Below are 72,089 nucleotides of genomic sequence, written 5' to 3'. Positions count from 1 at the left end.
AGGAGTGATTTGCTCATCTTTGGCCTTTACAAAAAAGTTGTTGATCGTCGAGGGCTACGTTTTAATCTGAAAATTTCGGGATTTGGAGCACGTTGGGTTTTGTCATCTTCTCCTTTGGGGCTCCGAAATTGAGGTAGGGATATCCTACTCCTCTCTATGGATTTTGTCTTTAAATTTTAGTATTTTGAGATGTTGGGGTTGGTTTGGTAATTTGGTGAAAGTTTGGGGCTTTTGTGCAATTTTACAAAAGTTGGGGTTTTATTCATAATAAACCTAGATGCATGTTTGGCATAGAGAAATGGAATAAATGTTGAATCATTGATGAAAATGGGACCTAAGGGTTGAAATGTTAATTATGGATAATGACCTAATTACATTGTTTGATTAATCGGGATAATTAATTGTGAGAAATGAGGAAATGAAATGGAATTGTCGAGATTGGGAATGTATGGGGTTAAAGGGTGTAGTTGAATTGTTTATCACACACCGAAATGAAATGTTGATTGAATATCCAATTGTGCATTTATTTTTCTGTTTAGAAATAATTGCTTTGGGCTATCGGTGGAGGATAGTCGTGATTGTTGTAGACAATGCATGATGATTAGGCAAACGGAAACTAATCAATGGAATGTGTCATGGAATTTGACGGTTGATAGAATACATTAGTGTATGTATTGAGTGAATGTATATAGAACCAATGTGTTTGTATACGTTATGTGTAGAGGAGGAGATGGGGGATGTACTCCGCGGTTTAGGGGAAGATAGAGGATGTACCTCTAAACCGGATAGTGTTGGGAGAAGATAGGGGATGAACTCCGTAGATACAGCTCATATGCTTGTCTAGAGAAATGAAGATAGAGCTCATATGCTTATCTTTGTGAAGTATGGATATAGCTTATATGCTTATCTGTGAATGTGGATATTGTTGTTATACATATCTGTTGTAGAATGTGGATATAGCTTATATGCTTATCTGTGAATGTAGATATTGTTGTTATACATATCTGTTGAGAATGTGGGTAGAGCTTATATGCCTATCTGTTGAAAAAGGGAAAATGAAAGGTAACTTGGACTCATAAGTCGTATGACATAAATATGTGATTTATGTGAATGTATCAGTGTTGGCCATCTATCAATTGCTAATCTTTTAGTCATTGTTCATGGTTGGTTTAGTGTATTTCTACTGGGCTGTGGCTCACCCTATATGGGAATATCATTTTCAGGTACAGGTAGCATGCCACCTCCAAGGATATAGCTTGGGAGGCTAGAGGCGGACATACTTTTGTCGTTTTACTTTTTGATGTATTACATGTAAATTCAAGCCAAGGGCTTAATGTGTAATGAGTTAGTACTCTTTTGTTGTAACCAAGTGTTAACTTGGAAAGCTGTAAGCCCATAGGGCATTTGCTTTTGTTGTTAACATGTAATACTTATGTAATGGAATTCTGATAAATGGAAGAATGTGGAACTTTTACATATCAATGCATGTCTTATTTGATGGGTTTAATGTTATTATTTTGAGGGCGTTACACTGTGGCTAAAGAATGCTACGTCGCTTCATTCAAAGAGTTTAAGTTGAAGGAGACCATGATCATCGAAGGACTCGACGTCAGAGACGAAGACGAATTACTCAGAAGGGAACCAGTGGAAGAACTTGTTGAAGTCCCTATTGATCCCACCAACCCAACAAAAATAGCCAAGATCGGCAGCCAACTATCCCCTCAAGCCAAGGCCGATCTTACAGCCCTTATGACCGAGGACAATGACGTGTTTGCTTGGACCCATTCCGACATGTCGGGTATTGATCCCTCCTTCATCACTCATCGTTTGAACATCGAACCCCATTTCTGACTCTTCCGCCAGAAGCAGGGCATTTTCCACCCAAAACGTAACGCTCTTATTGCTTCTGAGGTAGATAAGCTTCTGGAGGCACAGTTTGTCAAGAACGTGGACTATCCTAGATGGCAATCAAATATGGCCTTGGTCCGTAAAAACAACGGTAAATGGCGACTCTGCGTCGACTACTCTGATCTCAATTGAGCTTGCCCCAAAGATAGTTATCCCCTTCCTCGCATAGATCTGCTTGTCGACGCCACGACCGGTCATCAAATGCTCAATTTCATGGACGCCTTCTCTGGTTACAATCAAATTCTGATGCACTCATCTAACCAGGAACACACCTCCTTCATCACTGACCGGGAAACTTACCACTATCGAGTCATGCCATTTGGACTGAAAAATACCAGAGCAACTTACCAACAGTTAGTCAATGCCGTCTTTCATCACCAGATAGGTCGGAGCATGGAAGTATACGTCGACGACATGCTAGTCAAGAGTAAACCCTCCTCTGATCATCTAGCCGACCTACAGGAGACCTTCGACACCCTACGAAAGTATCAAATGAAGCTCAATCCAGAGAAATGCGCCTTCGGCGTAGGATCTAGGAAGTTCTTGGGTTTCATAGTCAGTCAGCGGGGTATCGAGGCCAACCCTGAAAAGATCAAGGCCCTGGTAGAAATGCAATCGCCTAGAACGGTTAAAGAGGTTCAAAGACTTACTGGCAGAGTCGCTGCCCTCAACCGCTTTATTTCCCGCGCAATAGACAAGTGTCTACCCTTTTTTAAAGTTCTTCGGCAGGCTTTCGAGTGGACGACCGAATTCGAAGAGGCTTTCCAACAATTGAAGCAGTGCATGGCCAACCCCCCTTACTCTCTCAAGCGCTCACGGGTGAGCCCCTTTTTCTCTACTTAGTCGTGTCGAGCACCGAGTCAATGCGGCCCTCATCAGGGAGGACAGCTCAGTACAGTGCTCGGTTTATTACATTAGCTGGGCTCTCAGAGGAGCAGAACAGAACTACCCATTGCTAGAAAAAATGGCCTTGGCCTTCAAGACGATTCCGACCTTACTTTCAAGCCCACTTCATAGTGGTCATCACTGACCAACCTTTGAAAAAGATAATGCAATAACCAAAGTTGTTCGGTAGACTTATGCAATGGTCAGTCGAGCTCAGCCAATTTGACATCTCCTACCGACCTCGAATAGCGATCAAAGGGCACGCTGTCGCAGATTTTATCTTAGAATTCACTAATCCCACTCCGGCCACAGCCCTCCCGCCCAAGCAGTTCAACACTGAGGCAGAAGATCCCTACTCTTGGACCCTCAATGTTGATGGATCATCCCGCAAGGAAGACAGTGGGGCTGGTCTTATCCTCACCGCCCCCGAGGGTGGCTATTTCAAGTGTGCTCTCCACTTCCTGTTTGACGCAAACAACAATGAGGCTGAGTATGAGGCCCTGATAGTAGGTCTTCGCTTAGCTAGAGACATTGGTGTGAGCCATATCCGAGTCTTTAGTGATTCCCAATTGATGGTCGGACAAATCACGGGGGAATTCGACGCCAAGGACGACACAATGTGGGCCTATCGAGATATTGCACTCCCCTTTGTTCGCCTCTTCAACACTTTCCACATCAAGCACATCCCTTGGATGGAAAACTCCAAGGCAAATGAAATAGCTTAATTAGCTTCTGCCAACCAGTCAGACCTCAGCCATGGCGTCCACCTTGAATACCTAGCCCACCCTACCATTGCCCCAAACCAGCAGCAAGTCCACTTCCTCCAAAATGAACCTATTCCATGGGCAGTTGACATCTTCCTATTTTTGACAAATGGGGAATTGCCAAACGACAAACAGCATGCTGCTAAAGTCAGGGCCCAGTTATCCAACTACATTCTTATCAACGGCCTCTTGTACAAACGTGGCTTTTCGCGTCCATACCTGAGATGCCTCAATCCTACCCAAGCGACCTACATGATGAGGGAAGTCTACGACGGTGTATGTAGTAATCATTCCGATGCCAAGTCCCTAGCCCATAAAATACTTCGCACCGGGTACTTCTGGTCTACTGTCAACCAAGATGCCACTGAATTCGTGCGTTAGTGTGATAAGTGCCAACACTTTGCCAACATCCCCCATGCTCCTCCTACAGAATTGATCACACTTTGCAGTCCCTAGACATTTGCCAAATAGGGGATCGACTTAGTTGGCCCATTGCCCACCGGCCGAGGCCAAACCAAGTTTTTAATCGTCGCCATTGATTACTTCACTAAATGGGTGGAGGCGGAACCCTTCGCCACAATTACCTAGCGGAACACAAACTGAGCATGCAGGGCTCAGCCAGACTGAGTTAATTAAAGCCTCAGCCAGACTAAGTTCATTAAAACCCTCAGCCAGACTGAGAACGCAGGGCTCAGCCAGACTGAGTTCATTAAAAGCCTCAGCCAGACTAAGCACCAAGCGCTCGGCTAGACTAAGTTAGTTGAAGTCCCAATCAGGCTGCGCACGAATCAAGAGTTCGGCCGGTTCATGGTACATTTCATGAGTTAGCTGTGGTTTCAACTACACATTTTTAATACTTTTAACATTTTAATTCACTTAAAATCCAGGTCTACAGTCCTCCAAGCCAATATTTCATTTCTAATACTTTTAACATTTTCATGGGCCCATCCTTAACATTCTTACTTCATACTTTTACCATAAGTTCACTCGGTTAGCCGTTTTTAAACTTTTTATGTCACAACTTATCACCCATTCTCATTATTCTCAAAAGAAATAAGGACAGCAATCATACACAAGTACAACTCATTATTTTATTTACAAGCTTACACATACTTCACTACCGAAATTACAAAAAAAAAAAAAAACCAAAAACAAAACAAAACAAAAACAAACAAAACAAAAAATACACACAACATTTTTATATCAGTCAATCTTCCTCACTAGAGGCTAGGTCTTCCTCCTCAACCCTCTCATCGAGGGAGGTCTGGGCAACGTCGTCTTCATCTATTTTTACATTACTGAAGTCCAAGTCTGGGAACAGCTCTTCCGCTATGCATTTAAAGGTCTTCCAGCCGCTGTCCCAAAACTCAGCCATCTCATGCTTGTAGAAGTCTGATCGCTGGAAGCTCTGGATCACCTCCTTTTCACTCCTTCCTCCAACGACCACCCCCGACGGCCCAGCCCCCCCTCACCCTCCTTTGCCAAGTTGTTGGGGACAGCAGCATCAATGGCCATCTGGAAGTCGACGGACTCCTCGAATTGTTCTACAGCCGCCATGCACAAGTCGGGGTACGCCGCCCTCTCAGACGCCAACGTGGCCCTCTCCTCTACCAAGGCCTTCTCCAACTCGGCTCTCTCTGATGCAGACTTGGCCCTCTCCTTTGCCAAGGCCCTCTCCAATCCTGCAATCCAACTGTCGGCCTCTTCCTTCTTCTTGACTGCCTGGTCGCGCAACACTTCGCAGTTGGTCATGACCTCCTCCCACCTCTCGTTAGCAGTGGTGCAGGCCTTCCGAGCCAGCTCTAGTTGTCTCCTCTCGCTTGCCAGCTGGAACTCCAGCGATACCACCTTGCGGCGTTCCGCTTCCAACTCCGACTTGGTTGCGAGGAGCTCAGCACCAGCATGGTCTGCTGCATGGCCCTGCACCACTGCCAACACTTCTATTTTTTTCGCTCTTTACGCACATTCCAGTGCCTTCGCCCTCGCCCTCGCCCTCGTCCTCTAAGCGGCTTTCTTCCAGCCCGCTGTCTCCTCCAATAATTTTTCGAATTGCTCATTCACTTCTTCTAGCTGAACCCTCAACGGCTCTATTTCCATCTTTGCACGAGCTTCTTTATTCAACAGGGTTACCGCCAAGGTCGCTGCCTCCATCTGGGCCGAGCACAACCCTCTCAAGAGGTCGGCCTCCCCCAACCGGGTCATTGACCGCACGACAGCGTCCTCTAACACTCCAACTTGGCGGTCGGCCGTCGCCCTGGCTTCCCTCCATTCCTCTACGAAGCGCCCTGCCAATGCACGCGCATGGTACAACGCGGTTGATAGCGCGACACCTGTCCCTGGCGTGCTGGCCCCGGTCTTCCCTCCCATGGGGCTGGAGGTTCCTTCTAATACAGGCACTACCACCACCACTTGAGCGCTCGGGCTCACGTGTTCTTCCAACACTTGGGCGCTTGGCCCCTTGTCTTCTTTCGCCACCTGGGTGGTCTCCAAGTTTTCTTCAACCACTTGGGTGTTGGGACCGATCTCCCATTCTGGAGCTACCCCCACCCCTCCTCGTCCACTTTCTCCAGCATAGGGACGTCATCACCCCCAACCTTCATCTTCTTAACGACAGGGGCGCTTTTTTCCCCCTCGACAGCAACCCTCCTCTTTTTTGACTTCTTCAGCACTGCCTCCACTTCTTGCTTGCCCCTCTCCTTCAATAGGTCTACTGGTGGTGACAGTGGGAGGAAACCAGCTAAGTCTTTGTCGCCCAATGGTTTGGGATGCGGTCGGACCCGTTTCCTCATCACCAATTTAGGGGCAAGCCCCAACTATGCCTCCTTATACTTTTCGGCTCTGGCAAAAGTCTCCCGCTCCTCTGCCGCTTCTGCCTTTCGCCTCGTCTCCACCTCCTCCATGGCAAGGTCTCCTTCAGTCGGTTGCGGTCCTAGCCCCAAGGCATATAAGGACGAAGGGCGGAGTAGATCGTCCCATCTGACACCCCCCTTCTCCCTCCACTCCTTCACCTATTTGACCCTCTCTTCTGCCTCCACCCCCAACTCCGGCTCCACCGAATCTGTGGGGACTTTCCATATCATCCGCACCCCTTCTGCCCCATTCACCGATACGAAGAACCACCTCGACCTCTACTCCTTTACAGACGATGGCAGCCCAACCACTTACCCCCTGCCTGGCACCGCCTGTAAAGTCATCCAAGTCCCTTGATGACCGGATGCTTTGTAGCATAAAAAGAACTCTTCGACTGTCATCGCTGATCCCTCGGTCGCCCATGGCTAGGCGATCGCGCAGGCCATTACAATTTTCCATGCATTGGGCATCAGTTGCCCCGGCGCCGCCTCCAGTCGATTAAGTATCTCTATTACTAACTGGGGGATAGGCAACCTTAGCCCCGCCCGCAACGCTTCTTCGTACGGTGCGAACTCTGCCGCCCGTACATCTGACGCCCTCTCCTTAGAAGTGGGCACCCTCAACTCTATCTCTGTCGGAATTTGGTACTTCCTTCATACCTCTTCCAACTCCTCCGCTATGAATATGGATATGTCTGGTTTGGTGTGTCAGTGGTCCGGCTCCACATGGCTTATAGGCCTAGCGGCCGTGATCATTGTCGTTGTCGGAGGAGGGGACCACACGACCTGACTAGCCCCCCTTTCCTCCCTCTGCTCCACCCGATATTGTTTCTCCAAGTCCACTGTGTCGTCATCACCCAACGAATCAAGCCTTGCGACAGACACGCCCTTTTTGGCCATCTCTTCTACGTGCTTACATATTGCTTCGGACGCTGGCACAAAGAAGTTCGCAAAGAGCTGCAAAGGTGTATCACTCGACACAAATGAGTTTACTTCTGGGACGTTTTGGTTTTTTGCGAAAAGGTAGGTAAAGCGGATAACCCCAATTGCCCAAGGCTTGTTTGTATTCCAAGGGTCAATATTAAATTTTGCCAATTTGAAAATTTGCAAAAATTTTCCGAAACTGCCTTTCAACGCCCTATATTAACCTATCCCTTCGTTTCTTGCCCAACGCCTAACCTCCCCCATCACGGGATTCTGCCACGTGTACGATTACGATCCACTGCCCCCTTCCCCTACCCTGTCTTTTCCACTTCACATCACCACGTGCCCTACCACTCCTCGAGCCCTGTACACCGCCACTTCTCCTTTCCACTCGGTTACCCTTCGCGGTCGGCCCTCCTCGCAGCCGGCCTTCCCACTCGGTCACCCTTCGCGGTCAACCCTCTTCGCAGTCGACCTTCCTACTCGGTCACCCTTCGCGGTCGGCCGTCCTCGCAGCCGGCCTTCCCACTCGGCCACCCTTGGCGGTCGGCACTCATCGCAGTCGACCTTCCTACTCGGTCACCCTTCGCAGTCCGTCCTCCTCGCAGCCGACCTTCCCACTCGATCACCCTTCGCGGTTCGCCCTCCTCGCAGTCGACCTTCCCACTCGATCATCCTTCGCGGTCGGCCCTCCTCGTAGTCGGCCTTTTCCCTCGATCATAACCCCTGTCTTCTTCCTTATTCCCTTCATTGGGCTGAAGCTGCACTCGGGAATAGGGGACTACTGACATAGGTGGGCCTACAAGGACTGTTGACCCACCACTTAGGGCCCAATACATAATTCAAACACCAAAGCTCAACATTGCTGGGGCCCAACGCTGCACCTAGGACCAACGACATCAGAACACCTGTCAATAGAAGAACCATCCACGTCAGCAGATAAAGATCCTGCAACGTTATTACACCACACATCAGCTATTAATGAGTTTCACTTCAACATTTAATGTGATAACCCCTTCACGACGGGGCATAACTATTTCACCATGAACAAGGCAACCTAAAATATAGACTTTCGGCCAACGTAACAGGTCAGAGCAGACAAGAAAATAATGAGCAAATGATATAAGCAGGTTCTTAAGACAAAAAGAAGGTTAGGTTATCGATCTCTATCCTCTTCCTACATTATCATCACCTTCATTTCTCTAACTTGCTCGTCGGAGGGTTCGTTGGGAGACTCCCCGTTCCCTGCTGAACTCTTTTGCAGGTACTCTGTGGGTTCAACCCTCGGACAATGGCTTGGGAAGCGTGGATCATTCCGACCCGTTCCGTCTGAAACTCGCTGTATCATCAAAAAAAAAAAAAAAAAAATTTAAAGAAAGGCATCCTAGCCCACCAGATCTAATTTTCCCTTAAATCATGTAGCATCTAATGTCAAAATATGCCTTTAGTGCTTAAAGCAATAATGTTAACAAATCTAAAAATATTTTACATAAAAGTGTTTAGAATGCAGTGTAAGTTCAATTTTTGTACTTCATATTTGTCATTGCAATTCTAAGCTAGCTAGCTGTGGTATAATCAAATAAGTTTGCTTGGTTTAGATTTTCGGGATTCATTTTTTAGAAAATTAATTTTTTTATTTTTATTTTTCATATTTTTTTTTGTTTTTATATTTTTATTCATTTTTGGATTTTTCATATTTTTATTTTTTATTTTTATTTTTCAGGATTCATTTTTCACGATTTTTTTAATATTTTAAGTATTTTTTTTTAATTTTAAGATATACCTAACATAAATAAATTTAAAAGTATAATATTTATGATTTTTTTAAAAAAAATTCATTAAATACCAAAAATATAAAAAATAAAAATAAAAATTCAGTACATTTTTATATTCTTATGCATTTATTAATTTTTAAAAATATTTTACTTTTTAGATATATCTAAGTAAGGTGTATTTAAAAAAGTAAAAAAATTATTTAAAAATTAAAAAATATTCACTAAAAATAAAAATAAAAATAACAAAAAAAATTAATTTTCAAAAATTAAATTCAAAAATTAAAACCAAACAATAATATTCTCCCTATTAGATGAAATAATATTCCGGTATATAGTATATTAAAAAAATAATATTTGACGGAGTGGTTTATAAAATTATTTTTTTTAATATTGTAAAGTTTTTTCATCAATTTGATATACATGTGGACTTCAAATAAAATCATTTCTAATTAGTAGAACAGCTACCACTACTGAAAAAGGAAATATGGCTATTGTAATGGATGGTTCACATGACGTAGCCGAAATTTTACCAAATGTAAGTGGTCATCAGCAATTCCATATCTATTATAGGTTGAAATAAAAAAAAAAAAAAAAAACTTATAAGATAACAGAAAAGTAATTCCACCGCCTATTTGCGGAGGACTTGTTTAAAGTCAAAGTAAATATACTATATGGACTGATCTTAAAAAATTTATTGCAGTTAATGAGTATTCAACATGAAATTTAGAGAGAGCGCACTTTCAGGCCCCAAGTTGTGTTGTGTCTACTAAGCCAACCTCTTGAGGTTTTTATTTTTTATTTTTATTGTTGATGCATCTTTGATATAGATATTATTTTGATGATTTGGTTCAGATGTATTTCCTCATCTCATCCAATTGTGTTAAGAATGTTGAAATTTTTTATGAAAGGTGACATAGATATAAGATAAATGATGGAATTAAAATTTTACAAAATAAGACATAGATTTAAAACAAAGTGTAAATCCCGCATTCTCTCTCACATTTATGTGTCAATTGTAAAAATTTTCTATGCAATTGGACTTCAACTTTTTGTGATTGGGGTTGTTGCTGCACATGGTGCACATCAACTGTTACTCACTTTTGGGCCTTATTGAGTTTCACAATGCATATATACGATGCGCAGCAACTGTTACTCGCTTTATTGAACCTTTTAACTCTCGTATTGAGTATCACAATGCATATGGACGAATTGGAACATTTTGATGTGTAAATACTATGTATCCTTTAAGTACGAGTAATACTTGTAAAATACTTTCATATAAATTTAAATGTTTATTATTTGTCATTAAAATTTATTGTTATCACCTTATTTTTAGAAGGCATAATTATCAAAATCCTTATTCAGATTGTAAGATCTTACGATGTTATAACAAGTTAGGCTAATGATCCAAATCGTACTAGAATTTTAAATTTTATAAAATCTTAATGTGATTACAATTATAATAAGTTAGATTGTATAGAATCTCACTGTAATACCGATTTTACTAATTTTTTTTTCTTTTTATTTATTTCTTATATACATATGTATGCGTAAATCTACATAATTTTTTTATTTTTTATTTTTTTTTACTATAAGCTCTATCCCCAAACATCTCCTCTAATTTATTTTAATATAGAAGATATTGTTGACCAAATTTTGAAATTAAATAAATAGATTTATGAAGAAATCAAAATTATATACCAAGAACATATGCTGATAATTACAATTAAATTTCAACAGAAATACACAAAACAATAAAATGATAAAGAAACCAAACCGAAGCCTGCACGGTAGCAGTTTCCTTAAAACAGATTTCGCCGCCTCACGGGTCGAGTGCTTGAGGAATTCCAGTGTCTGTCTCCCAAGATACGATGGTAAAAAACCAGCTACGGTAGAAGTACTCTCTGTCTACCTTAGCGAATAAAAACTGTGGCAGCACTCTCTCACTGTAGGAACTTTCTGGCAAACTGACTTGTAAAATGGAAGCAAAAATTTCTATATTGAGACTTGACAGGAGGGTCTCAATTTATACATGTATAGGGAATAGAAGAAGAGTCTCCAACCTTTAAGGCTGGTCATTAAAATACCATTAACCAACATCCATAGTCCCTTTTCAAAAAGTTGAAAAGTTTGGATGCCCAAAAGATTCACACCATTTAGCCAAAGAAAAGGATTTAAATACCCTTTAAAATCTCATTCATGAATCTAACATCATGGGGTAATTTCTTGGCAATTTCTTATTCAAATCTCAATAGTTTTTGGCCCACTTGGACCCAACATAATAAATAGTTGAGACCCACTTTAATATTTAATTAAAATCACCACACTTTAATATTAAATTAAAGCCACCAAAAAATCATTTTTTTCCAACAGATATATTATATCAAATTTATGTGTAAAGTACATTATCATAAATAATAATTTTTCATTTCATTTTGTACTGAAAATAAAATCTTACAATCTAGTCCATAAGTCCCTCTCAACAACCCCAATTAAGATTTCAATTTTAACAACTTTTTAAAAAGCTATGTGTTTGTTTGGTTTAATTTTAAAATTATGATTTAAGTGTAGAGTTGTATTTTAAATTTTGAGTTTTTGAATTATGATTTGAAAAAAGAAAATTTATTTGATTATAAGTTTTAAAAATAATTTTGGAATAATTTGTAATTTTTTTTAATTGATTGATATATAGAATGTGAGAGAATGTAAGAGGGGAGGGGAGAGGAGAGAGAACAATTGATTGATTAATTGAATAATAATAATAATAATAATAAAAGAAAAGAGAAGAGTTTCGAAAATAATTTTGTGTTGTATTTTAAAAATATGTTTGGTTAACATATTTTATTCAAATTATAATTTAAAAATAGAATTGAATTTTCAAGAGTAAATCAAACATCTATAAAAAAATTTATATAAAAAATTTAAATTTGTATAATATTTTCCCTTGCATATTTTCTCAAAAAAGCCTCTTGAATAGGGCCATGAAAAGTACCACAAAAAAAAAAAGAAAAAAAAAAAGAAAGAAAAAAGAACGTGAAGTCAAACAAACTATAAATCCACCCAGCCTTATGAAGGGCCCTACCACTCCTCCATGCGTTTATTTATAGTTGTGAAAAAAGGCAAATGAAGCAAAATGATAATGATGGGTGGGGTTGAAATGAAACTTGAAAGTGCCAAGGAATGATAAAATTTTGAGATTCTTTGAATAAAGCAAAAGAAATGGAGAATCTTCCAAAAGGAGATGCGTGTGGTTGTGCTCCTCTAGTTGAGGAGCCTCTAGCCCCAAAGCCATCCCTCCACTCAACATTAAAAAAAATTAATGAATACACAAATATGTTGTTCGATGACAAAAAGTACTATGATTCTGTTTTGTGCTAGCTAGCCTATAGTGCACCAAACCACCATCACCACCGCACCTCTGACATGAACCAACTGTCAGTGATCTCCAACCAGATTTCAATTGATTACTGGACCGGTCATTGATGACTCCAACATTAAGGTTTAGTTGGGAAGACTAAATAAGTGTACTTTTTGACTTTTTATGAAATATGGGTTGGATTTAGATTGGATTTGAAGTGATGTGTTAGAGAGGTGATGTGACTTAAATATAATAGTGACTTTTTGACTTTTTATCTTTTTTTAATCATGTCAAACTTGGCCTAAGTTACTTAGTGCCATTTTGAAAATATGGTAAAAAGTCACGTTTTTTGATATTTTATCCAAAAACGTGGCTGCTAAAAACGTCAAAAAAGTCATTTGACAAGTGCCAAAAACGCAGCCATAAAATTACAAATTATGGTCTATGAAAAAAAAGATAAAAAAATAAATCTCTTATGTTAGGCAAGAATATTTTGGTCATTTTAATTTGATTTGACACTATAAATAAATATTAAACTAAAAAGTAAAAAGTTAACTTTTACCAATTTTCCAAAACAACCCTTAGACCGAAATTTGAAAAGTTATTAATTTGTAGAGGGTGGGAGTTATAAATTTGTATTAAATAATTAAAAAATATATAAAAGTATAATAAATTATTATTGATATGAGATATGATCACGTGACACTTCAAGATCAACTAATAAATCTTTCAAAAATTCAATAAAAAATTTTAAAATTTTTTACTGTCAAATGTTGTAATTTTTTTAATTTTTTTTAATTAAAATCTTTTTTTAAAATTTAACTTAAGGTTTCTAAAAATTTTGAGTTACCATAGTTGCCAGCTAGCTCCAACAAGCTCAATTCATTTTCCAACGATCAGTCGATCACTCATTATAACAAATTAACAAATTAATGTTTGAGAGATAAAAATTTATGGACGAAATCACTTTTTAGTATGAAATATTTTAGTTATTAAAAGTGTCGTGGTATTTTTAACAACAAAATTAAATATTATCGATGAATTATTATTTTTTAAAGATCAAAAGTTTCATTTAAAAAACAAAACTGTTTTGCTCGAAATTGTTTTGTGTAAAGGCTCTGCTTTTGAAAATATTTTTTTTATATAAATTAATTTTGCATAAAAAAAATTATTTTCCTTCTATTTTTTGATGTTTAATTGACACTGAAAAAATAAATAAAAAAATTACTGTATGCCTTGGGCAAAAATTAATGAAAGAGCCATCCTTTCACGTTTGAAAATGTCAATATGCTAAAAGGGAATATATACCTATTTTGGAAAGATGGTAAAAAAATAATTTTATGGCTTTTAATTAAGTTTTTGGCTTTTATAAATAAATGATTTAAGAAGTTGGTAAAAAGTTATTTTTGACTTTTTTGATTAATATTTGTTTATGATGTCAAATCATAATAAAATGATCAAACTTCCCTCATTTAGTTTAAAATATTTATAACTTCACCCATGTAACACATTTTGACCCATGAGGGATAGAATTGTAATTTAACTATTGGCTAAAACCAACTTCCCGAATGAATTTTTTTTTCAAAGAAGCCAACTTTTAACTTTTATTACAAACTAAAAAAAAGTGACTAAAAACCGACTTTCCAAAACAAGCCATGATGATAAATACTGGCTTATGGGAACTTAAATGATAAATCATTTTAGTGAGTATGACAATAAATGTTTTACCATTTTTTTTTTGTATAATCAAATAATAAAAAATATGTAAAAAAAATTCATAAAAATTATTTCACATGAAAACAAATGGAGCCTAAAAATGTATTTATTAATCACATTTTTAAAATTTTATCACTAAAATGTCCCTTTTTCTTATTTTTATTTTTATTTTTGAAATGACCGTCAGTAACGCCTCACACGAGGTCAGGAATTGACCTCTTCATATTTTTGAAATTAATTTTTTTTAGAAATAAAAAAAATTCTAAAAACCGTTATTTGTTTTGGTCACTCACGACCACTCTACGACACATCAGCTTGACAAGTCATCAAACATATTTATATATATATATATATATATGTTTCATTTGTTTCTATAATATTTTTATATAGTAACGCTTCGTTTGACAATATTATTTTTTAGTTTAAAAGTTAAAAAATTATTAAAAAAATAAAAAATTAATGATTTATACCAAAAAATTAAAGATTTTTTTTTTCTACTTTTGTACGTCTTTTTGTAAAAAATTAAAAAATCATCTTAAACATTCTAATTTTTTTATATCATATTTTAATCAAAAAATTAAAAATAACTAAAAATATCTATTCACAAACTGGAATAAACTTGTTTATTTATTTATTTTTATATGTAGATAAAGTGGTGTTTTGAAAAGTTAGTAAAAAATTAACTTTTTGATTTTTTAACTTTTTTAATAACTTTTTTAATAAAAAATTAAATTATTTTAAATAAAAAAACTAAATTTTTTGACTAAAAAAACTTTTTTTTGACAACTTCCCAAAATAACCCAAAGTCGTTTATGTCCTAGCTGTAAGCCAAGGGCGTTTTGTGATAGTTGGCTGTGTGGCCAAAAAAATCTTTCCCGTCGCATTCAAATCGCAACGGTCCAATATCTATTCCATTCTTTTGATTTTTTTTTAAAAAGAAGATTTGCTCAAAAAATTTTCATAATAAAATTTTAATACATTAAAAGCAAGTAAAAAAAGTTTTTTTTTTATTTTTAAAAGTTTAACAAATATCACTATTATAAAAAATATTAAATTTTAAAATAATATAACTTTTGATGTAGGTGTCGTTTTTTAATAAATAAAATATTTTTAGAATTCTTTCATCAAGATTTATCAAATAAGATCCATATTGATTATGAAATTCTTAAAAAAAATTGATATTTATTACTGTTAAAATTGATATAAACAGTAACAGTAATATGTTACTTTATTTGATGATTACTCTATTGACGGTAACGGGGGTGTTTGGTAGGGTTTTTTTGAACCAACTTATGGCTTCTGGCTTTTAAAAAGTTATTTTGAACTGTTTGGTTAAACTTATTTCAAACAACTTCTGATTCTAACAACTTATTTTAAATCAAAAAAGCCGATTCTGAGAAGTTGCTCACCCCTTGCTTCTAATTATCAGCTTCTGCTGTGGACATGTTAGTTCACGGTTATACTCTTAAATTTTTTTATTTTTTATTTTTTTAAAAATAGAAAAGACCCAAATGGACTACAAAATATTATTATTATTTTTTATGAGAAATGTAGACAAATAGTGAATAATAAAAAATAAAAATTAATTAAAAAAGCTACTTCACAGCTTATTTAACAAACACTACTCAGCAACTTAAATTTATAATCCAACAGTTATACCAAACAGATTAACTGCTTCTGATTAAAGTCATAATTTATAATCTGTTAAGCTATAATCTATAATCTGTTTTAACAGCTATACCAAACAGCACCAACATACTATTCTAGTTCACAGTAACATGTTATTCTAGTAATATTGTCCGAAAAAAAAAAGATATTATAATTTGTCTTTACTCAATTATGCATTTTCTCCTTTAAGGATTTATGGAAAAAAATAAATTAGACTGTCTTTTTTATTAAATAAAAATCCAATAAAAAAGTTTTTACTTTCCCTTAATAAAATTGGAGATGGAGGATTTTGTTGGGAATACCCATCTAAAAACTCTAATATTACCTACTGAGGAGAATACTTTCGTGTAAGTGGAAGCATGTTCAAAATGAATTTTGCACAAAACAAATACACAAAAGATAAAGATAAATATACAACATAAGATAAAAAAATACCCAACATTCGATACCATACCAATACCTAAGAGCCCTGCCCAGTGCCCAAAGTTAATTGAGTTCTTGAACTCCAAATTCTATACTACCTGTTTGGTTCCCGTTTTTCAGACCTATTTTTCTGAAAATTTTAGAGTTATTGTTTGGTTGTTCAAAATCTCTATTTCGGATTATTTTTTAATTTTATTATTCACGTGATCTCAGTAAATGAGGGATATCACTACAACCTATTACTCTACTCCTACTATTCTTACTAAACTCTACCTTACTCTCTTTTTCAGACTTACCTTGTATATACATACATACATAATACAAACATGTGATAATTTTTTTTTTTTTTTTGTTAAATGTATTCTAGAAGCAGCCCTCTCTGCAATTGTGGAGAGAAATTTGAAATTACAATAATGCATTTTTTGGAAAACTAAACACATTCATTTTCAAAACATATGTTTTCAAATCATTTTTTTTTTGAAAAATAACTCAAAAAAGTGAAACCAAACATGGTGATAAGTCTTTTTTTGTTGTAGTATTTTTATATGAATAATGATACATCTCTCTAATTTTATAGTTTTAATTGAACTCTAATAATATGAAAAAAAAAACACAAAAACACAAAAACATCACATCAATAGACAAAGCTCATCCCTAAAACTCTTTTTAGGGCTTTCAAACATTTTTATTTTTATGTCTCACGCCACTCTTTTCTATTACACACCCCTGACAACACTCCTCATTGGCCTTTTACATCAATCTCACATTCAACAAATCTCATACATTTTCCTATATATATACACTAGCGTTCACTCGTACTATGCACGGAATAAATATTTTTTATCGATATATATTATACTCTTTTTTTTAAAATCATTTTGTTTCTTTTATATAAAACTCTTGATTTAACTCACTTTTTAGAAAATTAAGTTTTTATTTTTTAGTAATTTTTTAAATATTTTACTTAGTTTTTTAAAATTTTCTAGATATACTTAATCTAGATAAACTTAAAAAATATAATATTTATATATAAAAAAAACTTTTAAAAAATTCACCAAATACACACACACACAAAAAAAAAAAAAAAAAAAAATTCAATACATTTTCGTATTTTGTTGTATTCAATAAATCTTTCAAAGGTTTTTGTACAAATTTTATACCTTTTAAGTATATCAAGATTAAGTGGATCTAAAAAATAAAAATAAAAATATTTAAAAAATCACTAAAAATATAAAAATACGTATTGAAAATTCAAAAACTATTTTTGAAAACTCCAAACCAAATAGAGTATTATTTGTAAATTTAAAATAAAAATAAAAATACAAATTTAAAAGTTGTGTAAAATTATAAATTTTTTTTTTTAAAAAAAAATTATGAGTTTAATGCACAAATGACTTAATACCTGTTATGATTTTATAATATACACAAAATTAATTAATTTCCCCTTACTCCACCCAAGATAAATTTAGTTGTATTATGTGTAAAATTATTGATTTTATTTTTCATAACATAAAATAAAAATAAAACTAATATGTATTGTTAATATAATGGTAAACTCGCATTATCTTATTGGTGGAACACTGCAAATACCTATCAAAATATACTTTTAACCATCTTAAACTTTATTTTTTATTGAATTATTTATCCACTAAAATCATAAACAAAATATAGTATTAAATTTAATAGATTCTTGAAATCCAAGAAATTAAAGAAGTAATGAAAATAATTAAATTTTAATCTTAAATTAAAAAATATAAAGAAAAACAAAAGAATTGAAATCATGTCTAATATGGTAGAATTTTCAATTCAAAACATAAAAAATATTTCCAATTTTCAAACCAAGTATGTACATATATATTTTGGATTTTGTAAAACAAAATAAAACATGAAAGATTAAAAATTTTGATTGGAACACTCATAGTACCATCTACAGTAGTACCGTTATAAACCATTTCCTACCATATCTCAAAGTAAAAAAAAAAAAAAAAAAAAAAAAAAGAACAATACTACTACCAAAAGAATTTATATGAACATAATTTAGATTACAATATGCCAAAAATCGAATGTATATGAACACTATTTAAATTCCTAATGCAAATCAAACCCATACTTTTCTCAATAAATACAAAAATGTGTCTTTGTGCAAGTGTATTCAAGGTATGTCAATAATAAAAGTACACCATTAATGAGAATAAACATAATGAATCTGCAGATTTGGGTTGAAATTCTCTTAAAACTTAAAAAATTTGTGGTTTCAAAATCTGCAGCTTCAGCAGCCCATGCGCATGTTATTCTAAGCTTGTAATTTTTGAACAGTAAGTGCAGCTGGATTTGTTAGACTGATCTGCCTATGTCTGCACGTAAAGTTATGGGTAAATTACTCTTGCTTTTTCTGCAATCTTTATAATGAAGATTCAAAATCACAAATGGTGCAATATTTATAGTCAAAATACAAAATCACAAATGGTTGGAACAAAAAATAAATTAGTAAAGCAAAAGAAAAAGAAGAATCGAGACATGCATTCGATCGAGAGGCGAACTACTGAATTCAGAGACTGTTGATGTTCACTGCTGAAGAAGGAAGTTAATGAAGTATATTTTAGATTTGTTTAACGTGGGAGAGTAACGTGGGAGAGGGATATGTATCTCTTGGATATGTATCTATTGTAAGAGTTGTGGAAGAGTGAAAGTTTTTATATCTATCTGTTATAAGGATATGGATAGATGGGTGTTTTTTGTTTTTAGATTTGTTTGAGGTGGGAGAGTAACGTGGGAGAGGGATATGTATCTATTGTAGGAGTTGTGGGAGAGTGAAAGTCTTGATTTTTTTTTTTTTTTTGACAGCTTTTTATGGATATGTTTTGTTTGATTTTTTTTGGTTTTTTGACAGCTTTTATGGATGGGGTTGTTGGGAGTTTTTATTATTCCGAAAATCTTTGAGAGGAGAGAAAATGAACTATAAACTAAAAAGAGAGCTGCCACGTATTTTTTAAAATTATAAGAATTTTAGAATAACATTTTGAAGGCTTTTGAAAACACCACTAGATTCTATTATATATATAGTATAGATACATGAAAATGTTGAATAGAAAAATTTAACAGATCCTAGTCCAAAAATAGAGACCAATATCACAAATTATTTTTAATCATCCATTTATATTTATACGAGATCAAATAAACCCTACACAAATGAATAATTCAGAATGATTTACAAGTAAGAGCTCTAGCTAGCTGGTTAACATTGAGAAGGTTGCAAAAAATACAACAAATGGAGGACTTCAAGACTGTCTGGATTTCTAGTTGGAAAGCAGATAGTCTGACTCAGACTGAGTGAAAAATATATAATCTTGTTTACAAGTGTGAATGTTCTCAGTTGGCAACACAAATAAATACACACTTTATTCATATATATATATATATATATACAATATAAGAATATTCTGTGTCAGTTTCATAAATACCTACACTGTACAGTTTCCCGCTGAAACTCTGCTACATATTGTTTTTTTTTTTTTTTCCTTTTAAAAATTAGAAAATATATATTAAGTTTGACAAATTTTGCATAATTATATTAGTCAATCTTAATTTACATAAAACATGACCTCAATTAAAAATTCGTTATTCATATGAGAAAATATTGTTATTTAAAATGTCTATTTTATCTTATTTATCTTATTTTATCTAAATTTAAGGAGAAATTAGTGTAATTTACCTATTTCGACAATAATCTTATAAACTCATCGTTATCAACTCAGAATTCATTTCATATGTGAACTCCATACTTTATCAATTTAATTTTCATCATACAAATACATTTAGAATAAATTCGGGATTCATAAGGATGGGTTCGTAACATTTTTTCCCATTTCAATAAGGTATGATGACTTCATTTTATACCATTTGATACGTCAAGATTACATTAGAAATTGGTAGCACCTAAATCAATACAGTTATAAATGAGTTGATAAATAAAAATAATGCTAAATCTCCTAATTTATCATCCCTAATGATGTGGCATTGAATTCAGATCCCATATGATAGAATATTTGACAGATTAAAATTTTATACAAACACATCTTTAGGTAGTTTTTAGGAGTGATATCTTAAGAAAATATAAGCATCACAGTACTTTTTTGTATAGTTTTAGGGATGGGCTTTTGGGAAGTGTTGTTGGGTTTTGTGGGGCTCATATTCCCTTTTAACAATCTAAATTGTTTATTTTGTTTGACTATGAGTATAGATCATTTACAAAAATAAATATAAAAATTAGATTGATTTAATTTTCAAAGCCTATCATTTTACTCAAATTTTTGTTTGCAAACAAAATGAATGGTTTCTATTCTTAAAATTATTTTTCGGTTCAAAATTATTTTTTTTAAAAAGAAAAATATCATCAAAACACATGATTATAATTATTAGATTATTATTATTATTATTTTTTATTTTTTATTTTTTTCTTTCCATTATTATTTTTTATTTTTTTATTTTTTTCTTTCTATAAATATATTTTCATGCCTAGAGATACCCTACTTGTTAGTGTATCACAAAGAATCTCCAACTTGTGAGGATCTAAAGCCCCACATGACTTTTTCAGCTCTATAAATAGCCATAGAGATGGAGGATTCAGTCACCTCTCTCTCTCTCTCTCTCTCTCCATGGCTCAAATTAAGTTATCATCTTCTGTTAGTATTTTACTTATATTCATTTTGTTCCAATGTATTCAATCTAGTGAAGGAAGGAATTTGAAGTTAATAAGAAAAAATGAATCCCCAAAACTCACATCTCACGGTATAATCTTCAACAAGGAAACAAACAAGATAGCTGCCAAGAACAGCAAATTCCATGGTGAGACCACAAATACAGCACCATATACAGATGAGTCTGTAGTTATTGCTCCACTGTTGTCACCAGCGCCACCAAACCAAGGCATAAATAGGGCTCAGCAGCCACTACCACCGCCAGCTCACGTCAATGACTTCAGGCCCACAGCCCCCGGTAATAGCCCCGGTGTTGGCCATTCCATTCAAAACTAAAGCTAGGGCAACTTTCTTGATCAGAGTTTAAAGTCTCAATCGTTATGTATCGAGACTTTGAGCTTCTGATAACATTATTCATCAATATATCGGTTGTTACTATTCAATATTAGTCGATATATTGTTTAAAACCAGGTCTTAATCATATATATTGTGCATGCCTTTATGTATTTTATTGGAGTTAATGTTAGGACATAGCCACCAAAGGACGCATATGTCTCACATGGAGTGAGGTTCACATGGTATGTGCCTACATGTGAGACATATGTGTCTTATTATTCTATGTTTGGTGATTGTGTTTCTAAACTTATTGATTTTAGTGTGTGTTTATAGTAGTGTGAGTAGCATTCTAGGAATGAATTTGTGTATCTTTAAGTGTGATTATCTAGCTTGATCAAGTAATATTGGATTTCAATTAATGAGTATGTAGCTTTTGTATATATATGATCATTTATGAATGTAATATTCTCATGAAATTCAAGTTTATTATCCAATTTATTTTGCTCCTATAAATGTATGGTGATGCATATTAATTTCAACAATAATGTTAGATACTCAGAAAGAAAATTAAAAAAATAAATCAAAATTATTTTGGGCATGATAACTTTATTCGAAGATCAAATCTACAATATAAATTTAAAGTTATTTATTAATTCATGAAACATGTGATAATACTATGTGATATAACTATTGTACCCAATATCTTGTGGAAAAAATAAAAAAGTGTTATCCCATCATTCTTTTTCTCTGTATCCTAAAACACTTTATTTAATTTTGAGAGAATTTTAAAACATAATTCAACAGTTATAACTACTCTAAGACAAAAAATTGAAGAATTCTGAGCAGAACATGCCATGCTCTATTACAACAGGACATCGAGCTTTGACTTCCATGGTAGTTCATTTATTTCCTCACTTGTTTAGTATTTTTCTTTTATTTTATTTTCTATATTTTGCATCCTTTCAGGATGAGAGTTTTATTCACCTTATTTGGTTTTAAAAAATTGAGTTTTTTTAAAAAAAAATTAATTTAATTTTTTAGATGCACCTAATTAACGGTTCAAATACGACCTATAAATAAATTAAAAGATATGGAGGATAGTGATATGAAGGGAAACTATTCCTAAACTTACAAACATAGGTAATTTTCACAAAATGATACATGTGAAATAAAATGTGAGATTTACATGCGAGTCTCACTATGTTTAGAATTACAATTTGTCACACATCTTTGTCTAATTTTATAAATTACCTGCGCGCGTAGATCAAGGCCCGCCTTGAGATCATAGGGCCTTAGGCAAATTTTGAAATGGGGCTGCTTACATATATTCTTTTTATAAAAAAAAAATTATGGATGAAATGATATGTATCAAAAAAACTTATATTTGTTATTAGTTTACTTGCTGATATAATTATTAAAATTATAAACAAAATTACTATAATATATATATATATATATATGTGTGTGTGTGCACTTTGGCCCAACAACAACTATATACAATTTTGTTTTTTATTGGGCCCAACACAATTCTTTTTTGGGGTCCTTTAGACTGGCCTCCAAAAAAAAAAAAAAAAAAAAGACCGGATCTCAATGTTTTGAACTGGGCCTATTTGAATTTTTAACATAGCATGATGGACTAATGAATTTGGAGAGCCTATTTTGGGCCAAATTCTGCCTGACTACCTTACCACTCGGCATCTCAGCCCGAAACCGTGTTGCGTGGCGTTGCTCAAAATTAAATCCCTACAATAACATAACAGAAAGGTTACGTAGAACTAATTTGAGAATTTAGATGACTTAATTGAATGCAAAATTTTAATTTAGGTGGGATGGAATTATGAGTGGTTAGATTGGGTGATGAAGTTAATAGTGTGGTGGTAGGTATTAGATTGAATATATAAGATAAAGTCATCAATACATAAGAGGTGGTCACAGGGTCGGCCCTGAGATTTAGGAGGCCCAAGGCGAATTTCGAAAATAAGACCCTCTTATATTGAAAAATAAATAAAATTTATAGATAAAACGATAAATTACAATTTTTTTATTTGTTTGTAACTACAAAAAAATTTACTTGCTCATATAATCATTAAAATTATAAATAAAAATTTGCTTTCATATATTAAGATAGAAAGCAATCATTATAAATACTTATAAATAAATAAAAATCTAGTCTTGTTTTTTTTTTTTTAGCCCCATGTTCAATTGGGCCTATAGTATTTGGGCTTTTTTTTTAATATCTAAAACACAAAATTATATTTTAGGGCCCCTATTTTTAGCCGAAATTTGGGGGACCTTGGCGCATACCTCTCTTGTCTACCCTCAACGCTGGCCCTGGGTGGTCAAATTTTTTTTTTTTTTTTTTTTTTTGTGGGTTGGGGGGGGTAAAGTGGGTATAAATTGTTTTAGGCTTAGGTTTTGATGATATAAGAAAAAAAGAAAAAAAAAAATTACCCGCACAATTTGTATAAACATTTCTTTAAATTCCATGTAAGCATTTAATATATATCATCAATACTAATACGTTACTCGATCCTGATATTTAAAACGATAAAAAGGGACTGGTATCAAAAGTTTTCAAACCCGGATTTGGTTGGTAGCTCAAAAAACAGTGGCCCTAATGGCCCTAAATTTCCATATAAGGCAAAAAAAAAAAAACAAGGCAAAAAAAAAAAGAAAAAAAAAACAAACTTATCCAAAAAAGGAAATTAGGGCCATTAGGGCCACTGTTTTTAGGGCCACAATTCATTTTCCTTTCAAACCCATAAACTATGTAACAATGGAACGTAACATAATTCAAGTACAATAATACTTGCACAAAATTTTTTGTATTCAAACTCAAAGGTTAAAAAGCTCACGATTTGCTGTCCTTGCCATTGTCGAAAATAGTCAGAACCCCGTCATCTCCATTGCAAAATTATCGTGGATTTTATTGATAATTAACATAGAAACAAAAGTGATTGGTGCTATAATCAAAACATGAACAAAGACTATTCATAGAAACCACAAAAGCAATACATAAAAAGAAAAAAGAAAAAAGAAAAAAAATGGCCAAGGCAACATCATCATCACCACCATCGGGGGGGTTCGTCCTCCTTCATAATCTGGAATGGCATGACCAACTCCAGGACTAAAACTGGATTGGTAATCATCAAATAACAGCCTTCGATATTGGCCACCGCGGTGCCTAAGTGCCTTTCATCTACCTTTTCTTCATCATCTTGTATGGGAATTGAATTAAATTCCTCTTTTTCTATGGCTTTTAGATTCCTTCCCTCTGCAAATAGATGAATTCCATTCAACAGAACAATGAGACATACACAGATGGTTCTATAGGCCATAGAACCCTTGAGTCTTGAGTCGTTTCATACTCATTAGTGATGAAAATAGTTCAAAAGTCATTGTCAACCATTTCCCTTGATCATTCATGATAGAGAGGAGGTTTGAGAGTCTTTAATTGTTAGATTTATTAAACTTGCACCCTTTGGTTCATAGTCATCACGCAATGAAATTGCATCCATTGATGGTTTGTGAATCAAGTTTACTATTCTTTTGAGCTATTCAATGACAAGGAGGGGTAAGTTGTGCAAACAACCATTAAGAATATCCTATGCTTGCTCTATTTGCTCTCTGTTGCAGCAGGAAAAACCAGTCATCAATGGCCGGTAGGCCACCATTTCTAGCTTGCCGTCACCTTTGCAAAACCAAGCAGTGTACTTTTTCTTGCAAAACAGAACTGCTTTTGAGGTGAAAAACATTGAAAATGTTCTACTATGCAACAGAGGCACTTGGCAACAAGACATTGGCCTTTTTCAGGTGAAAATCTGTGCATGCATGAGCATTTCACATTTCCCGAGGCGGAGTAGTTAGAGTGGTTAGCTTAATACTTCTCTCATATTGTATTCAACTTGTAATTAGTTAATTTGTAATAGTTAGTTCAATTAATTAGTTAGTTGTTTGTTGTAATAATTAATTAGCTAGTTTAGTTGATTATTTCATTCAGTTTGTAATTTGTAATAATTAGCTTAGCTAGTTACTTTATTCAAATCCTCCTGCGTAAGGGCACAAATGTTGTAATAATGTGTCTTCCAACCCCACGTCTTTCTGAATCTAGTTTCACAACTGCAATGTGAAACTGATAAACACCAAAGAGTCCAAATTCGGCAAACCTTTTTACAAAATCGATTTTAAATCAAATAATGCCAAAATTAGACTGCTTTGCCAGATACAGAGTCGCCACCTAAATATTTTGTTTTGGGAAAAATTTAGAAAACCCTGACTCGTGCCAAAGGCCACGTGTCTGTCATCACAAAAGTTGCCTTGGCTCGAAAACTTAGGTACGAGAGGGGAACGTCCTGAAATGAGCACCCCCGCTCGCCCGATCAAAGATCGGCCTCTGCTAATCATGATATGATGTTTTATAAACATTATGTATTCTTATTCCGGTTATTAATCTAACCTTACTCTGTGACGCATACAAGCAAGTATAGATTAGTCGTAAGACTTGAAACAATTCAACTCATGTTTGTTTGCGAAAATAGTTTGAATTTGCCACCTCAAATGGGCTTAAAGATGCGGATTTGCCACCAAACATAGTGGGCTTAAAACATACATTCGTTGAATCGTTCCAATTCAAACAACAAGCCTTCATCCACAGGCATTCATGTAGTTTAACATTTAAGCACATAGCCTCATGGCAAGCATGTAAAATATGAAAATATGGCAATCACGCTCATGCAAGTATGCTAATGAATAAAACTCACCGAGTACTCCAAGCCAAAACAAAAACTAGTTAGAAAGATACATGATCGTAACTATGTTAAGTGCCTAATGCAACACATGCAATAATGCAATTAATAGGCTCGACTACTAACATGGCATATAGATCAATTTGAACAACATGCGATTAAACACGTATTCAAAGAAGATATTGAAATAACGATGCAGTTTGAATGATACGCCGAGCCTCAGTGCATGCAATACAAATGAATGGATGCAAACATGCAAGCATAAGGTATACTAATTGAAAATGTCCCTAATCTGACCATCAAAAGCGATTAAATAAAAGGGAGAAAGACGTGAGGTTGGAAAACATACACACACGCGCACACTTATTACTACATTACGCCCTCCCGAAAGAGGGTCTAAATGAATAGGAGCTAAGTCGCTACGCTAAGCTAAGCTAACTAACTATTACAACAATTGAAACGAATTAACTAACTTATTCTAAGCTGATTAAATATTACAAATCGAATTAATTAGCTAAATACACTACAACAAAAAAGGGTTTTTACGGTGCGCAATGCATGCCGTAAAAACCCTTCTACGACGTGCAGGCGCGCATCATATTATGACCAGTCATGGAAAGTCATTTACTTTCAACGACATGTTTCGTACGCCGTTAAAAACTATTTAACGGCAGATTTTGTACGTCGTCGTTACTTTTTCTACGAAATGTTATAGTACGCTGTTAAAAACTATTTAACGGCAGATTTTGTGCATCGTTATTACTTTTTCTACGACATGCTATAGTACGCCGTTAAAAACTATTAACGGCAGATTTTGTACATCGTTGTTACTTTTTCTACGACTACTTTTGTACACCGTTAATTGGTGAGACAAATAACGACGCTGATTGTGTGATGCCCCTGTCCCGTAATATGTAATTGGTCCTTAATATGAGCATGATTATGTATTTAATATGATTTTGTGTGCCATTATGTGAAAATGTGTAGTTTTAAATTTCTATCTGTTCACCGTAGGAATATCTGTTTGATTATCTGCTTTAGAAATTAAATTGAAAGCCTTATCGACCACAGAACCCGAAATTGATTGCACATTGTGATTAGCGTAATTTTTAGAGCATACGGTAAAATTTAATTGGAAATCGATTCGAATCAGATTAAATTGATTTAATTAATGGCATAGTGCTCAAATTATTTAATATTATAATTTTGGTTAGTGGGACTTTTTCTTATAGGGCCATATATACTCTCCTTTAATTCTTTTGAACTCAAAAATTTGAGTGATACAATTGTGAGAGAGAGAGGGCCGGCCATAGAGAGAGAAAGGGGGAGAAATTGTGCAATTTTGGCTCAAAGCTTGGAAACCTTGAAGATTTCCCAAGAATTTGTTATAGATTGTGAGAATCAAAGCTCCTAGGTGAGTATTTCATGCATTCTAGTTTGTAATTTTGTGTATTCAAGCTAGTTGGGTAATCAAGAGTAAGTTTGGCATGAAATTAAGTTGATTTTGTTGAATTTAAAGCCAATAGATGCATGCATGTAGGAAATTACTAAGAATTTCCATGTTTGAACACAATGTGTATGATCTATGTTGAATCTTGTTTGAAATCCATGTATTTGATCATCTCTTCACCAATTAAGTTGAGATGAATGAATGTTTCTCACATGCAAGAGTAGATCATGGAGGTATGAGCTTTGCATGTTTGAATTTGATGTATTGGTGATGAGTTTGGGTTAATTTGAGGCATGCATGTAAGTAATTCAAGAAATGGAGCTGCATTGTGTTATGATTTGGTGTTGGTATCATGTGGGTATATGTATGTGTGAAATTGGAGCCATAATATGCAAGAAATGTGGTTGAAATGTTGAAATTGAACTCAAGAAACCATTCTGGAAAACCCAGAATTTATGATGTCCGCTCGAGCGGGGGAACGACGCTCGAGCGGGGAATTCATGCTCCTAGTATTTTTTTACAGGCATGGGTCCGCTCGAGCGGAGAAGTCCACGCTCGAGCGGGGAGCTATGTAGTCAGACCTTCCGCTCGAGTGCCCGAGTTCACGATCGATCGTGAATTTGATGCAACCAGCACTTTTGCAGACCAATTGGGTCCGCTCGAGCGGGGAAGTCCACGCACGAGCGGGGACCTTGTTTTTTGAAATTTTGTTTATGCGTTCTGTATTTCGTTTTCTGTTCTTCTTCACTTCTAAGTACTCTTAGGCATGCATTGAGCATTGTAATTGAGTTAAAGAGATAAAAATAAAGCCTAAAGAGGAAAATGTGAATTTAAGAACAGATTGAATTGTTGGTGACCCTTTTGTGTTCATGGACTGTGTAGGGTCGAGCTCCAGGACAAACCAACCAACCGATCACTATGAGTAATATCGATATTTGGAAGCTTGTCATTTGTCCAATTGCTTATTTTCTTATAAGCCTTACGCCTTATGATTTGCTAGTTTGAATTGTGGACAAATGCCTGATAAGAATGAATGGGCCAGAGACCGTTTTGACAAGAAAGAATGGATGGGCCAAAGGCCGTTTTGACATGAATGGATGGACCAAAGACTGTTTTGACATGAATGGATGGGCCAAAGGCCGTTTTGACAGGAATGAAAAATAAATGGGCCAAAGGCTAGTATGTTTGAAACCACGGTCACTTGACTTAAATTGTGTATATAAATGTTAAATATAAATGTGAATTGGGCCCAAGGCCGTTCGGAGTATGTTGTTCTACATATCGTTTATATCTTCTTATTTGATATTATTCACTGGGCTATCGCTCACGCTCATTCATGTGTTTGTAGGTGAGCAAAGAGAGGTCCAGACCCAGCCCCAGTGAAGTCTGTGTGGAACAACTGAGTTTCGGAGAGTCAGCCCTAATGTCTTACGCACGAGACTCGTCTTCGCCTTTCTGCTATGCTATATTATTTTTGTCATATTGGCGAGGACTTTGCATATGTCTGTATATAGTTTTCATGGGTTGACTTAGCTTTTGGATGATCTTGTTTGTACAGAACTTATGCTATTGTATTTCTGTTGTGAGTTATTAACGTATATATGTTTGGTTGTTTGGATGTGCCATGTAAGCACAGCTCTATGGACAAAGTTTTGAACTGCTTCCGTTTGGTCCCCATTAACTCTGCTAAAATACATTTGCTTTGGTTTGAGGCCGCAGGTAATCACATGATTACTGGCCGGTTATGTCCTTAACCCACGGGGGCGGGTTCAGGTCATGACAGAGTGATATCAGAGCACGAGTTAATAACTCACACACTCGTCCAAAAGAACAATAAGCGTCTAGAAAAGATCTAGGATGCATTCATGTAATAAATATGAAGTCGGAAGCATCGAGAATATGCTTAACTGTTTTGATATGAATGATTATGTACTATAAGTTAAGAATTGCTTGCATTGAAATTGTTTGGATATGTATGCTTTCTAGAATATGCATACTTTTGTGTAAAGTATAATGCAAGTTTAATCAGATGGTGAGAACAAGAGGTGATGAGATAGAGGAATCCTCTACTGCCAGAATAGACAGAATGGAAAGACTGATACAGGAAATGGCAGAAGCTTTGAGACAGCAACAGGAGTGGCAACAACAGTAGCAGCAACCACACCCGCCACCTCCACCTCCAGCACCACCCGTGCTAGATAATCAGAATGATGATCGGATAATAGCTCTCACCAAAGAATTTAAGAAGATGAAACCACCACAATTCCATGGTGGACTAGATCCATTGAAAGTCGAGGCATGGGTTCTCGGCATTGAGAAATTGTTTGAAGTGTTCCCTTGCTCGGAGACACAGAAAGTTCTTCTAGCCACTTTTATGTTAGAAGACGAGGCAAGAAGATGATGGATGTTAATGTGGGAAAATCACAAGGATGTTGACTAGGTGAAATTTTTGGAAATTTTCTACGACAAGTACTTCTCACAATGTGTTCGGGATAGGAAAGTAGCAGAGTTCATGGAACTGAGGCAAGATAGTATGACTGTAGCCAAGTATGAGACCAAATTCACTGAATTGGCTAGGTTTGCACCTCATGTGATTGATACAGACTATAAGAAGGCGAGGCATTTTGAAGGTGGGTTTCAAAGCGACATTTTAGAAAGGGTAAATGTTTTGAAGCTAGAAACCTACATTGGGGTGCTAGACATGGCCATCATATCAGAAGCTAACATAGCTAGACAGGCTAAGCCAACGACCGAATGGAAAGGCAACAAAAGGCAAGGCTTCTTCTCAAAGAAGAAATTTTCAAAAAGGCAAAATACGGGCTCCTCAAATACTTCAAATTTTTCCTGAGACACAGCTCCCATGTGCAACATTTGTAACAGAAGGCACCGTGGAGTTTGTTACCGTGTGTTAGGAGCCTGTTTCAAATGTGGGAAACAAGGGCATATGGCCCGAGATTGTAATCAAAATGGGGGAAAGATAGCTGCTAGTTCCACTGCATCGATCCCGAAACCGGGAAATACTTTGAGATCTGCTACTACCGGGGATACCGTGAGACAGGGGAGAGTCTTTGCGCTTGTTCCGGCAATACACGGAATGCCAACGCAGTTGTCTTAGGTACTATTTCTATATGTAATCAGGATGCTTTTGTATTAATTGATTCCGGATCCACACACTCTTTTGTGACATGCATTTGCATCTAAACTAAATATACCTTTAGAATTACTGCCATATCTACTATGTGTGTCGGCTCCATCTGGGAAATCTGTATTATGTGAATCTATATACCGATTTTGTGATATGCGTGTTGAGGATGCTATCCTATATGTAAATTTGCTACCCTTGAACTTTAGGCATTTTTATGTAATTTTGGACATGGATTGGCTGACCAAGTATTGTGCCACCATTGATTGTGTGACAAAACGAGTTGTATTTAAACCACCAGAACATAAAGAGATTGTGTTTGTGGGTAATGGGGTAGTGCCTCCACCTTATTTGATATCTGCAATGAAAGCATGTAAACTGATCAGGAAGGGGTGCAAGGGTTATTTGTGCTATGTGTTGTCTGAACAGCCTGTGAATGTTGAATTGAATGATATCCCTATTGTTAGAGAATTTCCAGATGTGTTTCCAAATGAATTACCAAGGGAATTGGTAGATAGGGAGATAGAGTTTACTATTGAAACTGTGCCAGACACCCAGCCCATTTCTAAAACTCCCTATAGAATGGCTACTGCTGAAATGAAAGAACTGAAAGAACAGTTACAAGACTTGCTTGACAAGGGGTTTATCCGACCTAGCACTTCGCCTTGGGGTGCACCAGTATTATTTGTGAAAAAGAATGATGGAACTTTGCGTTTGTACATCGATTATTGGGAATTGAATAAGGTAACAATAAAGAACAAATATCCCTTACCCCGTATTGATGACTTATTTGACCAGTTGCAAGGATCACAGGTGTTTTTTAAGAGATTGATTTGAGGTCCGAGTATCATCAGCTGAAAGTTAAGGCAAAGGATGTCGAGAAAACCGCATTCAGAACGAGGTATGAACATTTTGAGTTTCTTGTTATGCCATTTGGAGTGACTAATGCTCCGACAACATTTATGGACCTAATAAACCGTATTTTTAAGACCTACCTTGACGAATTTGTTGTAGTCTTTATTGATGACATTCTGATATACTCCAAGAACAAACTTGAACATGAACATCATTTGAGAACTGTCCTACAAATATTTAGGGAGAAGAATTGCTAAACTAAAGAAATGCAAATTTTGGTTGGATGAAGTTGTCTTTTTAGGACAAGTGATCAACAAGGAGGGAATTTCAGTGGACCCGCAGAAAATAGAGGCAATTGTTAATTGGCCTACACCGACAAACGTGACAGAAATCCGCAGCTTCATGGGCTTAGCCGAGTATTACAGGAGGTTTAGGAAAAACTTTTCGAAGATAGCTGTACCTCTTACCCAGTTGACACGCAAAGGGCAATCATTTGAATGGAATGACGAAAGAGAAGCTTCTTTTCATGAACTAAAAACAAGACTGACCACTACACCAATTTTGACACTACCTTCAAGTACGGAGAATTTTGTAATTTTCAGTGATGCGTCTTATAAAGGTTTGGGTTGTGTGTTAATGCAGAACGGAAAGGTTATTGCTTACACCTCTCGACAGTTGAGGCCACACGAGAAGAATTATCCAACACATGACTTAGAATTGGCTGCAGTCGTTTTTCCTTTGAAAATCTGGCGGCATTATCTGTATGGGGCAAAGTGTGAAGTCTACACGGATCACAAAAGTCTGAAATACTTCTTTACGCAGAAAAAGTTGAATATGCGACAGAGGAGATGGCTGGAGCTGATAAAGGATTATGATTTAGAAATTCAGTATCACCCCGGGAAAGCTAATACAGTTGCTGACGCCTTAAGTAGAAAGTCAACGAGGAGTATGGCTTATTTGCTTACTGAACAGAAAGAGATCTTGCAAGATTTTGAGAAGTCTGAAATCGAAGTGGTAATGTGTGAACAGGGTGGATTAATAGCTGCTTTTACAGCCGAGCCGGCAATTATCGATGAAATCAAGCAGAAACAGAAAGAGGATGAATTCCTCAAGAAAGTGATTGATGAATTTGAGACAAATCCGAAAGCAGAGTTTGGCATTGAGAATGAGGTGTTGAGATTTCGGAACAGAATGTGTGTCCCAGATATTCCGGAACTAAAGAAGAGGGTTTTAGATGAAGCCCACAGATCCGTATTTGCTATGCATCCGGATAACAATAAAATGTATCGGAATCTAAAACAAACCTATTGGTGGCCTAAAATGAAGAAGGAAATTGCAGAATATGTGTCCAAGTGTCTTCAATGTCAGCAAGTTAAAGCTGAACATCAGAAACCAGGCGGTCTACTTCAACCTCTCCATATTCTTGAATGGAAGTGGGAGCATGTGACTATGGATTTCGTTGTTGGCCTACCTCGGACTTCTCGAGGCATGGATTCCATTTGGGTTGTAGTTGATAGACTAACTAAATCTGCACATTTTCTGCCTGTCAAAACTACATTTAATGCTTATAGATTGGCTACTATTTATGTCGATGAGATCGTCCGTTTACACGGAATTCCAGTATCTATTGTGTCGAATAGAGATCCGAAATTTGTATCTAGATTGTGGAAGATTTGCAGGAAGCTATGGGGACGAAACTAAGGTTCAGTACTGCATTCCACCCACAGACAGATGGGCAATCAGAACGAACAATACAGACTTTGGAAGATATGCTTCGGATGTGTGCTTTGGATTTTCAAGGGAGTTGGGAAGACTATTTGCCACTTACAAAATTTGCTTATAATAACAGCTTTCACTCCAGCATCGGTATGGCACCATACGAGGCTTTGTATGGTAGAAGGTGTAGATCACCTATTTGTTGGACAGAAGTCGAGGATAGAGCTTTACTTGGGCCTGAAATTGTGCAAGACACTACTGAGAAAATCAAAACTATTCGGCAAAGGCTCAAAACAGCTCAAGACCGACAGAAGAACTATGCAGATATTCGGAGAAGACCTCTTGAGTATGAGGTTGGTGACCATGTGTTCATCTGTATTTCTCTGATGAAAGGCCAAGTCAAGTTTGGAAAGAAGGGCAAGTTGTCGCCACGTTACATTGGGCCGTTTCAGATTCTAGAAAGGCTTGGCCCGGTGGCCTATAGAGTTGTTTTGCCACCGGGATTTGAGCAAATCCACAATGTGTTTCATGTGTCGATGTTGAGGGGTTACCTCTGAGACCTGTTTCACGTGACTGATTATAACCGGGTAGCTATTGATGAAAATATGGAATACGCCGAATGGCCGGAACGAATTGTTGATCGGTAAGTAAAACAATTGAGAAGCAAGTCCATCCCAATGGTGAAAGTGAAATGGAAGGAACATTATGGGACGGATGCTACATGGGAAAAAGATGAGGAAATGCGGCTACGCTATCCACATTTGTTTCCCAACAAAAGTAAAATAAGTTAAGAGGACCAAACTTCCTAAAGGGGGAAAGACTGTGATGCCCACGTCCCGTAATATGTAATTGGTCCTTAATATGAGCATGATTATGTGTTTAATATGATTTTGTGTGCCATTATGTAAAAATATGTGGTTTTGAATTTCTATCTGTTCACCGTAGGAATATCTGTTTGATTATCTGCTTTGGAAATTAAATTGAAAGCCTTATCAGCCATAGAACCCGAAATTGATTGCACCATTGTGATTAGCGTAATTTTTAGAGCCTACAGTGAAATTTAATTAGAAATCGATTCGGATCAGATTAAATTGATTTAATTAATGACATAGTGCTCAAATTATTTAATATTATAATTTTGGTTAGTGGGACTTTTTCTTATAGGGCCATATACACTCTACTTTAATTCTTTTGAACTCAAAAATCTGAGTGATACAATTGTGAGAGAGAGAGAGAGAGGACCGGCCATAGAGAGAGAAAGGGGGAGAAATTGTGCAATTTTGGCTCAAAGCTTGGAAACCTTGAAGATTTCCCAAGAATTTGTTATAGATTGTGAGAATCAAAGCTCCTAGGTGAGTATTTCATGGATTCTAGTTTGTAATTTTGTGTATTCAAGCTAGTTGGGTAACAAGAGTAAGTTTGGCATGAAATTAAGTTGATTTTGTTGAATTTAAAGCCAATAGATGCATGCATATAGGAAATTACTAAGAATTTCCATGTTTGAACACAATGTATATGATCTATGTTGAATCTTGTTTGAAATCCATGTATTTGATCATCTCTTCACCAATTAAGTTGATATGAATGAATATTTCTCACATGCAAGAGTAGATCATGAAGATATGAGCTTTGCATGTTTGAATTTGATGTATTGGTGATGAGTTTGAGTTAATTTGAGGCATGCATGTAAGTAATTTAAGAAATGGAGCTTCATTGTGTTATGATTTGGTGTTGGCATCATGTGGGTATATGTATGTGTGAAATTGGAGCCATAATATGCAAGAAATGTGGTTGAAATGTCGAAATTGAACTCAATAAACCATTCTAGAAAATCCAGAATTTATGATGTTCGCTCAAGCGGGGGAACGACGCTCGAGCGGAGAATTCATGCTCCTAGTATTTTTTTGCAGGCATGGGTCCGCTCGAGCGAGAAATTCCACGCTCGAGCGGGGAGCTATGTAGTTAGACCTTCCGCTCGAGCGCCCGAGTTCACGCTCGAACGTGAATTTGATGTAACCAGCACTTTTGCAGACCAATTGGGTCCGCTCGTGCAGGGAAGTCCACGCTCGAGCCGAGACCCTGTTTTCTGAAATTTTGTTTATGCGTTCTGTGTTTCGTTTTCCGTTCTCCTTCACTTCTAAGTACTCTTAGGCATGCATTGAGCATTGTAATTGAGTTAAAGAGATAAGAATAAAGCATAAAGAGGAAAATGTGAATTTAAGAACGGATTGAATTGTTGGTGACCCTTTTGTGTTCATGGACTGTGTAGGGTCGAGCTCCAAGGCAAACCAACCAACCGATCACTGTGAGTAATATCGATATTTAGAAGCTTGTCATTTGTCCAATTGCTTATTTTCTTATAAGCCTTATGCCTTATGATTTGTTAGTTTGAATTGTGGACAAATGTCTGATAAGAATGAATGGGCCAGAGACCGTTTTGACAAGAAAGAATGGATGGGCCAAAGGCCGTTTTGACATAAATTCGTGGGCTAAAGGCCGTTTTGACAGGAATGAAATAAAAATGGGCCAAAGGCCAGTATGTTTGAAACCACAGTCACTTGACTTAAATTGTGTATATAAATGTTAAATATAAATGTGAATTGGGCCCAAGGTCGTTCGGAGTATGTTGTTCTACATATCGTTTGTATCTTCTTATTTGATATTATTCATTGGGCTATCGCTCACGCTCATTCATGTGTTTGTAGGTGAACCGAGAGAGGTCCAGACCCAGCCCCAGTGAAGTTTGTGTGGAACAACTAAGTTTTGGAGAGTCAACCCTAATGTCTCACGCACAAGACTCGTCTTTGCCTTTCTGCTATACTATGTTATTTTTGTCATGTTGGCGAGGACTTTGCATATGTCTGTATATAATTTTCACGGGTTGACTTAGCTTTTGGATGATCCTGTTTGTACAGAATTTATGCTACTGTATTTCTGTTGTGAGTTATTAACGTATATATGTTTGGTTGTTTGGATATGCCATGTAAGCACAACTCTATGGACAAAGTTTTAAACTGCTTCCGTTTGACCCCCATTAACTCTGCTAAAATACATTTGTTTTGGTTTGAGGCCGCCAATAATCACATGATTACTGGCCGTTTATGTCCTTAACCCACGGGGGCGGATTCGGGTCATGACAGATTGCGCGCCGTAAAATATGTAATACGACGACTTATTATGCCTACCGTAGAATATATAATTTTTTTATTTTTTTATTTTAAAATTCAACAGGTTCTATTTGACCAATTTTGTACAATTTAACAAATATTACAAACAAGCATCACAAAACATCAATCAACCACCAAAATATTATTTAAAACATCAAAAAGAAACTATATCATTAAATTATAAACATTCAATAATTGTCTATACATTCCAAACATTCGAAAACTATACCCTTAAGTTCTAAACTGTATAAAAAAGTTTAAACCATTCAAAACTATGCATATCTAACTTTCTAAACATATCGACAACTATTAAGAGATTATCTAAAACTACCGACAATAGTTCCTATAGAAGTTGCAACTGCAGCTGTAACTGCAGCTGTAGCAAATCCACTTGCTCCTATCACAGGGACAAAGGTGGCCAATGTATGTGTTAAGGCACCTACATCCGTAGCAATAGCTAGAGCAACTAACCTTTTTGCATTTCTTGTCTGAATGACAAAGGAAGCTTCACATAAATACAAAAGCCAACGATTCAGTGACAAAAATATTTCTTGAGGTATTAAGAAATGATCAAGAAATTTTAAAATATCAACAAAACATTTTCAAAATTAATAAGATAATTTAATGGCCCCATAAAAAAAAAATGTCATAATGAAAAATTGGCGAAAATTCAATATCTTAATAGTCTCAACGTATATGCAAATAAAATCCACAAAAGAGAAAAACCTTTTTTTTCATACCTCGAATGAAGTTACCTCTTTTGTTGCAATGTTTCTAAAGGGAAATGAGTACGAATCTTCAAATAAACTATTAAGTTTGTACAGGAAAATATAGTCTGCTACTAAATCCAGGCCATAAGAAGCTTAAGAGAAATTAAATTTAAAAAGAGGAAGAGGTGGAATTAATCTTCTTCAATGCATCACCTACTTGGGACTTGCATAATTATGTTAAAGGATCTCTATGTATGAGATTTAGGTTTGTATAAGTTTTATCCATTACCATTGTAAGTTCCAAAATAAAGAGTCCAAGTCAAATGATTTATAGGAAGCTTTCATTTTATCCATTACTTGGGACTTTCATTTTATAGGAAGCTTGAATATTACAAAAATGATTTCTCATCTAATCACCATAATTACTAAGGTAAGATAAGAATGCAAAATAAATCAAAAATTAAAATGTGTCAAAATTATCAAAAAACAATAGTCATGTAGAAAGAGGAGGGGAAAAAGCAAACCTGTATGCCCAACAAAAGTATGCACACATGTCCTTCCTTTCCAAAGCTTTAGAGTTGTGTCACTTGAACATCAATTACCATAAAACATAGTCAATAAAATGGAATTATACCTAAAGCAATTTGATGGTTGAGATAATGATTAAGAAAGAAAATTAGGAACTTGAAGGCTGGATAAGAAGGAGTATATGAGAAGAAGAGGAATATGCCTTCACAGTCACACCACCAAATTGCCATGCCTCATAGTATTTGAATTAACTACACCTGTAACAAGCTCGCCTGAAAATAACTTTATAACAGCTTGAATGGCTGCCTTATGAGCCTCCCAAGACTCAATGGGTTGACCTTTTCTCCACCGTCTTAATGTACTACAATGATAAAGCCACCAATGATTAAAAAAAAATGTCATTCATTTTCTCAAAGTGGCAAATTGGCTAACAAGATTAAGAATTAAACAAATAAATGCAAAATAGTAATAAGAAGCATGGAAGTTTGCACATGCAATAGTCAACAATGAGCAACCTATTGTCAATCCACTATTAATTCATAATTTTAGGAGACCAAGAAATTTTGTTACGTTCCAAAAATTTTATGAAGTTTCTCTACAAATTCAATAGCAATCCACACAAATTGCATTGATCAATGCACCATCAAAACAGATTGATATCTGATCCCCAAATGTTATCATTCACACCTCTTCCAATCCATCTGCAATCACCTCACAAATATTTGAGACTCCATGCATTTGTCATGTTTTTTCTATTCTACTTTCACACTATTGAGTTGTTTCCAGCTAATTGCTTTCAGATTTGCTAGATCTAGTACTCAATAACACTTCCCATTGATTTCTCAAAGACATCTCAAATGCCACCATTTCTTGCTATTTCACCGCCACCATCAAGTTTTTCACATAATCCATATCTGGAAAAGACTTCCTAACAAAATTTGGAGTTGCAACATAAGAGAAATCACTTGGCTATTATTAGTAGACACTATATATGGTCTAATTAGAAGCATGTCAACTCCTGACTCTGAGTCCTAGTAAAATTGACACTAGACAAATCCAAGTCTCCTTGAGAAGTTTACTTCATCAATTTTGAAGAGAAACCCATGGTTGATAGGCATTATGACTAATATAAACATTGCACGGGCCAAGAAACTACATTAAAATAGCATGGATCATGCTACACCTAAAGCATAATTAGACAAGTTAAACACCTCTGTCACCCCTAGCCCAACCTTCCAAATTTTAATCTACATCCTATACAACATTTTTGGAGTAAAATTCTGACTAATCTTTTGTCGTAAATAGAATTATTGGAAAGATATCGTAACTAACCATTACAGTACTCCCATCTATATAAAAAAAAAAAAAAAAAAATCACAGTACAGCATGTCTTACCCACCAAGAGAATATTCTTTGATGTGAGATGCCCAACTAACATAAATAAATAATGTTATGTATGTTCAAAAATAATATTTATACTATTAAAGCAATATCATTAAATAAGCAGATTCATTATTTATTTATTTTCATTTTTTTTATATTCAGAGATGGTGGAGTAGCCCCTTTAACAACAACCAACCCTGTCTAGATTTAAATTTTTGAATAATACTATAATAATAATCTTTATCATCTAATGAGGCATACATATTAGTTAAATAAAAATTATAACAATAATAGACTATACATGAAAGTTTTTCATATTTACTAAATGTGTGTATCACGTCAATTAATGAACAAAATATGGTCATCATCATACCATTCTAGAATTTTCACCCCACTCTATAAGGTTAGTCATCAACTTCTTTGAAAGGCAAATGGCCTTAATTACTTGCCCAATTCATCATACCATTCTAGAATTTTCACCCCACTCTATAAGGTTAGTTATCAACTTCTTTGAAAGGCAACTGGCCTTAATTACTTGCCCAATTTTTCAAAAGCTAATAATTATAATAAAAAAAAAAACTAATAAAAATAATATCATGCAGACATGTTTAAAACTAATAAAAAAAGGGGCTGAACATGAAAAATGAAGAACTAAAGAATTTGATCTAGTGGCTACAGTGGCTTGACCAAAACCTAGACCAAGGAAGTTCAGTTCTCTACGTAGCATTTGGGTCTCAAGCTGAGATATCTCCTCAGCAGTTTCATGAAATAGTAGTTGGTTTGGAAGAATCAAAAGTGAACTTCTTATGGGTGGTGAGAAAATGTGAATTGCACTTGCTGATGGGTTTCAAGAGAGAGTGAAGGAGAGAGGCATCATAGTGAGAGAATGGGTTGATCAGAGGGCAATTCTTGGACATTAGAGCGTTCAGGGGTTTATGAGTCTTTGTGGTTGGAACTCGGTGTTGGAGAGCGTGTGCGCTAAAGTTCCAATACTGGCATGGCCCATGGTGGCAGAGAAGCACTTGAATGCAAGGATGTTGGTGGAGGAGATCAAGGTGTGCCTGAGAGTTGAAACCAGCAATGGGTCTGTGAGGGGTTTCATTAAGTGGTAGGCTTTGGAGAAAATGGTGAGAGAGCTCATGGACGGTGAGATGGGTAAGGAGGCAAGGAAGAAAGTGGAGGAGTTTGGTGAGGCTGCGAGGAAGGCTATGGAGGAAGGAGGCTCATCTTGGCACCCAATGAACCAGCTTATTGATGAGTTACAAGCACTAAGAGATGACAGTTCGAAGCTCTGGTCTTGATGCAAAGTTTTTCTTGCACTAATACTGGAACAAAATAGTTTTCCAGTTATAAATAGGGTAATCCTTCAATGAAATTCTATAAAAGGTGATCAGGTTTCTGCAACCTTATTTGATTTGTACGAACTAATAAAGCCACAATCAAAGGTACCTAACCCCTGTACTTAATAACTTTCAGTCTTATGAATCAGAAGGTAAGCCGCATATATTGAATCCAAGGACAGGGATTATTTTAGCTAAACGAAATGTTCATCTTAAAGTTTCTCAATTCAGATTCATGTTTACCACCATGTAATATCATTTAGATTAGATTCATGTTTCTACTTACAGTTCTGTAAAATGATTCTGATCTCCAAAAATTATGTCTTCAACTATTTGCATTTTACAACTCCATTTCAGATTTGACAATGTACAAAGTTTGTGCAGATATGAACAAATGTTGCACTTACCTCTAGACTCCAGTTAACTGTAAATAACCTACCACTGCAGCACACTCTCAAATCTCTAACAAGCATTTTAAGGGTTTCATGGAGTTTCGACACTTCCTCCTGCCTCAAAGCACGTAATTATTCACTTTTGTAAAATTTCAAACCACCGCAACTAATGTCTCAAAAGAAGTGTTCTAAGCAAAATTCTGCATATGCATATGCCAACAATTGAAAACCCATGAAACATTAGGTTACATGCCTATGACCGAAACCATTATATAGAGTTTTTGTCATAGAGTAGAAGGTTCCCCCAACATAAAAGGGACATACTTATAAATTAAGACCCTGTAATCCAGCTATTTTAGATCAATTTCATAGCAAGAGTAACTGAGTACACATAAGGATGATAATGATGATATATTAACTTAGCTCTTCTCAGTGTTGTTCTCCAGATCCCTCCTCAGCTGGAGAGAGAAGTCATCATTGACATCATCGTCATCCCAATCATCTTCCCATTGCTGTGTTCTTTCTTTCCCTTAATATCATCCCACTCTGTTATATTAATGAAATGGGGAAATCAAGTCGACAAAAACGGTATACATCAAAAACACCATGAGTATGGTGAAAAAACCTATCCTTCTATCATAGCAACAAATAGGAGGAATAAGAAAAGGCTAGACACGAGCATTCACAATGATCAAGAGTAGTGGAAATATATTCCATTCGACAATGAAATTGCATTAATACAAGTGTGCAAGTACGTGTGCATAGGTGGCGTAGGTGGATGTGCCTGGACACAACTTTAAAATACTTGTTTGCTGATCAGACATGTCCTGCACCAATCATGTTGAAATGGATGAAGTTTGGGAAGCAGACGAGTTCAAGAATAGAGTTTCGGTTTCAAACGTCTCAGACATTTTAAATACAAGTATGTCAATTTCAAGGAATTCACAAACATTATCCAAATAACTCAACCTGAAAATTTGTTATCCCATATTCAGAATATTTCATAGATGCCTACCCCCCTCCCCCCAACCAAAAAAAAAAAATCCAAAAAGGTTCATAGAATACCGAGCCCCCAAAAATAATGTTTTGTTTTGTACAGATCCCCAAATAATGAGGTCGTAAGTGACTCAATTGCATGTCAAACTCCTCCATCCATCATCTCCTGAAAAAACACAAACAACCCAGATCAGTGCAGGCTATTTTTCAACTCAACCCACCTACCCCTTCGCCACCCACCACCTCCACAGGCCAAGAAAACAGGTACATTAGCAGCGAAAAAAAAGCCAAGAAACCAAAAGGCACAAGCTGAAACAGATGTGAATCTTTGAAGGTAAAAGGGTTTTGAAAACCCTAGAAAAGTACCGATTCGAGCTTGGAGGAGCTGTGAAGGAACAAGGGTGAAGAAACAGAGAAAGAGTTCGATCTAGGAATTACAAAATGATGAGAGCTCAGTACTTGAAGTACCAGAAATCAAGAACACGAAAGAATAGAGTCCTAATCCTAAGTGGAGTGAATGTGTGTGTGGAAGAGAGAGAGAGGGAGGGAATCTGAACATACCTGAGGTTTTTTCCAGACCGAAGAGAAGAGAAGAAGCAGTCTCGCCACCGAACCGTTGAGCCGTCGAATCAGTCTCAAACCGTCGAGTGTTGCTGTGGCAGAACCGGTCTTGCCGAACCGTCGATCGCTGCCGCCATCGATCGTTCCCTGAACACCGGTCTTCCTTTCGAACCCTCTCTCTTTTCCCTTCTCTTGTAGGTTATCCGATTCGCAACTTTCTATCTTCTTTTTAGAACCCAAATAGAAGCCAAACAGTTTTGTATATATTTTGATTAAAAAAAAATTCTAACATGTTTTTGGTAGGAAAATATTGGCGCCCAAATTTCATTTTGGCCTTCTTTTTTTTTTTTTTTTATCATACAATTCACGACATATATTGTGTATTGTGAAAAGGTAATATTTTTAATGGCTGGTAATATGTGCGTCGTAAAAAGTGTAATACTTTTAACGGTGAGCGTTGTGTGCGCCGTGAAAAGTATTCACTTTTTCACGGCTAGCGTATGTGCGTCGTGTATAATTAATGTATTAACGGCACGCCATATGCACGTCGTAGAAAGTTTTATTATTAACGGCGTGCATTAAAAGCCGTAAAAAAATCATCATTATTACCATTCATGGCCTACACAATAGACATGCCGTGGTTGGAAAAGTATTTACGACGTGCAAAAAAAACAAGTCGTAAAAGTGAAAAACTACGGCGTGCATTTATCGTATGCCATTGATGTGGTGTCGTAAAAAGTCAGTTTTGTTGTAGTGATACTAAGCTAATTAAGTACAAAGCAATTAAACTAATTAATTAGCTACCACTAATTAACTAAATAAAGCGATTAAATGGCCCCGAGAAGTGAGGGATGCATACTCAGTTTCTCTACTTGAAAATCTACCGCCTTGCCACTGACCGCCTCTGTTTGTGCATTTTGAACACCAATAGTGCTGCTACCTCCCAGAATGTCTCTGCTCCAACTTACCAGCACATTGTGCAAAATTTCATTGATGGCCGTCGGCTACCATTGGTGGGCGGACAACTACTGCTAGTGGCCGTCGGGCACTGCTAATGGCCAGTCGGCCAGTGCTGCCCTTACCTTCCTTTTGCTGCAACAAAGAGCAAACAGAGGCAAAGCAGTGTATTCTCTAGGGTTATATGTACTGTTACCCTCCTTATCATCAAACAAGCTCAGAAGAGTGTAAATCTTGGCTCTCAAACCACCAATCAAGCAATTTCCATGCATGATGGGCAAAGAACCAAGTTTGTACAAGTTTAATGAGTGCAAAACATGACTCAAAAGACCAACACCCTATCATGCATGATCAAGGGTGATGGTGACCAAGGAAAGTGGCACATTTCATCACTTTCGAGTATGAAATGTTCCATTTTCCTTATGTTCAAATTAACGTCTGATTCGAACACATGCAATGCAACACGAAAGATGCTTATCTTGCCTCTTTTACTTGTCCAATTTTGTTTACTCATTTTACATTACCAATTCATTCTTTAATCAATTAAGTTCATTGGTGAGTGTCTTCTAAAGTGAAAGAAGTGTCAACCAAGGGGTAGTTCAAGGCATGAGGGAAGCTTCATGCCGTTGGTAATGAACCCTCAAAAGAGGATTAAACCATTAAGCATGAGTCTCAACCTCAAGCTTAAACAACCCTAAGGTTGAAACAACCCTCAAAATAAATAAAAAAGTGAAGAAATGAGGGAGGTTGCAGAGATTGCATGTACTGAAATGAAGTGCAAAACAACACTAAAACATGTTATTGACTCAAAACAATAATGATTAAAGCATTAAAACATCAAGCTAGTGAAGGAATTAACACTATAACTATGCAATACAAGCCTCAACTGAACTAACCAGCCCAAAACAGAGCCAAAATAGGTTATTTCAAAGGCCAAAACATGCTGGAATGAAGCTAAGTTAAGCTACAAAAACATGCGAACTCATGAAGCCAACTAGGCATGTAAGCAAGACACAAAGATGGGAGGCCCTCAAATTTTGGACTTGAAAAGTTGATTTTTACCACTGAAAAATCTCTGAGATTCAGTGGTTAAAATGCCTAAAAAAGTTGATTTGAAAGTGATGAATAATAGCACAAAAGCTTAACAAACCAAGAGACAAGAATGGTGGACTACCCCTTAACACAAAATAGCTTCAAACCACCATTTTTAGGTCATAAAAATAGAGATTTTTATAGTTGAAAACTAGACCGAAAATAGTAGAAAAAGATGGCAAAACAAGTATTGAAAACAAGCTTAAATAACAAGTGTTATACCTCTTGAAGTTAAGGCACAAAATAGGCAACAAACCAAGCTCAAACCCCTTTTTAGAGCTCAAATAAGGCTCCAAGTAATCTCAGCCTAAAGGTGAGAGTATTTGGTTAAGGGTTGATGTGCAAAAGCTAAGAGAAACTAGGCAAAAGTGTGCAAAATAACGAGAGAGAGAGAGAGAGAGAGAGAGAGATATATATATATATATATATTTTTGGTCTAAATCTTCTAACCCTTCAAAATGGGGGGGAACACCTCCTATATATAGAAAAACAAGTCTTGAGCTTGTGAACATCTCACTATACACGTGTATGACGATGCAGCTCAGTGAGCAACAGCTGGCACAACTGTCAACAAATATCTGGAAAAGGAGACCAAAGGCTGTCAACCACCACTGGTAGCCGACAAGCACAAGACATGGTTGACAGGCCAGGGGGCTGGTCAATAGGTCATGCACTCTTCCAAACTAGAGGCAACAAGCTCTTAGTGCAAAACCAAGCACAAAACAGATAAGGTTTAGAGGCTCAAAGACAAGGCGTTCCTCCGAGGACTTCGGGCACTCAAAACGAACACAAACAAGCACAATCATTAAGTGAACAAACGATGACGTCTAAGTCATGAGGACGGTTAAAAATGGGGTGTCTACACATATTTACAAACTCTTTTCAAAACAAACATGAAATCAAGCATTCCAATTTTTGCAAACTTAGTCTATACTTGTGTGTGTGCGCGTCATAATAGTAATATAGCTAATAATCGAAACAAGAGCATAAATGTAGCTCGACTTTTTGTGCCTCCATTCCGAAGACGAACAAGCCCTATAGTTCGGACTCTACCTGTGGTTTTGAATCTAATCTCACAACTGCAATGTGAAATAGGCGGTGTTTGGGAACTTGGGTTTTAGTTTTTTTTTTTTTTTGTTTTTTTTCACTACAAGACAAATGTTTTACAAAACCAAAAAAAAAACAAATCCAAACAAAATGTCACGTCAAACCCCATAATCATTTCACTTTTTCTCTTACAAATATTACATCCAATCACAAAAAAACCAAACTATCTTCCCAAACACAAAAAAAAATTTCTCGACTAATATCCTACAACTAAAAAAACCTACAAAAAAAACTCATCCCCAAACACCCACATAGATAAACACCAAAGAGTCCAAATCCATCAAATCTTTTGAAAAATCGATTTTAAATCAAATTGCCAAAAATGGACTTCTTTTCCAGATACAAAATCGCCACCTAAATATTTTTGAAAAATTTAGGAAACCCATGACTCGTGCCAAAGGCCATGTGTCCGTCATCACCAAGATTGTCTCGGCTCGGGAACTTAGGTATGAGAGAGGAAGGTCATAAGTTGAGCACCCCTGCTCGCCCGATTAAAGATCGGTCTCTACTAATCATGATGTGATTTTTATCTACATTATATGCTCTTGTTCTGATTTATTTAGGCTGGCATTACTATGTAATGTGCACACACACAAGTATAGACTAAATTGTAAGAATTGGAACATTTGATTTCATGTTTGTTTTTGAAATTTGTTTCGAATATGTACCACTTGAAAAAGTTATAGCATATAAACATTACTCAAATTATTCCAATTCAAGCAATTAGCCTTCATCCACAGGCATTCAAGCAGTTATAGCATTTAAGCAATCAGCCTTACGGCAAGCATGCATACTAGACATGGCAACATCAACATACAATGCAATATGCTAAAACACCGAAATGCTCACCTAGTACTCCAAGCCAAAAAAGAAACTAGTTAGAAAAATGCACAATTCTTAGCTATGCAATATGACTAATGCAACACACGCGATATGCAATTTACTAGGCTAATTAACTATTACAAACCTAAATGAATAATTTAGCTAAACTACTTAACTAATTATTACAAGAAAAAATTAAATAATTAACTTCAACTAATTAATTAATTACAAAATTCTAAGTGGCTAACTAATTAATTACAACATGTAGTAATTAAATTAAATAGTCTAACTACTCCCATTTCGGAGAGGCGCGAATTGGTCTCCTACAGTTCGGTCTCCTGCCACGGTTCTAAATCTAATCTCACAAAGTGCAATGTGAGACTGATAAACACCAAAGAGTCCAATCCGTCAAATCATTTTGGAAAATCAGATTTTGAATTAAATAATGCCAAAACTGGACTACTTTGCCAGATTACAGAGTCGCCACCTAAATATTTTTTTTTGGGGAAATTTAGGAAACCCTAACTCGTGTCAAAGGCCACATGTCCGTCATCACCAAAGTTACCTTGGCTCGAGAACTTGGGTACGAGAGGGGAAGGTCCTAAAATGAGCACCCCCGCTCGCCCGATCAAGGATCGGCCTCTACTGAGCATGATATGCTGTTTTATAAACACATGTGTTCTTATTCCGATTATTTAGCTAACTTTACTATGTGATGCGCATAGCATACAAGTATAGACTAAATCGCAAGAATTGGAACAACTCAATTTATGTTTGTTTGCGAAGAAAGTCGAGTCTATAGCACTTGAGCGGCCTTTCTTGCGCTCGAGCATTGGCCTGTTATTTGCAAAGCTACTAGATGTGTGTTTTCCATGCTCGAGGGTCACTTCTTGCGCTCAAGCAGTGAGCGTCTTGTCGATTGTGTCTTGGTGCTCGAGCAGCCTTTCTTGCGCTCAAGCGGCCTTTCTTGCCTTCGAGCGGAACAATTTATTGTGTCTGATACTCGAGCATTAACTCTTCTGCTCGAGCGGACTACGAGTATATCAGATCACGAAAATAACTTTTTATATCAAATTTTTAGATCTTTTTTTCCTAAAACCTGAAGTTGGGACTCTCTCTCTCTCTCTACGTTTTCACCTAGTTTTAGTGATTTCTTCACTCTAATCCCTTTGATAAAAAGGTAGACCATCACAAGATCTCCATTTTGATCTGAATAGAGTTGGATTTGGACATCTTTGAGATTTCACTCTTGCTTGGCTCGTCTTCTCTCTTGGAGGTAGGGATTTTGTGATAACCCAATTTTTTTTTTAAAAAAAATAGTCAGTGCATAATTTAAAATTTGACTTTTAAGTGTTCGGACCATGATTTGAGAAAATAGAAAATAGTAAAACCAAAAAAAAAAAAAGAGATGGTAGGGTCGGGGGTTTTTTTAGGGGAAGAGAAAGCAAAAAGAGGGTGGAATATGTATGATGATGTTTTCGATGGTGGGAGATTTTATGATTTTTTATGGTGGAGAATGATTTATTTGAGAGAGAGATTGAGGGGAGTGAATGATAAAATAAGAGAGAGAAGTGTAAACACCCCATTTTTGACCAACCTCAAGACTTAGACGTCATCGTTTGTGCACTCAATGATTGTGCTTGTTTGTGCTCGTTTTGAGTGCCCGAAGTTCTCGGTAGAATGCCTTGTCTTTGAGCCTCTAAACCCTCTTTGTTTTGTGCTTGTTTTTGGACCAAACCTTGGTGTCTCTTGTCTGGAGGGGGGAAGGGCCTTGTCGGCCACTTTTCCCCTTTGTCGGCCATTTGAAGTGGTCGGTCGGCTAGGGGAGGTGGCCATTTTTCTCCTTTTTCAGATATTTTCTTTGCCAGCTGTGCCAGCTGTTGATCACTGAATGCCAGCTCCATACACGTGTATGGAGGAATGAATGCAAGCCTTTGGCTTGGATTTCTATATAATGGGGGGTCTCTCCCCCATTTGAAGAGGTTGGATATTTTGTGAGCAAATTTCCTCTCTCTCTCTCTCTCTCTCTCTCCCTATTTTGTGCTTGAAAGTGAGAGTTCTCTACACTTTTAAAAAGAGACCCTTAGCCAAACATCTTCATCTTGGACCTGACGTTCTTTGAGGCTTTGTTTAAGCTCCTAACGCTGGTTTTAGCTCAGAATTGTGGTTGTTTAAGTGCTATGCTTCAAAGGTATAAGAGTTACCTTGTAAGCTTTGTTTTAGTTGCTTGCTTTGCCGTCTTTTTACACTATTTTTGGGCCTGGTTTTCAACTCCAAAAAACTCTGATTTTTGTATCTTAACATGTTGGTTTGAGATCATTTTGTGCAAAGGGGTTGTCTACCCTTCTTGTTGTTTCACTACAACAAATTTGGGATTTAAAGACGAAACAAATTTGTCCCAAAATGTATATATTTCGTCACCCAAACTAACTACGACGAAAATTTTTCGTCACCCATTTTGTCGCCAAAGCCTCGTCGCTAAAGGGTCTTAGAGACGAAAAAACAATTTTGTCATTGAAAATGATAAATTTGTGACGAATTTTTTTGTCTCGAATACGCTCTGTTGGGAACATACTTGTAAGTAATTAGCGACAAAATATTTTGTCATTAAAGGAAGAAATTAGAGATGAAATAATTTTGTCACGTTTAATATAAACGAAGATGAAAATTTTTTGTCAAAGAAGCTACCAATAGAGACAAAAACAAATTCATCATTAAAAATGATAAATTTGTGACGAATTTTTTTGTCTCCAATACACTCTGTTGGGAACATACTTGTAAGTAATTAGCGACAAAATATTTTGTCATTAAAGGAAGAAATTAGAGACAAAAGTATTTTGTCATAAATATAAGAAATAGAGACGAAATAATTTTGTCACGTTTAATATAAACGAAGACAAAAAAAATTTGTCAAAGAAGCTACCAATAGAGACAAAAACAAATTCATCATTAAAAATGATAAATTTGTGACGAATTTTTTTGTCTCCAATACTCTGTTGGGAACATACTTGTAAGTAATTAGCGACAAAATATTTTGTCATTAAAGGAGAAATTAGAGACAATTATTTTGTCATAAATATAAGAAATGGAGACAATAATTTTGTCACGTTTAATATAAACAAAGACCAAATTTTTTTATCAAAGAAGCTACCAATAGAGACAAAAACAAATTCATCATTAAAAATGATGAAATAATGTCAAAAAAAATTCGTCACACATTGAGAGTAATAATTGCAAAATGTGACAATATTTTTTGTCATGACAAATTCATTTAGTGACGAAATAAAGAATTCATGACAAAATTAATCATTCACCTAAGCCAAATAAGAGACAAAAAAAACCTTCTTTAGGGATGGAAAATTTTGTCAGTAATTCCATAATATTTTTTTCCATATTATATACCTATTTTATCAAAATATAAATTTTAGTTCAACAAATATAACCCTGTTCATGTTGAAACCTGTTGAATATAACAATTTCATAACAACTTAACCTAACCTGTTATCAACACATTTACGAATTAACAAAATGAAAATATCCATTCATCATCACAAATAATTTCATCCTAATACAATAAAATAGTGAAATATCCACAAAATATCCAAAAGTTACAACTTGTTCAATTCTACCAAAAATCCAACAATAACTAGTGCAACTCCACAAAGTATGTGTATCCTTATCAAACAAAAATGAACATTCAAACAAATTACATCATTGTTGCACGTCAAAAATGCCACCCCAATCTAATCTGCAAAAAAATAAATTAAAAGCTTTAGTAATTAATTAATTATACAAAAGATTAAAAACATTAATAACTCATCAATTTACAATTAGATCAATTATACAATTTACCCCTCTAACAGACTTTTTTTTCGAGATTATGAGAACAAAAAATTAATTTTAAGGCTAATTCACAAATGGTGCATCCCATTAATGTGCCGTAAGTTCATACAACTTATATTGGTCCATTTAATTCTTAAAGTGCAAGGATACGTACCGGTTTTTCTACTCTAACAGGGATTGACCTAGAACCACACCTGTGTTTTGTATACATTATTTCTCTGTTCGCGATGTTACCCTTTGATTGCTCCTATAAGAAAGAATGACCAATATAATAATGAAATGTATCATTAGTAAGACAAATATGTTGGCTTTTGATTGTTCCTGTAAGGAAGAATGAACAAATATAATAATGAAATGTATCACTAATAAAACAAATTTAATGCTTGATAATAAAGAATTGCATTGTTCATATCTATCCTTTTCCTATATATCATTTCAACTTAAAAGATGTTTCAAATTATTCACTAGTTTCATTCAATTCTTTGAAAAATAGATTAGAGGACTTGTTAAGATTTCATCATAAGATGGTTTTTTCTAGGTGAAAAAAGAAAAACGAGTAATTCACGCCGTTCACAAATAGGGGACATATAAGCATGGGCAGGATAGATTGTGAAAAAATCCATTTATATTTCACAAGATATGGAACAATTACTGATACCAAACTCATATCTCTTTCTTTCTTCCACAACTATATCAAATCTAAAGTTCTATCTTAATACCCTGTATTAGTTACTCAGCTAGTTGCTTACCATTATCATGAAACTTCAGACCAAACTCAAGAACAAACAGAAAATACAATCATAGAAACTGAAATCCTAGTTCTTTATTCTATGATGTGAAAGATGCACTTTAAGGAACCATAAATTAATCTCCTATTATGTGAGCCTTCCAATCCATGTTTAATAGTTTCCCTTTCTCATTTTGCCACTTATTTAGTTTTTATTATGTTTTACTTACATGCCTAGAGGATAAGGGAAAAAGAACACACATGGAATTTCACAGCAAATTGATTGTGTTCTTTCTAGTTTTTTTGAAATCTCTCCCTATTCTAATCAAATTCTTTCTTCGCTGATATAATAAAAAAGATGAAAATGTTATCAGAAATTCTTTAGTGTTCCACTTTTTATCAATAAGATCTATCCACTTGGTAGCATCAACATCCTTCGGTGAGTGGTTTCTTGCATACTCCTCCTCGGGCTCTCGATGGTATCTCTAACAGCTAAATAACATAATAAAATATGAATATATGTACAAAGATATACATATCTATGTGTGTATGAATTGAAAGTAACAAGACAAAATATATTTCACAATGCATAAATGTATAGTACCTCATGCTCAAACGAATCATAGGATTCAGTGTCACTGCCATCTTCAGCCTCTGACAGTCGATAATCATCGTCATTTTCCTCAATTGGTATTTGTTTTTCCTTCCTTAATTTCTTATGTTGAACCGCAACCTTCAAACAGGTTGTTATATTCTTCACTCCTAGAGCATTCATTCTCTCATGATTGTTATTAATTGTCTTCATTCTTTGTTTCTCATAGTTCATTACCTTCTTAGTTTCGGTACTTGGTTTGGTCAACTGTTTTTTTGTAGTGTCCATTCTGCCCAACTATAAAGCATAATTGAACATTTTTTTGGTGGATAAGCATAATTGAACATTAGATGTAAAGAAAAGATAATTATATATTTCTATATATAAAGCATAAAGCAACAATAATCTCAACAAGTGGATATGTCATATAAGCTCTAAATCATTGAAATATGGCTAGAGTGAGATGGATGATTTTTGTTTTTACCTTTTACATATCATAGAACAAATTAATTATAAAGCCATCAGACACATAATATAACCAATCAACGATAAACCATGTTAAAAAATCAAATTATAAACAAAAGGAGATAACTTCAATCATACAAATCACAATTTTTTTTAATACTATCTAACTACAATCACATTTTTCTCATAACAAAAAAAAAATTGAAAAAAACAACCATTAAAATAGTAAATAAAAAGATTATTTAGAAGCATTGAACAAACTACAATCACATTTTTCTTTTTGTAAGTGTTTATGTTTATCTAACTTACTTACTTTTTAACAATTTGAGCCAAAAGTTTTTCATTTTTTTATTTTAGTTTGTTTACTTGACAACTGAGATTAAAGAGAAAAAAAAAATGATCCACCATGTTTCTTAAATGCTAAAAAAATCTAGATGAATGAAAAAAAAAATGTTTGAGACCCACAAAAAAACAACCACAATGATGTGGTGTTATATGTGCCAACTTTTGATTTGCTATACACTCAATGACATGGGGTCCAACTCCCTTGTCACATCATTATGGGTGAAAGTTGTTATACACTTAATGACATGGGATCCAATTCCATTGTCACATCATTATGGATGAAAATTGTTATACACTTAATGACATGGGGTTCAACTCATTTTTCACATTATTGTGAGTGAAAGTGTGGGTCTATAACATTGCTGAAACAATAAATTATCATATGTAACTCTCATTTTCTTTTTTTATTATATAAAAGAATAAGTTTCACCAACTATCACTTTTAATAGAAAAAATATTTATTTCTATTTGATTTTAGGAAAAGTTACTTCTTAACTATTGAAATAATGTAAATGATTTTTAAAATATTGATTATTTAAAAATTTGAAAAGAAATGCTTTTAATTTTTATTTTCTAATGATCAACTTTTAAATTGAAAAAACTACACCAAACTAGCCCTTAACACAACTCTTACTGAATCCATCCACATATATTTAGAGGTTAATTAATGTCTCAAATTAACTAAATAAAAAAATAAAAAAGATTGCTACACCATTGTCTCTAGAATATTAGTGAAAGAATAAAAAATAATGTAGAATTGTGGTCATTAATTCCAACTAGGACGAACATTTTCAAGTGCACAATGATATAGAATAAAGCTTTGGACCCCAGTGGGGTACTGGGGTCCCTTCCTATTGGTCCAAAAAAACAGTTTTTTTTTTTTTTTTTTTGAGTTTTCAACTAACCCCAGGCCGACACGTGGTACTGAGAGGTCGCTGGGGTCTGTAGCATTACTGGGATTTTCAGACTTGTTCCATTATAGTATTATGAAAATGATATCCAAAGATGGCCCATATGCTGCCTCACCATCACATCACATATTAAATAATTTGAGAGAGAATGTAAAGAAAGAAACCTTTCCAATCAAGCATACTTTGCATGATGCCAACAAGACTGCCAGTCCTATCCAATTCAGTAAAATGGTTATCCGTAATATTATGCCCATTTCTACTTGGGGCATCCACCCGCATACTACCCGGGATATTGATCTCCAGAACAAACAGACCAAATACTCTTACTGGGACTACATTGATGCCTTTACTCAGGTATTCTACTACCAGAACCCCATCAAGAATCATTCTTGGTTTATCCGTATCACGTCCGATGTTCTCAAAACCGATGTCCCTTCCTGGTTCCTCGTTTGGTGGGATAAATTCGGACTTTCTCTTGACATTTTACCAGTATCAGTAAGAACAGAATTTGATGAATGGCATGTTGCCTATTCCCGGGCCTATTCAATTTTTTTTAATGCTATCTAACTACAATCATATTTTTCTCATAATAAAAAAAATAATTGAAAAAAAGAACCACTAAAATAGTAAATAAAAAGATTATTTAGAGCTATTGAACAAACTACAATCACATTTTTCTTTTTGTGAGTGTTTTTGTTTATCTAACTTCAATCATATTAAAAAATCAAATTATAAACAAAAGAAGATAACTTCAATCATACAAATCACAATTTTGTTAATTCTATCTAACTACAATCATATTTTTCTCATAATAAAAAATAATTGAAAAAAGAACCATTAAAATAGTAAATAAAACGATTATTTAGAAGTATTGAATAAACTACAATCACATGATTCAAAGTCATGAGATCACACACTGCATTTCTTTCTTGTAAAAGGCATCTAAATAGTATAAACATGTATATAAAATTTTGTTCACGTGCATTGTTGTTGCCATTGGACATCCTCAAGCCCACAGGTTTATATATCATCTTTGTATCCACTAGGTCATTTAATTTCTTTCTTGGCTATACATTGAGTATTTTCTAAGTCAAGCTCAAGCATATATATGAACAGCATACTGTTTTCTAATCTCACATGACGTTATATTGGTGTGTTCCCTGCTCTAGACTAAATTGATTCCTCTTCGTGATCAACTAGCCCTAAAAAAACTTACAAATCAAATCATATCAAATCAAATAATAAAAAAAAAAAACCCCTTAAAAATGAAGTGATGGTGTAAATTTATATCTAATGCGATGTGAACTACAACTAGAAGGAATCTAATTCATACATTTATTTTTGAACTACTTCATTATGCATTTTTTTACTTGCTAGCATAAGATCATCTATATCATTTCCTATATCATTATTTGTCTCATACTCTTTTGACAACTAGTTTTTGATGAAATGATTATATGTAATTGATATAAAATAAAAATAAAAAACAACAGAGAGTAAGGCAGATGAAAATTCTTCCCGATGCTCTATCAATTAATCCACTACAGCCTTCTTTTATTTTTGTTAGTAGTAAATACTAAATAGTAAAAATTGAACCCTAGACCCAATCCCTTCTCTACTGGTATATTTTAAGTTAAATGACAGCTTTGGCAGTTCACTGCTAACTAAGGTTGCAATTATTGAAAACTTCATCTGATCTTACAATGATAAAACCAAACTAAGAAAATAAAACATAGAGAGAAAGTAGGGACAGAAAAAGTTATATATCCTATTAGATGAAGTTATATATCCTTTCACTCATTGACTTTCAATTTGAATTCAGAGTTGATATATCAATAACCTAATTTTGCCACTAAACAGTTAGTCAAATTCACAAATTAACTTTCAATTTGAATTCAGAGTTGATATATCAATAACCTAATTTTGCCCCTAAACCCTCCAAATCATATCAATTAAAGTTCAATTAACCAATAAACCAGAACTTTGAATATCATTTCACATTCAGAACACAATCAAAACATCAAATTAAACTACAAATTGATCAAATTATTCAAAATTTTATGAATCAACATCACACACACGACCACTCTATCAGGATTGAATAATGATTCTTAGAATTGATAATCATTATTCGAAATTAAAGAAACAAAAAAGCAAATATATAACCCTAGAAATTGGGTGAAGATATATATATATATATATAGAGAGAGAGAGAGAGAGAGGAAGAGGCCGGAAATACCTGATGTGCGCTGGAGGAGAGACAAATCAAAGTAGCTACTGTTCTCTGTCGCTGGTGGGGAGATGGGTTGTACCGTCGCCGGTGGGGAGGTGGGCTGTACCGTCTCCGGTGAGGAGGTGGGTGCTCGTGTGCGACAGTGGTGGCCGGTGGCCGGTAGGAGGGTCGCTTGAGAGAAAGAGAGAGAGAAGAGGGATGATGAGAGACATGACTGAGAAAGAGAGAGAGAGGAGGGACGATGAGAGAGTGAAATGGGAGAGGACTGGGAGAGTAGTAGAATAATTAATAACAATTGGCCACTAAATACTTTAGTGGCTAATTCTATTTTTAATCCCTCCAAAATTTGAAATCTCCCTCCAAATATTTTAGGTTCTGTTTGGTTTATATTTCAAAACATAATTCCATCACTCTTTAGGCTCTATTTGATTTAGATTTCAAAACATAGTTTCACCACTGATTTGAGTGTGGTATAATTTAATAAAGGATGCAAAATTTTATCACAGTTAAATTTTTTATGCAAATTATGAAAACAAAAAAGATTGAAATTTAAAATTTAAGTCTCACAATTTTATCACAATTTATTTATTATTTTTTAATTTATCACAAACTTATTCATGTAACTTTAAACCCCCTTACTAGAATTGCAAACTTAGGTGAGCTCAACCCAAGCAACTTGAATCAAGCTTAAAATTTTTTAAAGATTGAACAACATAGTTTTTAATTAAGTGAGAACCTATGCAGAAATTCAAAAATTCAAATTAAATTTGAGTGGATTTGGACAGAACCACCAAATAACTTGAGCAACCAAAACAAAATTATATATATAAATATATGAACTATTTGCTAGTTTATTTTTTTAAATAATAAATAAGATTAATTAAAAATTTAATATTAATGAATAAAAGAAAAAGCAATATACTTAAGATTTCCAATAGAATTTTTATTGAAAATATTTTTAAAAATATACCTTTTAGAAAGGGATCATTGAATAAAGGGTTGTTTGGGAAGTGCCCTACTAGCTCACTTTTTTTTTATAATCTTTTTATCTTTTTTTGGTCCCATCACATCTCTACTTTTCTACACAGTATTTCGTAAAAAGTAAAAAAAAAAATATACTTAATTATCTTTTTGGGTCACATTACATCTCTACTTTTTTATACATATTTTCGTAAAAAGTAAAAAAGTATGTTTATTTGGCACTTCCCAAACTACCGCTAAGTTGATGTTAAAAAAATTTACTTTTTATAATGGCATACATAATTTAAATATGATTTTTTAGAAATTCTTTTTAATTTAAAATTACAATAAAATATTAAATAGAATAAAAACAAATTTCTTACAAAATAAAAGTATTTGAATAAAAAAAGGTAAGAAGGAAATTTAATAAGGTATTTTTATTTAATCTGAAAATAATTTTAGGTGAATAATAAATTATCACCTATAACCCTCTTCTCTTTTTTTTTAAAAAATAAAAAAGTTTAACGAACTATCACTTTTAATAAAAAAGAAAAATTAAGGTTTTCTTCTAATTTATTTTAACAAAAGTAACTTTTTAACAATTTGAGCCAAATATACCTTTGTTCTTTATTTTAATTTCTTTAATTGACAATTGAGATAAATAAAATAAAAAATCTAATAAAATCCACCATGTTTGGTAAATACTAAAAAATTTATGTTTTGTTCTTTTTTTAAAAAAAAATTATATTAAAAAATATTATTGTTCGAGTCCTTATAATTTAGAAGGATATAATTTTTTTTATAAAATTTAAAAAAAAAAAAAATTAATAGCAATTAATAATTTGAACACATGTATTTAACATAAATTATCTTTAGACCAATAATATTATGACACATGTAAATATTGAACTCATTAATATGTTTTGTTCTTTTTTTTTTGGAAAATGCTAGAGGTCCCAAATTTTCTACCAAATAAATGACCAAATGTCTCACATGGGTGTGGGGCCCACAAAATTGCGGACCCCACACCCATGTGAGACATTTGGTCATTTGTTTGGTAGAAAATTTGGTGTCCCTAGCATTACCCTTTTTTTTTATGGTTGTTCTTAATGCATTAAAGTGTTATTATGAGGATAAGACTTGGGAGTTGAGAGAAGTTAATAAATGTTAAGATTTTTATTTTTTTTTAAATCAAAAAATCAAGAAATTTATATTATATTAAATGTCTCACCCGTGCTATGCACGGATTGTATTTACAATTATCTATATATGTGAATTGCGATTTTTAAATGTCTTTTTTTTATTTTATTTTAAATGCCTTCTTTTTTTTCCTTTTTTATATTATGTTAAAATTCAATATTTTGATAATAATCATATATGTTGAACTTTTCAAGAAATTTCTTTTATACTTGTTCTTAATGCATTAAAGTGTTATTATGAGGGATAATAATCATATGTGTTGGGACTTTTCAAGGAATTCATATGTGTTGGGACTTTTCAAGGAATTCATATGTGTTGGATTTCAAAGAATTTTTTTTATACTTGTTCTTAATACATTAAAGTGTTATTATAAGGGTAAGACTTGGGAGTTGGGAGAAGTAAATAAATGTTAAAGTTTTTTTTTTTTAAATCAAAAAATCAAGAAATTTAGATTGAGAGATTGGAGCTCCCACAAGGCTTGGGGTTTAAAACCTCCTTTTGCTTAATATATAGTATAGATAGATAGATAGATAGATAGATAGATAGATAGATAGATAGATAGATATAAATATGGCACATAACGTTTATATGACACAAGGACCAAAGTACCGGGACAACTGCTGCAATTTTCCCTCATCTAAATTAAAGGGATTTAAAAAGTTAAAAAAAAAAGAAAAAAAAATTATAATATTAAAAAATGTTCACTAAAAAAATATAGATTAAAAACTAAAAATTTATTATTGAAAACTCCATACTAAACAAGGTAATGTTTTCCATTAATTTTGAAAATTAAAAAATTATTATTAATTTTTCCTCTGTTTTTTTTTCACAAAAAAAAAGCTACATAAATTATCTTTTTTTTTTTTTTTTTTTTTGTGGAGAGAGGTTTTGACCTGTGATTTTTCTAAAATGGGTGTTCTAGATGGAAATGGTAGAATTGGTTCAGACAATGAGAAAAAGTGCTTATGCAAGAGGCGTTTTCACTATGAGAAAGAATAGTTGGTTTTGCATAGGGTGCCTTCTTGGATAATAGCTTTCAATACTGACATGCATGAAGGGCTTAAGTGTGAGACATATGAGAGGGGCTTTAGTGCGAAAATAAAAGAAAAGGTTTACAGAGTGTCTTCTTGCTTCAAGACTTCAATACTTGTGAGAGAGGAGTAGGCTCAAGTGCGAGAGAGAAATGAGGGTTTGTAGGAAGTGTCTTCTTGGGTCATGACTTGAGTGTCCGTGCACATGAAAATGAGTGGCAAGGGTCAGAGTGTGTCTCTTGGGGTGACGGTTTCAGTGCTCCGAAACACAAAATCATAGCATTTTAATAAAGAAAAATAATTAGTGATAAAATATTTTTGTCTCCTTAAATACAAGAACAGAGAATTTATTATTGGTGACGAAATATTTTTGTCTTCCACAACATAACCGTATGAGAAGAAAAATATATTCATCGCGCAATCAATCAGAATTTATTAGTGACGAAATATTTTCATCTCCCACAACTTATTCTTCAAAGATAAAATTATATTTGTCGCCCATTTAATAGAAAGATGAAACGGCATCGTTTGCATGATGGAGTGTTTATTGGTGATGAAATATTTTTGTCTTCCATAACTTTGCAAGGAATTTATGTGTTGGATATCAAAGAATTTTTTTTATGCTTGTTCTTAATGCATTAAAGTGTTATTATGAGGGTAAGACTTGGGGATTGGGAGAAGTTAATAAATGCTAAGGTTTTTTTTTTTTAAAATCAAATATCTTCCTCTTTTTTTTAAATGTCTTCTTTTTTTCTTTTTTTATATAAAAGATTAGGCAAATTACATATACCCCCCTCGAGATTTAGCAAAATTACAGATACCCCCTGAGGTTTGAGAAATTACAGATACCCCCTTAAAGGTACTGTTTGCATAACAAATTAGGGGGCAAATTGTTATGAAAATATAAACCTCATGGGGCAATTTGTTATGAAAATATAAACCTCAGGGGGGTATCTGTAATTTCTGAAACCTCAGGAGAGTATCTGTAATTTAGTTAAATCTCGAGGGAGGTATATGTAATTTGCCCTATATTAAAGTTTAATATTTTGATAATAATCATATGTGTTAGACTTTTCAAGGAATTATATGTCTTTTTTTTTTAATTATATTATATTAAAGTTTAATATTTTGATAATAATCATATGTGTTGGACTTTTCAAGAAAATTTTTTTATGCTTGTTCTTAATGCATTAAAATATTGGGGTATTTTTTTTAAGATCCCTGATATTATGATTTTATAGTATAAAGGACATCAACTATTTTCATGATGTCTAAGGTCCCTCAACATTAATCCAGAGAAATTTCAGTCCAGAAAAAATTCGATTCAGAGAAAATTTAACCAGAGAAAATTCAATCCAGAGAAAATTCACCCAGAGAAAATTTAATCCAGAAAAATTCTCTTCCTCTCTTCAATGTAATATTTTCATCGTAGACACGATCAAACCTGTGAAAACTCAATGAAACATGTGAACTCAACGTTCTGACCTTTATGTTTTGTGTACTGCAACAACAAAGGATAGTTATATTTACAATTGGGCGGTGTCGGCAGCATTTACAACTATTAATTGACGGATGAATGAAGAAGAAATTTAAAAACAAAACCAGCCAAAAAAATCAGGCCCAAACAATTGAAAAGAAAATCAATGAACTCAAAAAACACCCAGACACCAGTTGCTTGTGTATGCTTGTGTATGAATTCTTAAATGGGACGGTTTTGCGATTGTCTGAAAAATTTATATCAGATTTCTCTAGACTCTCCAGACCCAGAGAAATTCTCACACATATTTCAGAGATTTTCTCACCTAGAGAATTTTTCTGAATTCCACAACTCAGAGAAAATTCCCAGACATATTTCCAGAGAAATTTTCTCAACTCAGAGAATTTCTCTGGACTCCACAACCCAGAGAAAATCCAGGAGCTTGACCGATTGATCTATGAACACAGAGGTTCGCAATCTCCCGATTGATTCAACAACCACATCACCCAAACATTCGTACTTCTTTTACAGAGAGAAAAGCGTTACATATGATATATATATATATATATAGAGTGTGTAATAAATAGAGAACAAACCCAAGAGAGAGAAAATGCTTTGTGATATGGAATCGATTGAAACTCTCCTTTTTGTCTCTCTCTCTCTCTCTCTCTCTCTCTCTATAGTGTATGTTTTTGGGTTCTGTGTGTAGATTGCAATATTTTCAGCAGCTTGTCTTGGAATTTCTATCCAGAGAAATTTTGGATTTATCTCCAGAGAAATTTTAAATTTCTCTGACTTCAATTTCTCTGACTTCGAAATATGTTTTAACCAAATTTCTCTGACTTCGGAATTCATCTCCAGAGAAATTCAGAATTTATTTCCAGATAAATTTTGAATTTTGTGTTCTGTGCATGTGTGTGATGGGTCTGTGTTATCCGTGTGTGTTGTGTGTTTTGTGGTGTGTAACGTGTATCCATCTTCCTCTCCCTCATCTGAGTGTGCTGCTGTGTGTTTATATTAGTGTGTGATGCATGTGATATCTGTGTCTGAAGCTGATGAATGTGATGACGGGGAAGAAGCAGGAATCTTCTCAAGATTTGTGTAGTAAATCTCGTCGAACGTCTTGGGAGTGATAGCATCCAAATCAACAAACCGATTAATATTAATAGTAATATTACTGTTGTTGCATTGCCTCCTGAGAGAATTCAGATATTTAAGATCGATGGTATCGGTGGAGAGCCTCTGTCGAATGGAATAGCAGGTAGACCTTCCGATGGTGTGGGAGCCAGAGAGGATAACCAAGACCTATTCAAATACAAATTTCTCTGATATATGTTTAGGGAGCTTAGACATCAAAAAATAATATTGTGGATCTCTTCCATTACGAAAAGTGAGAGAGGGACCCTAGACCAATTTTCCCTAAAATATTATTATGAGGGATAATAATCATATGTGCTGGGACTTTTCAAGGAATTCATGTGTTGGATTTCAAAGAATTTTTTTTATGCTTGTTCTTAATGCATTAAAGTGTTATTATGAGGGTAAGACTTGGGGATTGGGAGAAGTTAATAAATGCAAAGGTTTTTTTTTTTTAAATAAAAAAATCAAGAAATTTAGATTGGGAGATTGGAGCTCCTACAAGGCTTGGGGGTTAAAAACCCCCTTTTGCTTAATATATAGTATAGATAGACTAGCATATCACTCGTGTTATGCACGGATTGTGTTTACAATTATCTATATATGTGAATTGTGATTTTAAAATATTTTCTTTTTTTTATTTTAAATGTCTTGTTTTTTTCCTTTTTTTATATTATATTAAAGTTTAATATTTTGATAATAATCATGTGTGTTGGACTTTTCAAGGAATTAAATGTCTTTTCTTTTTTATTATATTATATTAAAGTTTAATATTTTGATAATAATCATATGTGTTGAACTTTTCAAGAAAATTTTTTTATACTTGTTTTTAATGCATTAAAGTGTTATTATAATGAATAATAATCATATGTGTTGAGACTTTTCAAGAAATTCATATGTGTTGGATTTCAAAGAATTTTTTTTATGCTTGTTCTTAATGCATTAAAGTGTTATTATGAAGGTAAAGCTTGGGGTTGGGAGAAGTTAATAAATGTTAAGATTTTTTTTGTTTAAAATAAAAAAATCAGGAAATTTAGATTGGAAGATTGGAACTCCCACAAGGCTTGCTATGCACGGAATAATTACATATATATTTATATTTATTTTAATTTTTTTTAATATATAAATTATATTTTTTAAGATTTTTTATAAAAATAATTTAACAATCTTATCACTAACCATAGTGTACAGGAGAAATTAAAAAAGCTACTGCAGTAACTATGCAACAGTTGTATCTATAATTATTTGTATGAGGGGATTTTAAATGCTAATCAGAGATTTTTACCAAATCAATAAATGCAGGCATGTAGATTGAAAAAAGTTAATAAATACTGATCGGGAGATTTTGACCAAATCAATAAATGCTGAGATTTTTTTTTTAAATAAAAAATTTAGAAAATTAAGATTGAAAGATTGGAGCTCCCATAAGGCTGGGGGTTTAGAAACCCCATTTTTCTTAATATATTTACAATTATCTATATATGTGAATTGCGATTTTTAAATATCTTTTTTTTTAAATGTCTTCTTTTTTTTTTCCTTTTTTATATTTTATTAAAGTTTAATATTTTGATAATAATCATATGTGTTGGACTTTTCAAGAAATTTTTTTTATGCTTGTTCTTAATACATTAAAGTGTTATTATGAGAGATAATAATCATATCTGTTGGGACTTTTCAAGGAATTCATATGTGTTGGATTTCAAAGAATTTTTTTTTATACTTGTTCTTAATGTGTGTTATTACGAGGGTAAGACTTGGGGGTTGGGAAAAGTTAATAAATGCTAAGTTTTTTTTTTTAAATAAAAAAATCAGGAAAATTAGATTGGGAGATTGAAGCTCCCACAAGGCTTGGGGTTAAAAATCCCCTTTTGCTTAATATATAGTATAGATATAGATAGATAGATAGATAGATAGATAGATAGATAGATTTAATAAGAATTTATGTTTGTTTGAGATATTTTTTTAATATACAAATTATTTTTTAAAAGATTTTTTTATAAAAATAATTTAACAATCTCGTCACTGTCACCCGTGCTATGCACGGATTGTGTTTACAATTATCTATATATGTGAATTGTGATTTTTAAATTTTTTTTAAATGTCTTATTTTTTTCCTTTTTTATATTATATTAAAGTTTAATATTTTGATAATAATCATATGTGTTGGAATTTTCAAGGAATTAAATGTCTTTATTATTATTATTATATTATATTAAAGTTTAATATTTTGATAATAATCATATGTGTTGGACTTTTCAAGAAATTTTTTTTATGCATGTTCTTAATACATTAAAATGTTATTATGAGGGATAATAATCACATGTGTTAGGACTTTTCAAGGAATTTATATGTGTTGAATTTCAAAGAATTTTTTTTATACTTGTTTTTAATGCATTAAAATGTTGTTATGATGGTAAGACTTGGGAGTTGGGAGAAGTTAATAAATGTTAAGATTTTTTTTTTTAATAAAAAATTTAGAAAATTTAGATTGGAATATTGAAGTTCCCACAGGCTTTGGGGTTAAAAACCCCCTTTTGCTTAATATATAGTATAGATATATATATAGAGAGATTATAAGATGAGAGAAATAAAGTGCTATCTTATTATAATGGAGGAGATCTTATAAAAAAAAAGTGTAGACATGAATGCCCTCATATTTTATTGTGTTTACAATTATCTATATATGTGAATTGTGATTTTTAAATATTTTTTTTTAAATGTCTTCTTTTTTTCCTTTTTTATATTATATTAAAGTTTAATATTTTGATAATAATCATATGTGTTGGACTTTTCAAGGAATTAAATATATATTTTTTATTATTATATTATATTAAAGTTTAATATTTTGATAATAATCATATGTGTTGGACTTTTCAAGAAATTTTTATTATACTTGTTCTTAATGCATTAAAGTATTATTATGAGGGATAACAATCATATATGTTGGGACTTTTCAAGGAATTCATGTGTTGCATTTCAAAGAATTTTTTTTATGCTTGTTCTTAATGCATTAAAGTGTTATTATGAGGGTAAGACTTGGGAGTTGGGAGAAGTTAATAAATGCTAAGATTTTTTTTTTTTTAAATCAAAAAATCAGGAAATTTAGATTGGGAGATTGGAGCTCTCACAAGGCTTGGGGTTAAAAACCCCCTTTTGCTTAATATATAAATATAGATAGATAGATAGATAGATAGATAGATAGATAGATAGATAGATTTAATAAGAATTTATGTTTGTTTTAGATATTTTTTTAATATACAAATTATTTTTTTAAGATTTTTTTATAAAAATAATTTAACAATCTCGTCACTAACCATAGTGTATGAGAGAAGTTGAAAAGGGCGTAGGAATAGATATAGGAGAAGTCAAAAAGTGGGTTGTGAGAAGTTAATAAATGCTGAGCTTTTTTTTTTAAATAAATAAATCAGGAAATTTAGATTGAGATATTGAAGTTCCCACAAGGCTTGGGGTTAGAAACCCCATTTTCCTTAATATATAGAAGATATAGATAGATAGATAGATAGATAGATATAGATAGATAGATTTAATAAAAATTTATGTCTGTTTTAGATATTTTTTAATTTTTTAAGATTTTTTTATAAAAATAATTTAACAATCTCATCACTAGCCATAGTGTATGGGAGAAGTTAAAAAAGGCATAGGACTAGATATAGGAGAAGTCAAAAAGTGGGTTGGGAGAAGTCAATAAATGCTGAGTTTTTTTTTTTTTTTTTAAATCAAAATATCAGGAAATTTAGATTGAGATATTGAAGCTCCTACAAGGCTTGGGGGTTAGAAACCCCCTTTTCCTTAATATATAGATATAGATAGATAGATAGATAGATAGATTTAATAAAAATTTATGTTTGTTTCAGATATTTTTTTAATATACAAATTATTTTTTTAAAGATTTTTTTATAAAAATAATTTAACACTCTCATCACTAGCCATAGTGTATGGGAGAAGTTAAAAAGGGCGTAGGAGTAGATATAGGAGAAGTCAAAAAGTGGGTTGGGAGAAGTCAATAGATGCTGAGTTTTAAATCAAAAAATCAGGAAATTTAGATTGGGATATTGGAGCTCCCACAAGGCTTGGGGGTTAGAAACCCCCTTTTCCTTAATATATAGATACTAGTGGTAACCCGTGCTATGTACGAGATTTTATAAATTAAAAAAAAATTATTATAAATATATTGAACTAATTTAATATTTTATCTTGTGATATACATGAAATTTATAAATTAATTTTTATGTTTATAACTTTTTAAATTATTAGTTTAAAAAAATTTAATATATATATATATAAATCTATTTAGTGCAATTTTGATAATTTGTAATAAAAAAAGAAATAAACCTAATTAAATGAGGTTACATTAGTTATGATATACCTCTTCTTGTTATGAAAATATACCAATTTAAAAGTTATAATTAAGACAAATATACAATTTATTATTAAATATGAAGTGAAGTGATATTTAACAATAATTGATATGATATTTCTGTTATTAATCCAATAATTTAAGTTACATTTCTTTTGGTTTTAATTCCATAACTAAAAATACAATATGAATATAATAATGGAAAAAAAACAATTTTAATGGAAAGCAAATTTTAATTTTCTTTTGGAATTCGATGAGAGAAATTACAATGGAGAGAATATGAAATATTTTTGTTATCTTTCTATTTGAAATCCATATATTAAGGGATAATTATTATTTACAGAATAATTAAATAGGTATGAGAGAAGTTGAAAAGGGGGGATAATTATTATTTTTAAAATAATTAAATAGGTATGAGAGAAGTTGAAAAGGATATCTATGGAAGAAGTCAAAAAGACTTGGAAGAAATTACTATGTTTTGAGTTTTTTTTATTTTTTTAAATAAAAAAATTAAGACAAATATACAATTTATTATTAAATATGAAGTGAAGTGAGGGCACTTTTTTATAAATCTCTTTTCAGCTACTTGTGTTCCATTTAGTCACATTATTTTCTTATATTTCAATAAGTCTTATGAATGATATAGTTACCCAAATATAGTTATCAAAAAATGCTAAGGCTATTTATTTTTTTAAATCAAAAAATTAGAAAATTAGGATTGGGATATTGAAGCTCCCTCAAAACTTGTGGGTTAGAAACCCCCTTTTCTTTATATAATATATAGATATAGATAATAATAATAATAATAATAATAATAATAAATTGTGATTATCTATATATGTGAATTGCCAATGTAATATATTGATGTGAATGTTAATACCGTCAATGTAAATATTTATATCGCCAATGTAAATATTCGCACGGGTTGTGTTTACAATTATCTATATATGTGAATTGTGATTTTTAAATGTCTTTTTTTTTAAATGTTTTTTTTTTATATTATATTAAAGTTTAATATTTTGATAATAATCATATGTGCTGGACTTTTCAAGGAATTAAATGTCTTCTTTTTTTATATATTAAAGTTTAATATTTTGATAATAATCATATGTGTTGGTGTAACAACCCTCACCTTACTCTTGTCTTACTTGCATACATTCCTGCATGATCTTGCCTTGTTTTAATAATTGGAAGGATTTGTTTGCCTTGTTTTGTTAGTATTACTTGCGTGATCTTGTCCCTTGTTTGGTGTGCGTGCGAAGCCGAGGTCATCTTGAGCTTAGTCCGCCTTTGACCCTTGTACTTAGAACTATCTTGAGATCTGTTCAACCCCATCCTCACCCCGGGCATTCATTGCCGAGATGTTTTGCACTTGAACCTTGTCCGTAGGCAGGTATGGCCTAGGCCGAGATGTGGCATACCCCGGCCAAGGTGTGGCACAGCTTAGTCAAGTGCCGTCCTCCCTAGCCGATGTTTTGTTATCCTGTTGCTGGATCCTTGTTTTCAGCCGATGTCATCTCTTTGCCGATGTGTCTTACCCGAGCTTGCTGCATACGCTTTGTCAGAGACTTGTCTTGTCTATCAATCACCTTTTTGGGGCTGAACCAATCCGATAGCGCCACGTGTCCGAGCTAATTGTTAAGGCAGCCGGCAGACCCTAAAACAAATCATTTCTTGTCTCAAATCCTTGTTTTAGAGAGAGAAGCTCTAGAGAGGAGGAAGAAGAGTTCTTGAGTGAGAGTAAGTCTTCCAAGCTTGATCTTTGTGGCTTGAACCGTTAGATCCGAGTTTTGAGGTTAGAATCTTGATCTCCTTTGGTTGTTCTTGTTGAATATCTAGCTGCATTGCATGATCGGATTTGTTTTGCATGGCATGCATCGTTTTGAAGTTGGTTTTGGAAAGAGAAAATGGTTTTTCATGTGTTCTTGAAGAAAGTCTCATTTTGATCGAAAAGTTTGGAACGAAAACCATGTATTTGTGTTTGTTCTTGCATGACTTTCTTGAATGGGTACCCAGGTCCATATTTTGAACTCTTGGCATGAAAACTCAGATTTTTGTAACAAGTTGTGAGCTTGCATCCATCTTTCAATGATCATGTTCTTCATATTCTTCAAAGGAAAACCCAGGTTTTTCCTGACTTTGTTTAACGGGACCTCGGCTTAGTCCTGGATGGTACCCAGTTTGTTTTCGTGAAACGGGAGCAGTGATTAAGCTTCCAGCTTGTTTTGCTTTGTCTTTGACTTAGATCTGGCAAGAGTGCCGAGATCATTTGCATGTATTTGGAGCTTGCTTTGAGAATGTGACTTGCCATGTGATTGTAGGTCCTTGATATTTGCTTGAGTCTACACCTGAAGAACTAGGTGAGTGGTATTATTGATAAAGCTATGTTATACTTGTTTTGATAAATCTTGCTTGCCTTGTTTTGACAAAAGTATTTTGTTAGCATGAATAAATAGCTCTTGTTTTGATGTGTCAAGTATACTCCTTGTTGATGCCCTTTCTGAAAAGGATACGGTCCTTGTTAAATCGGGCTACGGGCCTAAGTAACACAAGTCCCTTGTGCTGGAGGACTCTAAACTTTCGCAGTACTAAGTGTAAAAGGATACGGTCCTTGTTAAATCGGGCTACGGGCCTAAGTAACACAAGTCCCTTGTGCTGGAGGACTCTAAACTTTCGCAGTACTAAGTGTAAAAGGATACGGTCCTTGTTAAATCGGGCTACGGGCCTAAGTAACACAAGTCCCTCGTGCTGGAGGACTCTAAACATTCGCAGTACTAAGTGTAAAAGGATACGGTCCTTGTTAAATCGGGCTACGGGCCTAAGTAACACAAGTCCCTTGTATTGGAGGACTCTAAACTTTCGCAATACTTTTGACCAAACGATTACGGATCGTACAGCCTTGATACTTGAATGATGAATACGGTTCATCCCTTGCTTCGCCGATGTTATGATACTTGAATGATGAATACGGTTCATCCCTTGCTTCGCCGATGTTATGATACTTGAATGATGAATACGGTTCATCCCTTGCTTCGCCGATGTTATGATACTTGAATGATGAATACGGTTCATCCCTTGCTTCGCCGATGTTATGATACTTGATTGATGAATACGGTTCATCCCTCGTCTTGCTAAAGTTTGATGTGTTTCGTTTTGAAGGACCTCGGCTATATTCATGCAAAACCTTTATTATTAGTACCATTCACTGAGTTTTGTACTCACCCCTCTATATATATGTAGGTGATGAGCAGGACGGCGGCGACGCCTAGATCGTTTTGGATGCTTGTTTTGGATTCGTGCTTATGTCGGCTTTGTTTTGTATTTACGTCGGCGGTGCCCTGCTTTGCACGTCGGCAAATCTTGAAAATCATGCTTCTTGACTCGTATTAGCTGTATTTTGTACATGTCGGCTCGAGAAGCCTTTTGATCAAGATGTAACATGTATTTTTGTACCTTGTTGTATTTAAGTTGTAAAGTTAATTGGAATGTGTGGCATTGCTTTAATCTACGCACAGCTCTTATGGACCACTTGTATTTGTTTATCGCTTCCGCATTTGTGAGCCCCCTATATCCATACTCTGATTGTGTTAAGTTTTGAAAAGTTGGCCTTCGGTAATTACGGATTATTGGCCATCACGGCACCAAACTACTAGGGGCGGTTTGGGGTCGTGACAGTTGGATTTTTCAAGGAATTTTTTTTATGCTTGTTCTTAATGCATTAAAGTGTTATTATGAGGAATAATAATCATATGTGTTGGGACTTTTCAAGGAATTCATGTGTTGGACTTTTCAATGATTTTTTTTTTTTTATACTTGTTCTTAATTCATTAAAGTATTATTACGAGGGTAAGGCTTGGGGTTAGGAGAAGTTAATAAATGTTAAGGGTTTTTTTTTTTTAAAAAAAAAAATAGAAAATTTAAATTGAGATATTAGAGCTTCCATAAGGCTTGGGGGGGTTAGAAACCCCCTTTTCCTTAATATATATATATATATATATAGATATAGATCGATAGATAGATAGATAAATAGATATAGATATGGCACATACCATTTATATGACACAAGGACCAAAGTACCGGGACAACTGCTGCAATTTACTCTCATCTAAATTAAAGGGATTTAAAAAGTTAAAAAAAAAGAGAACAAAATATTATAATATTAAAAAATGTTCACTAAAAAAATATAGATTAAAAATTAAAAATTAATTATTGAAAACTCCATACTAAACAAGGTAATGTTTTCTATTAATTTGAAAATTAAAAAATTATTATTAATTTTTCCTCTTTTTTTTTTCTCACAAAAAAAAAAAATAGCTACATTAATTATCTTCTTCTTCTTTTTTTTTTTTTTTTTTTTTTTTTTTGGAGAGGGGTTTTGACCTGCGATTTTTCTAAAATGGGTGTTCTAGACGGAAAGGGTAGAGTTGGTTCAGACAATAAGAAAAAGTGTTTATGCAAGAGGCGCCTTCACTATGAGCAAGAATAGTTGGTTTTGCATAGGGTGCCTTCTTGTATAATAGCTTCAATACTAGTATGCATGAAGGGCTTAAGTGTGAGACGTATGAGAGGGGCTTTAGTGCGAAAATAGAAGAAATGGTTTACAGAGTGTCTTCTTGCTTCACGACTTTAATACTTGTGAGAGAGGAATAGGCTCAAGTGCGAGAGAGAAATGAGGGTTTGTAGGAAGTGTCTTCTTGGGTCACGACTTGAGTGTCCGTGCACATAAAAATGAGTGATAAGGGTCAGAGTGTGTCTCTTGGGGTCACGGTTTTAGTGCTCCGAAACACAAAACCATAGCATATTAATAAAGAGAAATAATTAGTGAAAAAATGTTTTTGTCTTCTTAAATACAAGAACAGAGAATTTATTATTGGTGATGAAATATTTTTGTCTTCCACAACATAACCTTATGAGATGAAAAATATATTCGTTGTGCAATCAATCAGAATTTATTAGTGACTAAATATTTTCATCTCCCACAACTTATTCTTCCAAGATAACAATATATTTGTTGCCCATTTAATAGAAAGATGAAACGGCATCGTTTGTATGATGGAGTGTTTATTGGTGACGAAATATATTCGTCTTCCATAACTTCTCATTCCTAGACAAAAATATATTTGTCGCCTAATAAATGGAAATATGCAACGACATCGTTTAATAGGTAGGAAATTTATTGGTGTCGAATTACATTCGTCGCAAAAAATATATATATTTTGTGACAAAAATGTTCGTCCCCAATCAGCTAAAATAATTCGCGCCAAAGCAAATGAAATTGGCGCCTAAATTTTGCAGATGAATTTTTTTTCGTCTCCTATACGTTTGAGAAAAAATAAAACAAACGACAAAATTAATATTTTATCATCTTTGGGTTAAATTTTAAGACAAAAAAAAATTTCGTCACCAAATTTTGTCACAATAGCCTAGATTTCTTGTATTTTGTTTCCTTGTTTAATTATTATTATTATTTTTTTCATATTGTGGTGAGGGGTTTACTATGAGAAAGAATAATAGCTTTGCACAAAATGTCTTCTTGGATAATAATGTTTGCATGCACAAACGGCGAGAATAGAGGAGCTTCAGTGCGAAATAGAAGAGATGCTTTATAGAGATTGTTTTCTTGAGTCACAGCTTCAATACTTGTGAGAGAGGAGACTCAAGTGCGAGATAGAAATGAGGGTTTGTAGAGAGTGTCTTTTCGGGTCACGACTTTAGTATTTGTGTGTGTGTGAAAGTAAGTGATTAAGGTGAGAGTGATCTCTTAGTTTCTGACAACATTTTAATAAAGAGAAATAATTAGTGATAAAATATTTTCGTCTCAAACTCATATGTTCGTTGCCTAATCAACAAAAATACAAAAACAACGTTGTGTGGGGATGGAGAATTTATTGGTGATGAAATATTTTCGTCTCCTTCAACTTAATCTTATGAGACGAAAATATATTCGTCGCACAATCACTCAAAATGCAACATGACACATGGAGAATTTATTAACGACGAAATATTTTCGTCTCCCAAAACATATCCTTCCGAGACAAAAATATATTTGTCGCCTAATTAACAAAAAGATAAAATGAGCATGAAGAGTTTATTGGTGACGAAATATTTTTGTCTCCCATAACTTATCCTTCCCAGCCAAAAAATATATTTGTCACCAAATAAATAAGAAAATGAAACGACATCGTCTAATAAGTTTCGAATTTATTGGTGACGAATTCCTTTTGTCGCAAAAAACTTTAAAATTTGTGACAAAAATGTTCGTCTCCAATGAGCTAAAATAATTGGCGCCAACAAGAAAAAAAATTGGAGCCTCTTTTTTTTCTGATGAATTTATTTTTTCGTCTCCTACAGTTTTGAGAAGAATTAAAAGAAACGACAAAAGTAATATTTGGTCATGTTTGGGTTACATTCTAAAACGAAAATAAATTTTATCACCAAATTTTAAAAATTAATTATTGAAAACTCCATACTAAACAAGATAATGTTTTCTACTAATTTTGAAAATTACAAATTTTTTATTATTT

At 34.0% G+C, this 72,089-nt stretch overlaps 2 protein-coding genes, 1 long non-coding RNA gene and 1 pseudogene across 4 annotated transcripts; 2 read left to right on the top strand and 2 right to left on the bottom strand.

Moving 5' to 3' along the window:
• Window positions 1–1,791: 1,791 nt before the first annotated feature.
• On the top strand, window positions 1,792–3,518 carry LOC145822162 (uncharacterized). The gene is made up of 2 exons (XM_082918762.1): window positions 1,792–1,798; window positions 3,106–3,518. Exons 1-2 carry the CDS (start codon window positions 1,792–1,794, stop codon window positions 3,516–3,518), a joined length of 420 nt encoding a protein of 139 aa, XP_082774888.1.
• A 33,005-nt stretch (window positions 3,519–36,523) lies between these two features.
• LOC114321186 (uncharacterized) lies at window positions 36,524–42,526 on the bottom strand. 2 transcript variants are annotated; one of them, XR_014365117.1, is made up of 6 exons: window positions 42,289–42,526; window positions 41,797–41,893; window positions 41,151–41,277; window positions 37,874–37,977; window positions 37,613–37,674; window positions 36,524–36,883 (listed from the first exon to the last, which is right to left on the bottom strand). It is a non-coding gene; the product is annotated as an uncharacterized LOC114321186 (long non-coding RNA). The 2 variants fall into 2 exon arrangements; XR_003650178.2 differs by having other exon boundaries at window positions 36,524–36,866.
• LOC114321153 (UDP-glycosyltransferase 90A1 pseudogene) lies at window positions 39,346–40,381 on the top strand (annotated as a pseudogene).
• Window positions 42,527–49,786: 7,260 nt separating the features above from the next.
• Window positions 49,787–55,630, bottom strand: LOC114306919 (uncharacterized). The gene is made up of 4 exons (XM_082921968.1): window positions 55,389–55,630; window positions 51,441–51,725; window positions 50,264–50,356; window positions 49,787–50,014 (listed from the first exon to the last, which is right to left on the bottom strand). The coding sequence occupies exons 2-4, from the start codon at window positions 51,714–51,716 to the stop codon at window positions 49,991–49,993; spliced, it is 393 nt and encodes a 130-aa protein (XP_082778094.1). The 5' UTR covers window positions 51,717–51,725; window positions 55,389–55,630; the 3' UTR covers window positions 49,787–49,990.
• Window positions 55,631–72,089: the final 16,459 nt, after the last annotated feature.

Source organism: Camellia sinensis, chromosome 3 (genome assembly GCF_055761805.1).
Source record: "Camellia sinensis isolate YWXY chromosome 3, ASM5576180v1, whole genome shotgun sequence".
NCBI lineage: Eukaryota > Viridiplantae > Streptophyta > Magnoliopsida > Ericales > Theaceae > Camellia > Camellia sinensis.
The sequence above is the reverse complement of the archived record's forward strand: the minus strand, read 5'-3'. Positions and strand labels throughout refer to the sequence as shown.

What these genes read in the sequence shown, in the direction of transcription:
- LOC114306919 (XM_082921968.1), bottom strand. Translation starts at nt 51,716, where the DNA reads ATGGACACTACAAAAAAACAGTTGACCAAACCAAGTACCGAAACTAAG. An exon ending in ATGATTCGTTTGAGCATGAG is followed by an intron (nt 50,357 to 51,440) that starts GTACTATACATT and finishes TCTTTCTTATAG; the next exon opens with GAGCAATCAAAGGGTAACAT. An exon ending in CTGTTAGAGTAGAAAAACCG is followed by an intron (nt 50,015 to 50,263) that starts GTACGTATCCTT and finishes ATTTTTTTGCAG; the next exon opens with ATTAGATTGGGGTGGCATTT.